The sequence below is a fragment of the Chiloscyllium plagiosum genome, unplaced genomic scaffold, assembly GCF_037043375.1.
Source record: "Chiloscyllium plagiosum isolate Xiang-an unplaced genomic scaffold, Cpla_swu_hap1 HiC_scaffold_27, whole genome shotgun sequence".
NCBI lineage: Eukaryota > Metazoa > Chordata > Chondrichthyes > Orectolobiformes > Hemiscylliidae > Chiloscyllium > Chiloscyllium plagiosum.
The window spans coordinates 8,876,663-8,948,751 of record NW_028270165.1 but is presented as its reverse complement, the minus strand read 5'-3'; the positions used below and the strand labels follow the sequence as shown (position 1 = coordinate 8,948,751).

Below are 72,089 nucleotides of genomic sequence, written 5' to 3'. Positions count from 1 at the left end.
AAGGTGGGAGATTCTGGGAGCTGTGATCTGAGGCAAACACAACTGCGGTAAATCATAGAAGCCCTACAGTGTGGAAGCTGGCTATTCAGCCCATCAAGTCCATTCTGACCCCTCCGAAGAGCATCCTGCTCATACACCCCTCGCGCCCCTTAGGGAATCAAGAGTTTGAGATAACACAAGTAAGAAGAGCTGAGATGATGGATAGATCAGCCACGATCTTAATAAATGGTGAAGCAGGCTCAACAGGCCAAACGGCCTACTCCTACTTCTATTACTATGAAACAATAACCTTGCATTTCCCATTGGCTAACCCACCTAACCTGTACATCCCTGGGCACTATGGGCAATTTAGCATGGCTAATCCAAATCAAGGTTGGTAAGCAATATAGTGATGTGGAAAATGGACGTCAGAGAAAAATAGAAAGGAACAAGGAGAATAAACGAACCAGCAATTAATACTGGATTCAAAAGATTACAAACAATAAAACTAAAAGCTCAGTATCTGAATTTGTGCTTGTTATGAAGGGGTAGAGGTACTGTACCTTGAAGGGGTAGAGGTACTGTACCTTGAAGGGGTAGAGGTACTGTACCTTGAAGGGAGTTAAAAAGCTGAGCAGAACAAAGTGTTCTAAACAAGATGAGAATGTAATATTTGGTCAACACAAATAGAGCAACTGGGTTGCCATGAGGCACAAACAAATTCAAATTTGGCCAATCAGTTTAAATTTTGCCCCAAAGTCCAATCAAGTTTGAATTAAGTATTTTGATAATATTGATACCAATAAAATGATCCGATGTTTTGGACTATAAAATCCAGCATTTTTGTGAGTTTTAATACTCTGTGTTGGACATAAAGAGTAAAGTTGTTAATTCTTACTTTAAATATTTACTTCTGGGATAGAACTTTGCCTCTCAAACTTTTACATATTACTGCGTGGGGTGAATCATTTCTGTGTTTCTGGTTTAATTTAGCAGAGGGGGTTACTCTGTGTCGTAATAGCGCTGCAATGTAACAAAAGTGAATGAATTGACTGCACACATTGAAGAGACTAATTATGATCTGGGACTCCTTACAGAGACATAGCTTCAGGATGACAAGGATTGGATCATAAATATTGAGGGGAGATGTGGCATTCAAGTCGAATGGGAAGCGAGGTAAACGTAGAGGGCTGACGCTGCTAATCAAAGCACTGATCACAGGGTAGTCTGGTGTCAGCTCGGATTTCAGGTCCTGGTTTCTTTGTCCTCTATTGATCTCCCTGTTCCCACACAGTTGTTGTCCGTTCTCAGCTCTGCTTCATTTCTGCTGAAGCTTTAACCTCCTTTGACACCGTCCGGAACAATAAAAGTCAATCAAAGTCCAACCCACAATCTCCCAGCCTGTCAACCATCCAGACACAGAGTATCATACCAGAAAATATAACAAAAAAGGCGAAAAGTTAGAATTAAACAGGTGCTTGTGTCTGTTCATTGGCAAGTAAACTAGAAATAAGGGTCTGCCAGGATTCTTATAGTGCCCTGATTGAAGAATTCTCTCTCCCTTACATCTAAGTATTAGTACCCAGCTATGATTTATAACAATATTTACATCAACAGAAATAAAGCATCTGTTATGCAATAGACATAGAGATATACAGTATGGAACTAGACTTTTACCCTCTCTCGTGTGTGCGCGCGCGTGCACACACACACCGAGGTCTATGGGGTGAATTTGTATTTGCAGATACCATCTATTTTGCTCAAAAAATGCACAATCTGCAGGCAGATAATACATGGAATATTTTATAAATTCCACTTTGGAAATAGAACCAGTCTGACTGAAAAAATACAGACAGACTCTGGCCTCACACCTTTAATGCATTGTCTGAGCTAAGTTGTCATCTTTTCTTATAAAACCTTAAGTTATCTCGAGTAGGTGTCTTATAAGAAGTTCTGGGGTTTACATATTAATGACACCAGCAACTCATTCTAAAGATGAAAGACTTTACAATCCAGGTTTCTTCAATGTATCATTTCAGTGGCATGACTCTGTAATGTTTTGCTGTAAACTCAGTGTCTTATGATCTTATACTCCACAACCACCTGATGAAGGAGCAGTGCTCCGAAAGCTAGTGCTTCCAAATAAACCTGTTGGACGGGCGTCATGTGATTTTTAGCTTTGCCCAGGTTAGGGTGGATTGGCCCTGCTAAATTACCCATGGTGCTCAGGGTTTTGCAGGTGTGGGAGAATTGTTAGAAGCGATTTGATTCCACCTTCTCATGACTGTCTGTGTGAACTTTGGTATGTTCTCCCCCTTCTGTCTGCGCGGGTTACCTCTGGGTGCTCCGGTTTCCTTCCACAGTCCAAGGATCTGCAGTTTCGGATGGATCGGCTGTGCTAAAGTGTCCAGGGATGTGCAGGTTAGAGTGGGTTAGCCATGGGGAACTGCAGGGCTGTAGAGTAAGTTGATGAGTCTGGGTGGGATGCTGTGTGGAAGGTCGGTGTGAATTTGATAGGTGAAATGGCCTGCAGGGATTATATAATTCTTCTCCTTTAGCCATATGTGGATTGAGAAATGACCTGCTGTGGGAGGAGTAGGCTCCAGTTCATGGGACACTGCCCCAGTCCTGGGGAAGGTGGGAATTGTGCTGTCTCTCTCCCCACCCACCGCCCCCATCCATTCTCTCTCACCCCGCAACTCTCTGCCCCCCATTTTCTCTCTCTCTCCCCCTCATTCTCTTCCTCCACCCTTTGACCCCTGAGTCTTTCCTTTCAGCCCCCACCACCCTCTGTTCCCCCCAGTCTCACAATGGCCCCCACACTCTGTCACCCTGTCCATTCTGTATCTCTTCCAACTCCCATTGAACTTTCTCATGCCTCAAGCTCTCTTTGATCGCTGTATCAAGCTCTTAGAAGAGAGAGAGAGAGAGAGAGAGAGAGAGAGAGAGAGAATGGTTGGTGATGAAACTGCCTGGGACATGGGGGTGCACGAGAAATGGCTGATCTTTCAAATTGAGAATAGCTAACATAATATATTCAGAAACAGCATTAAAGTTTGAATGCATGTTCAATTTTATATGAAGACAAAGCTGCAGCCATCTTTCTCAAACTTGCTTTGAACTATGTGCAGTTGAGGACAGGCTGTTCAGGGTGAATGAGGCTTTTGCTCGAAATGTCAATTTTCCTGAAATGTCAATTTTCCTGCTCCTCGGATGTTGCCTGACCTGCTGTGCTTTTCCAGCACCACATTCTTGACTCTAATATCCAGCATCTGCAGTACTCAGTTTCGCCTGTTAGGGGTGAATGGCCGATTCCTAGTCTTGAAAAATTGGTTCTGTTAGAAGGTGTAGAGGTGTATTCTACCTTCAAGAGAGTTGAAAAGCGAGCAGAACCACCTGACGTAGCACCAAACGTTCTGAACAAGGTAACAATTTAACATTTGGTCGAACAGCTCAGTAGCTGGGTTGCCTGGAGACAAAAACATACTCAATTTTGGCCAATCGATTTAAAATCTTGCCCCAAAATACTGAATTCCAATCAAGTTTGAATTTAGTATTTTGAGAATATTGGTTAGCACTGCTGCCTCACACCACCAGGGTCGATTCCAGCCTTGGGTGACTGACTGTGTGGAGTTTGCACATTCTCCCCGTGTCTGCATGGGTTTGCTCTGGGTGCTCCAGTTTCCTCCCACAGTCCAAAGATGTGTAGGTCAAGTGAAGTGACTATGCTATATTGCCCGTAGTGTTAGGTGCATTCGTCAGAGGGAAATGGGTCTGGGTGGGTTACTCTTTGGAGTGTCAGTGTGGACTGGTTGGGCCGAAGGGCCTGGTTCCGCACTGTAGGGAATTTAATCCAATCTAATATTAACACCAATGAAACGATTTGATGCTTTGGAGTACAAAATCAAAAAAAAAGTTGAACAGTTACAGGAGAACTGCCAAAAGACCAACAAATGTAGGCTGCTAGTGAGAACTCTGAGAGGTACCTGTCCAGAGAAGGAGTCTGCACAGAGAAAAAACATCGACACTGACCTGGAGAGCAAATCTTCAGAGGAAGGTACAAAGAGAAGATTTAACAGCTGGCTGGGTTTAAAGTTTGAATCTTTCGGTAAATCTTAATCAGAGTTTTTATTGGACTGATATCATACAGGGGAAGGTAGAAGATAGGTTAGAGACAGGAGTTGTAAATAGTTGTTAATTAATTATTCTCCGTTAGACTTTAATAAATAAAGTTGTTGATTTTTACTTTAAATACTGACCTTTGGGAATAGTTTCTTGGTTCTTGAATTTTCACAGATTGCCACATGGGTTAAACCTTCTCTATGTTGCTGGTTTAAATTAGGTAGGGGAGGTTGCACCCAGTGTTGTAAAATTTGGGGGCTTTCGTCCGAGATTTGAACTGGTTTAGACAGATTTGAATAGATTTGGCGGTACGAAAAATCCCAGCAGATTGAAACACTTGCAAGTTAGTGTCCTAGATCATTAAATAAAACTTTAAATAGTGACTTTTAGAAACAGTACCTTACCTCTTGAATTTTCACATTACCACATGGGGTAAATCTTTTTTGGGTTTAAATTAGTTAGGGGGGGGGGGTGCAGTCCGTGTCATAACAATTCTGACTATGTAGAAACAGTAGTGGAGCGTGGAAACAAACTGTTTGTTCTGTGCCAGTCGGATATCCTGAATTAATCTAGGCCCATTTGCCAGCTCTTGGCCCAGATCCCTCCAAACCTTCCTGTTCATAAACACATCCAGATGCCTTTTGATTATTGTAATTGTACCAGCCTCCACCACTTCCTCTGGGAGCTCATTCAATCCACGCACCACCTGCTGCGTAAAATAGTTGCCCTTTAGGTCCCTTTTAGTCCTTTCCCCTCTCACCCTAATATAAATCAATTGCTGCTTTTTCTGAACAGGCTCAGTGGCTGGCACTGCTGCCTTATAGCGCTGGGGACCCGGGTTTGATCCCAGTCTCGGGCAACTGTCTGAGTGGAGTTTGCACCTTCTCCCCATGTCTGCGTGGGATTCCTTTGGTGCTCCGGTTTCTTCCCACAATCCAAAGATGTGCAGGTTTGGAGAGGGCACTTGTGGGGAATTAACTTTCACACTTTTTTTCTACTCCTTAGGTCCCTTTTAAATCTTTCCCCTCTCACCTTCAACCTATACCCTCCAGTTTGGGAATCCCCTACCCTGAGGAAAAGATGAGTAGTCAAATAAAATGCAAAAGGAATAAAATGGGGGGGGGGGGGAGCAGAAAGGAGATGCATTGTTTAAATGGTGATATATTGGGATGTGGAGAAAGTGAGGACCGCAAATGTTGGAGATCAGAGTCAAAAAGTGTGGTGCTCGAAAAGCACAGCAGATGAGGCAGCATCCGAGGAGCAGGAGAGTCAGCGTTACAGGCACGAGCCCTTCATCAGGAATGTGTATAAAGGGGCCTCAGCGTCCTTCCATACCAGTTAATGCCTGTTGTGAGGTAGGTGCAGCAAGCAATGAGCAAAGCAGGTGTTATCTTAGCAAGAGGAATTGAGTTCAGAAGTGGGGATGTCTTCCTGCAGTTATGGGATCATTGAATATATTCAAGGCTGAGTTCATCTGATTTTGGAACAACAACGAAGTGGATGTTTATGGGGGAAGGCAAGGAAATGGTTTTCAGACCATTGCAGAACAATTACCGAGTCAAACAGCACAGAAACAGTCCCTTCAGTCCAACTACTCCATGCTATGTTCTCAAACTAATCTAATCCCATCTGCCAGTGTTTGGCCTATATCCCTCAGTCACAAAGCTGGTCCTTTTTACTAAAAGCTGGTCCTTTTACTAACAGCTGGTCCTTCTTCTCAAGGATGCCTTGGTTTTTTTTCAGAGGGGTGGTTAAAAAAAACCCGGGCTCCGAAGTGACTGGTTTAGTACAGAGATGAAAAACAGTATTGGGAGGCATTTTTGGTTATATGTGAACAGATGAGACTTGAGGCCAAAGCTTTTATGTTTTATGTTTTAGAAGTGACCAGGGGTATCTCATGTTTAGGGGATCTATTTAAAGATGGGGTCCTGATGTCTTTTGAACAGCTGCGTCAGAAATTCGGATTACCTAATGGAGACCTCTTTTGATACTTCCAAATTCGAGATTATATACAGAAGAAGACCACGTTATTAGATAGTCTTTATAAATCAGATAGAGAATGTAGTGTCCTACGACCAGTGGGGGTATCTTCCGTCAGTACTATTTATCATTTACTACATGATGAAGTATCGGGAGATATGGATAATCTGCTTAAAACATGGGATCAGGATTTGGGACTAGAAATCTCTATAGAAACGTGGAATGATATTTGGGAAAATGCTAGAAGAATTACTATCTGTAACAGAACCCAGGCTATCCAGCTGAAGATACTTCATAGGGCCCATATAGCACCGTTTCGATTGGCAAAATTTAAGGCAGGAGCATCTCCAATGTGTCCTCAATGCAAAATAGAGGTGGGCACTCTTATACATTGCCTATGGACCTGTCATAAGATCCGTAGATATTGGACTAAAGTAGCAAGTACCCTGACAGAAATTTTAGGAACGGAAATTAAAGTGGACCCTGTATCTCTCCTCTTGGGCTTTTTGAACCTTCCCTCCCTGGACACCTACGGGAAGAGACTATTTTCTATTCTTTCTTTCGTGCAAGGAAAAATATTTTGGTGAACTGGGCGGCTGAGGGCCACCCTGGACTTTCAAATTGGCACAGATTAATTATGGAATGTATTCCCCTTGACTTCCTTACAAATATGGTGCACCGAAAGACTGAATTATTTTATAAAATATGGCAGCCCTTTTTGAATTACACAAATACAGATTTTTTGGCTATCCTAACAAGGGCTTTTATTTAATTGAGATTCCAAACCTGGCTGGTCCGGGGCCCCTCGGGGGAGGAATCCCGCACGAATACGGGTTTTATTACATCTGATGTTAACACATTCCGAGCGTGTAAGAGACTTAAATATACACTCTGGTTAGTTGTAGGTTAGATTAGTAGATAGTTGAGTTTTGTTTGTTTTTTCTTCTTCTTTTTCGTTTTTTTTTGTTAAATTTTGACTATTGTATATTTGAGTTAATTGTATATCAATGTTTATATCTGAGAGTTTTGTTTATTTTTGTAAACTTGTTAAAATGTTAAATTTCTAATAAAAATATCTATAAAAAAAACCGGACTGGCAGTGATGACTTTTGTAATCTTTTCTTACAGACTATCTGAAGACAGAAGTTTCAAGTCAACAGATAAAGGGCTTATGTCCAAAATGTTGATTCTCCTGCTTCTCTGATGCTGCTTGCCGTGCTGCCCTTTTCCAGCGATGCAGTTTTTGACTCTGACTCTCCAGCGTCTCCAATCCTCACTTTCACATCAATGTCTGATAGTTACTCAATCCATCAGGACCGCAACAATTTTTAACTATGATTCTGTGAGAAGGAGCAAAGCTTTCTTTTTGGTCCCTGTTTGAGTACGGGGGCACTGGTTGAAAGACCCTACTGTTGCAGCGCACTGAGTGTGGAGCCTGAAACAACTCTACTGCCTGGAAAGAAGAATTCATGGCAGGGTTGTACACGTGTGTGTGCAGCTGAAGCTTCGGCCATGGAGAAACCCGAGGAAACACGCCCTGTTGAGAAACCATGGAGTTGTGGCGACTGCGGGAAGGGCTTCCATGTCCCACCTGTCCTGGCGGCTCATCAGTGCAATCACACTGGGAAGAGGCCGTTCTCCTGCCCCGAGCGGGAGAAGGGCTTTACTAGCTCCTGTGTCTTGCTGGCCCACCAGCATATAAACACTCGTGAGAGGAAGTTTTACTGCTCCATGTGCGGGAAAGGATTCACTTGGGTGGACAACCTCCAGACCCATCAGCGATTCCACGCAGGGGAGAGGCTCTTTAGTTGCCATGAGTGCGGGAAAGCCTTCAGCAATTCCTCCAATCTGCTGACGCACCGGCGGGTCCACACGGGGGAGAGGCCATTCAGCTGCCCTGAATGCGGGAAGGCCTTCAGCGATTCCTCCAACCTGCTGAGGCACCGGCGGGTCCACACGGGGGAGAGGCCCTTCAGCTGCCCAGAGTGTGGGAAGGCCTTCAGCAATTCCTCCTCCCTGCTGGTCCATCAGCGGGTCCACACGGGGGAGCGGCCCTTTGGCTGCCCAGAGTGCGGGAAGGCCTTCAGCAATTCCTCTGACCTGTTGTCCCACCAGCGGGTCCACACCAGGGAAAGGCCATTCAGCTGCCCCGAGTGCGGGAAGGGGTTCACCCACTCCTCCAAACTGCTGGCCCATCAATGGGTCCACACCGGGGGGAGGCCGTTTGCCTGCCCCGACTGCGGGCGGAGGTTCACATTGTCCTGCAACTTGCGGAGGCACCAGTGCATCCAACAATCAGATTCCACCAGTGACGCTGCAGTGGGTCACCCCCAGGGCTGAACCTCCTGCCCATTCTGACAGTGGGTGCAGCAAGCTTTTGTGTTTTGTGCTGGACTCACCCCCACCAAGCACACCTACGTGGCTCAGGGGTGGCATGGTGACTCTGTGGTTAGTACCACTGCCTCACGATGCTGACCTGGGTTCAATTCCACCCTAGGGGAGACAGTCTGTGTGTAGCTTTCACATTGCACGCCCCACGTCTGTATGGGTTACCTCTGAGTGCTCTGGTTTCCTTCCCGTGGTCTAAAGGTGTGCAGGTTAGGATGAATTGGCCCATCTAAATTGTCCCATAGTGTTCAGGGATGTGTCGGTGTGGTGCATTAGTTGGGGTAAATGTAGAGGAATAGAGATAGGGGAATGGCTGGGTTACTCTGCGGAGGGCCAGTGTGGACTTGTTGGGCGAAAGGACCTGTTTCCATACTGTAGGGAATCTAATCTTTAAAAAAAAGAATTCCTCCAAGCAATCTTGATAAAATATGCCGAGTTGGACAAAGTATCCCATCAAGTTTGAGTTGAAGAAGTCAGAAGTGACACAACACCATGTTACAGTGCAACAAGTTTATTTGAAATCACAAGCTTTAGGAGCATTGCTCTTTCATGAGTGCTGCTCCTTCATCACTTCATCTGGTGCCATGTGACTTCTGACCTTGTCCACCCCAATTCAACACCAGCACCTCCGCATCAGAGTTGACGAATGAGATTGGATTTTATTCGGCCTGATTGTGAGATGTTCCATTTGGAAACTCAAAACTGTCTGACCAACAAAGAGATGCAAATCATAGAGTCCTACAGCAGGAGACAGGCCCTTCGGCCCAACATGGTCCACACTGACCAAACTGTCCATCAACACTAAGCCCATTTCCCTGCAGTTGGCCCATTTCCTACCATACCTTTCCTATCCACGTATTTGCCCAAATGCCTTTTAAATGTTGTTAATGTACCCACCTCAACCACTTCCGCTGGCATCTCATTCCATATGTGTACCACCGTCTGCGTGAAAAGAAATGTTGCCCCTCACATTCCCTTTTATTCTTTTTCCTCTAACCTTAAACTGATGCCCTCTAGCCCTCACTTCCCCAACCCCGTGCATTCACCCTCTCATGATCTCTTCACTTCTCTAAGGGCCTCTCTCAGACTCTTAATCCTCTAAATAAAAATATCTTAGCTTGTCCAACCTCTCCCTTTTACACAGACCCTTGAATCCTGGTAACATCCTTGGAAATGTCTTCAGCACTCTTCCAAGTTGAATAACATATTTGTTATAGACACTGCCCTGTCTACCTGTTTTGTTGGAAATATAGGACCTAATCCAAACTGGATAATCTGGCTGATGGGGCAGGAAACCACTTCCTTTCTTGAGAGACAAGTCTCCTGGAGAGAACTGGCTGGCTGACTGATCTACTGACCCTCAGCGTCCCACTGCCCTCAGTTATCTGGAGGGGTGTCCACACATTTGCCTAAGGTGGTGCTTGAAACCTTTATCATCTTTGGGATGGATCCCCATTCATTCCGTGCTATGGAGTCATGCAGCCTGGAAACAGACCCTTCAGACCAACCAGTCCATGATCCCCAACTAAACTAGTGCCACCCATCTGCTCCTGGCCTGTATCCAGTATGTTAATACTTTTGTTCATTTGTTCACCGTGAGAGTTGGATAAATAAATTGCTGATTGTTGATTTTAAAGTGTTGGGGATTTATTCTTATCACTAGAGCAGGTTACACCACTTTTCATGCTAATTTTACAGATTATTGGGTGACACGCTCCTCTGGGTGTTTCTGTTTGAGATAGGTGTGGCTGTCAGCCTTTGCTTTATAAAAGTATTGACGTAATGTAGTGCTGAATGCAATGGAGTCAACATGAATCCCAGCCTCTCACTGTGGTTGTGGGTGAATCGTCTTAATTTGGCTCTTAACTCAGAAACTGCACACAATTAACTGCTGAAACAATGATTAACACTTTATTGTATGGAGCAACCAAAAATAAAACTCCTCAAGTTTTCATTGGAGAAAAGAAGGTTTAAGGGTGACTTGATAGAGGTGTACAAGATGATTAGAGGTTTAGATAGGGTTGACCATGAGAACCTTTTTCCACGTATGGAGTCAGCTATTACAAGGGGGCATAGCTTTAAATTAAGGGGTGGTCGGTATAGGACAGATGTTAGGGGTAGATTCTTTACTCAGCGAGTAGTGAGTTCATGAAATGCCCTGCCAGTAGCAGTGGTGGACTCTCCCTCTTTATGGGCATTTAAGCAGGCATTGGATAGGCATATGGAGGATAGTGGGTTAGTGTAGGTTAGGGGCTTGGATCGGCACAACATCGAGGGCCAAAGGGCCTGTACTGCGCTGTATTCTTCTATGTAACCAAGTTCAACCTCACTCACAACTTGGCTATCACACAATTGATGGCAGAATTTAACTGAGTTTCCCCCACCAGTATCTGTCTCTGGAAGTGTCCAGGGATTCAGTGCAACATTCTTCTTCCAAGTACAGCTGCTACATCATTCTGGTTGAATTCTGGTGGAGATTCCTCGCTTTCAAATCTGTGATGTGATGCTTCTTTAGATTCTAACACCACCTCCCCATACTTCTGGAGATCTCCGGTCTGTAGCTTACCTTCTTATCCTCGAGGTTTAGTGGTTTGTTTGATACAGCGTTTCCTGCAAAAAACCCCTTTACGTCAGGGCCTTCCTTCCACAGACAAACTTAATTGTCCTTTTATCATGAGCTTATTAAACACTTCGCTCATCTGTCCCAGGAAACATCTTGTTGTTTTGCGTCCTTCTTCCCAGGGATGGTTAACTACCAGAAATTAGGCCATTCAGCCCATTGAGTCTGCTCCACTATTCAATCGTGGCTGATACGTTTCTCAACCCAATTCTCTCTGTAACCCTTGATACTTAAGAATGATTGAGTCTGCTCCACCATTCAATGGGCTGAATGGCCTAATTTCTGCCTCCTGATGTAGCAGTTTCTCAGTGGCCCTTTTGTTTCTTGGTCCAGAAAGAGTTCCTGCTGATTCAGGGAGTTGGAAAGTTCTGCAGTTTACAGGACCACACCACATTCCCCTCTGCCTCCTCCTGAGATACTGGCAATTCCCAAGATCGCTTGGTATCCCTGAAAACAATCGAGGTGTCTGGAAATCTCTGCTGCTACTCTGGAACAGAAGGATTATGGGGAGAAAATTCAGAAATCTGATGTGAAAAGGGACTATGGAGTTCTACTCCAGGATTCTCTCCAAGGTAAACTTACAGGTTGAGTCAGTAGTTGGGGAGGCAAATGCAATGATGGCATTTATTTTGATCAGACTTGAATATAAATGCAGGGATGTACTTCTGAGGCTCTGTAAGGCTCCGGTCAGCCCACAATTAGAGTACTGTATGTAGATTTGGGCCCCATATCTCAGGAAGGATGTACTGGCCCTAGAACATGTTCAGAGGAGGTTCACAAGAATGGTCCAGGAATGAAAAATTTAACATATGAAGAACATTAGAGGACTCTAGGTTTATACTTCATGGAGTTCAGAAGGATGAGAGGGGATCTAATTGAAACCTACAAAATAATGAACGGTGTGGATGTTGGGAAGGTGTTTCCATTGGTAGGACAGACTAGAACCTGAGGGCTCAGCCTTCGCGTCAAGGGAAGACCCTTCAGAACAGAGGGAAGAGAGGCTCCTTCAGCCAGAGTGTGGTGAGTCTATGGAATTCACTGCCACAAGGCTGCGGAGGCCAGGTTACTGAATATATTTAAGACGGAGATAGATAGGTTCGTGAGGATCAAGGGTTAAGGGAGAGAATGGGGTTGAGAAACTTATCAGCCATAATTGAATGGCGAAGCAGACTCAATGGGCTGAATGGCCTAATTTCTGCTGCTATGGTCTTATGATATGCTGATGTGTGGAGGGATGAGAAGGGGGGAAAAAGAGATGAAGAGAGAAAGACAGTTAAGGTGAAGCTCGATAGAGATGAAGGAAATATAAGAATTGTATGATAAATGGCAGAACACATAGGAGCACTGGCATACAGAGAGATCTGGGCATATAGATCCGTGGAAGTGGTAATGCAGGTGGGCACGGTGGTCAAGAAAGCACACAGCACACTTCCTTGAGTGTAAGAGTTACGTTACAGCTGTTTATTATGGCCACATTCAGAATATAGTGTGTAGTTCTGGTCACGGTGCTACTGGAAGGATGTGGGTGCTCTGGTAGAGGGTACAAGCAAGGTTCACCAGGACATTGCCTAGTCTGGAGGGCTCTCGTTATGAGCAGAGGAGGCATAAACCTGGATTATTTTCTTTGGAAAAACAGAGGCTGAGAGGAGACCTCGACAAAATGCTGAGATACACAGATTGGCTGGACAGGGGTGGCAGGGTAGCTCAGTGGTTCGCACTAATGCCTCACAGTGCCAGAGACCTGCGTTCGATTTTAGTCTCAGGCAACTATCTGTGTGGAGTTGGCACATTGTCCCTGCACCCCACCTCCCGTGTCTGTGTGGGCTTCCTCCGGGTGCTCGGGCTTCCTCCTACAATCCAAACTTGTATAGGTTAGGGTGGATTGGCGATGCTAAATTACCCATAGCGTCCAGGGAGAGGCAGGATAAGTTGGATTGTCTGTGTGTAAATTGCCCCAATGTTCAGGGATGTGTAAGTTCGGTGCATTAGTCAGGAGTAAATGTAGATAATGGGGGTCAGAAAACGAGTCTCTATGTGTTAATCTTTAGAGGGCCAGTGTTGTCTTGTTGGGCTAAATGGTCTGTTTCCACGCTGGAGGGATTCTATGATAGTCAGAGGTGTTTTTTTCCCTCCAAAGTAGAAAGTTCAACTAAAAGAGGTTCAAGGACTGTTTGGGGGGAAAGTGGTGGGGGTGGGGAATTAACACAGAGGGATGGTGGGTTTCTGGAACGCACTGCCAGTGGAGGTAATGGAAGCAGGCACCTTAACAACGTTTAAGGTGTATCTTGATAGACGCATGAAGGGGAGGTGAATAGAGGAACAGAAGCCACACATGGGCAATAAATAGCAGGTCTAAGTAAGAATTAAGAAGTAGCACAGGCTTGAGGGGGTCTGTGTGCCTAAAGCAAGTGAGAAGGGCCTGTGACTGTGCTGTATTGTATTGATACAGCTTTCCCCCACTATTTGAAAGTAGAGTGTTCCTTTCATAAGCCGAAATGGCCTAAAGCGAAGAAGCAATTACCATGAATTAATTTATATTATGCCTTTCTTTGTAAAAGCGACAATCCTCTTCGGATTTCTTTCGGTTTGTGAGAACAGGTATTAATGTCGGTCTTTTGTTAAAGTGAAGTAGTGTAAAGTGAACTTTCGAAAAGTGGGGGATATCTTTATGCTGATGGAGGGGAGATGGGGGAGCAATGAAGAGGGGTGGATGTAGGCTCAGGTGCAGAATAAACACTGAGACACCAATTGAGCAGCCCAGACTGGCTCTGTGCTGGAGACTCAATGGGATAGAGACAAATGTATCTATTTCAGGTATACCTGCAGTATGCTCCATCCAGGATAAAAAAAAAATGTCCTTCATCTGCTTCAGCATACAGGGCAGATGAGCAGTTTCTCCCCAATGTGGACCAGGAGGTGATGCGACTGAGTGAAGCCTTTCCTGTGCTGAATGCAGGTGAATGGCCCGGTATATAAATGCTGATGAATATCGGGCAGGCGGGGAAGGAAAACCGTTCCTACACTCCCTGCATTTTCATGATTTCTCCATGGTGCAGGTGTCCTCGTATTTCTCCAGGTTCAACAATCAGTTGAAACTCGCTCACACTTACAGCATAGGTGTGGTGTTACTGGTGAACCCTCTGATAATTGGAGAACTCTGTAAAACATGTTCCAGTCACTACTCTGGTGTGTGGGTATGTAAGACTCTGTGAGTTTCCAGTCACACTGACATTTAAAACCTAACAAAGCAGACAGACCTTCTCCCCTTTGTTTTCAAGGCCATCTATATCCAAGTCCTGGTGAATCAAGCGATTGTCAGACTTCGATGTGATGTTTGGTCTGAGATTTCTGCCTCCAAATTCTTCTCTTGTAATATTCCTGTGGAAAGAGATTGCGAAGGTCATCGCTGTCAGTCCACAATAGAAAATCAGAACACACATTTCTAGTTTCTGTGGATCATTCTTTCCTCTCTTAATACCCAAGATCTTTGTGCTGATCTATATGTAAATGTATACAGCAGGGTAATGTGGTGGATTGCATACTCCAGGAAGAGTTCACTCAAATTGCTAAATGGACATCTATCATGCGGTATTGACGTTCTTACTGAAGATATACAATATGCTGCAGTGCAATATTATGAGCCCAGAAACCACTGCAAATCAGGCTTTTAGAGCCATAAACATTCCATTAAATATGGAACATATACCCCAGACTTATCTGTCTTATATTAACGCATGGTTGTCTTACATTTCCAGAAGACTCAGATTTAAGTTTTAAGTGTGACTTTTTGTAAAAGAAGCCGTCGTTTTGGACTCCTTCCATGCCATACTGACTCTATTACTGGAAATACATCCATACTACACCGGGATTCATGGATCAATGACGTGAGGCTTATCTTTACCCTCTTATAATTTTCTGTTGCATAAATGTTTCGACGAATGCCAACGCTTTTCACCAGTCATACAGTCAGAGACATAAAGCACAGAAACAGATCCTTCAATCTAACTTGTCCATGCCGACCGGATATCCAAAATTAGTCTAGTTCCATTTGCCATCACTTGGTCCATATCCCTCTGAACCCTTCCTTTGCTTATAACCATCCAGATGCCTCCACCACTTCCTCCGCAGCTCATTCCATACACGCTTCACCCTCTGCAAAAAAAAGGTTGACTGCAAGGTTCCTTTTAAATTTTCCCCCTCTCGCCCTAAACCTATGCCCTCTAGTTCCGCACTCCCCCTATCCCAGGGAAAAGACCTTGTCTATTCACCCCATCCACACTCAAGTTTTTATAAACCTCTTTAAAAACACACACTCAGCCTGCGATGCTCGAGGGAAAACAGCCCCATCTTATTCAGCCTCTCCTTGTGGTTCAAACCCTCCTACCCTGGCAACAGCCTTGTGACTCTTCTCTGAATCCTTTCAAGTTTCACAACATCCTGCCTACAGGAGGGAGACCAGGATTGCACACAATATTTCAGAAGAAGCCGACTGAAACTGACTTTTGCAGAGTCTGCTCCCTGCTTGTATTCATACTGCCTCCCGTTGTTGCAAGTGAACAGTGCTTCCCCCTTTCTCTCTCCCTCCCAGGATAAGGAATGGAAAGGGGGAGACATTGCTTCATTCCCAGATTTTGCCCAGAAGAGCCCCCCTATTGGCTGAATGCGCAAGTTGGACGGTGAGTTTCTGAAGCTACTGCTGCTCCTCTCTTTCTGAATGAAGGTTGAGCTTCACTCCAGACTGCAACTCCCTTTCTCTGTCCAAACATCTGTGAGCACAGCACATTTTTGTTGAAATAAGGCATATTTCCTGAATGTTACAATTAAAGGGGTGTCTTCCCCCGGATATTGCAAGGGATGGTAAGTCAGAGAAGGACCACGCCTTGTGTTGTGTGGCTCATGTGACAGTTGCAACAGGATGTCCCAACTCCTATGCTCAATTCAAAGTTTGAGAGAAGATTTGGAGCTCGGGTGCTCATTGTTGTGGTTCTGTTCGCCGAGCTGGGAATTTTTGTTGCAGACGTTTCATCTCCTGTCTAGGTGATATCCTCAGTGCTTGGGAGCCTCTTGTGAAGCGCTTCTGTGATGTTTCCTCCAGCATTTATAGTGGTTTGTCTCTGCCGCTTCCGGTTGTCAGTTCCAACTGTCTGCTGCAGTGGCCGGTATATTGGGTCCAGGTCAATGTGTTTGTTGATAGAATCTGTGGATGAGTGCCATGCCAGAGAACAGCCAGGGAATTCCTAGAGGCATGGCCTCGAGGCATTTTTCCAGCACCACATTTTTCAACTCTGGATCTGGGACAAGGTGTGTGGTGTGGGGGGAGGGGAGGGGAAATAAGGAAACTGGTGAAATCTACATTGATCCTATGTAGTTGGTGGGTCCCAAGGCAGAAGACAAGATGTTCTTCCTCCAAGCGTCAGGTAGCTAGAGCTTGGAGAGGAAGGCACCAGAGTACTTGCGTGTCCTTGACGGATTGGGAGGGGGAGTTAAAGCGTTCAGCCACAAGGCGGTGGGGTCGTTTCGATTTGGCGTCCCAGAGCTGTTCCCTGAAATGTTCTGCAAGTTGGTGTCCAGTCTCCCCACTGTGGCAGAGACCACATCGAGAGCAAGGGACATATAAATAAATCTTATAAACAAATTGTACAAATTTTAGCCTGCCAGGGTTATTTTCTTTAATTAAGTTAAAGAAAATTTTAATTAAATTGGGTGACTACATGAAACGGTTTGTTGGTCAGACTCAAATCATCATCCTCAAATGAGACAATGCCATTAATATCAGTGAACTGCTTTTTTTGTTAGAACCACAAGTTCTTGATTTATTTTCACAACTTATTGGTATTCACATCTGCACATTCAATGTCAAACTCTGACATCAGAAATGACATGACACCATTAATTTTTTTCTTACAGTAATTCAACAAACCAGTTAATAACACACAGTGAACACCAAGTCTCATTAATATGAAATTAAATTTGACCAAAAAAAAAAGTAAAATCAAGATGAGAGATAACAAATGGGGGAAGAGCAGAAGGTAAGAAATGCAACATCATAGAAGGTGCTCCTCCAGGGAGTGTATTTTACCAACTACAACTGCTCAATGTAAACAAACACTCTGACATGACCCTCCGGTTTTAATGTAAACCATAGCCCCATACAGTAGGTACCATTTAAATAAGTTAATAGATACAAGCCTTGAGCAAATCCAGCCTCCAGCCGGACCCCCCGCTTCTTGGAGCTCGGACCTTCCTCCAGCTCCGGGGGGTTGTTGAGCTCCTGGGCTCCGGCCGCCGCCGAAGAAGCCGCGGGCGCTGGCTCTCTCTCTTCCACCACCGACATTTTTAATTTGTTTTCTCGTTCACCCGGTAACCGTCACCTCCCCCTTCCCGGGCCCCGGGAATTATACACAAATAAACAATAAACCCCACCGGGGACTGTCTCCTTTTCTTCACAACTTTTGTTTGAAATGTTCTGGCTTTAATTTGAAATGTATTTTAAAGGTATTTTCTGAGGTAAACGGTGCCTGTCTACCCCCCTCCCTCCGTCAGAAACCGCCCGCTGAGTCGATGACAAAACCGCAGCCTCGCGCCGCCATCTTTGTTTTTCTTCTTCATTCCGTCTCCTCCTTCAGTGACGCGCGTCATTCGCGTCCCCTCCAATCAGAGCGCACCTTACTCCACCTGACCAATGGCGGCTGGCTTTGTGCGTCGTGTTGGTCCCACCCTCTGCAATATCTCTCTCCGATTAGTCGGTACCAACCACAAGCTTTGGGATTGGTGGAGAATTTCACAATCACGTCAGTGTATCCACCCTTTTCATTCCCGTTCATTCATTCAACAGCAGATGACCCAATTTACTGCAACGGGCTGTGGGGCTATAGCGGTAGTGTCACATATTCAGGGGGAAGATGTGATTTTTAATGTTATCAACCAATTCAACTGTGGCACCTCCACATCCATTCATTCAACTGAAGAGGGCTCAATTTAGTATAAAGGGCTCTGAGGGTATAATATTTGTATCCCATGTTGAGAAGAAACCTCTCCCCATTCATTCACTAGAAGAGGGCCTATTTGCTGCAGAGGTTTTTTTTAAGGCGCAGTGGTAGTGTCCCTATCTTCGAGCCCTGAAATCCCACTGCTATGAGGATGCGTAATAACAAATTTTTTAGTCATAAGTCACATGACACCAGGTTATAGTCCAGCAGGTTTGTTTGGAGGGGATCTTACAGAAATATATTACATTATGAAAGAAATAGAAGTAGGATGTTGCATTGGTAGGTGAGACTAGGATAAGAGCGCATGGCCTCAAGATTAGAGGAAGCAGGTTTAAAACTGAACTGAGAAGAAACTTCTTCACCCAGAGGGTTGTTAATCTATGGAATTCCTTGCCCAGGGAAGTATTTGACATTACTTCAGCAATCACTAGAAGCAGTAGATACGTTTTTGAAAAATAAAATAATTAAGGGATATGGTGAAAACGCAGGTAAGTGCAGCATAGTCCACGAAAAGATTAGTCATGATCTTATTGAGTGGTGGAGCAGACTCGAAGGGCCGGAAGGCTGACTCTTGCTCCTAGTTCTTATGCTCTTATGTTGAAATCACAAGCTTTTGGAGTGTAGTCACTTCAGCAGATGAAGTCATGAAAAAACAAGTGCAGGAAAGAGAATTTAGATAAATGAAAGACAGAGCATCTCAACGGTCAATTACTTACTCCCATTCCTATTTCTGATGATCTTACTACACAGCAAGTTGTGTTTACCAAACATTAATTTTATTTCCATTGTTTAAAATCAAATATTTAAGATGAACAGTTTGTTTTTCCTCACTTGGACACACTGTGACCCACAACACTGTGAATATCATAAACCCGCTCATGAGATATCATAGGAACAATTCATAAACTAGATTTGTCACTGAGATACTAGAAAGGAGAAAAATTCCCAACATATGCAGGATGCTAACGAAAAGTTAGCAACCTGAAATGGTAAAAGGAGCAAGTGAACAGTCCCAATCAGGAAACTCATATTCTGACATCCACTACAGTAGCTTGCTTTCCTTTTCAGTTTAATGATCCATAATTGAATCTGACTCCAACACACTCTCTGGCAGACAGTTCCAGAGGTCAAAGTATTTTCAATCATTAACGAAGTAAGTTTTGGATCCATCCCAAAGACATTGAACATAGAAAAATACAGCGCAGTATAGGCCCTTTGGCCCTCGATGTTGCGCCGATCCAAGCCCACCTAACCTACACTAGCCCACTATCCTCCATATGCCTATCCAATGCCTGTTTAAATGCCCATAAAGAGGGAGAGTCCACCACTGCTACTGGCAGGGCATTCCATGAACTCACGACTCGCTGAGTAAAGAGTCTACCCCTAACATCTGTCCTATACCTACCACCCCTTAATTTAAAGCCATGCCCCCTCGTAACAGCTGACTCTATACGTGGAAAAAGGTTCTCATGGTCAACCCTATCTAAACCCCTAATTATCTTGTACACCTCTATCAAGTCACTCCTAAACCTTCTTTTCTCCAATGAAAACAGCCCCAAGTGCCTCAGCCTTTCCTCATACGAACTTCCTACCATACCAGGCAACATCCTGGTAAACCTCCTTTGCACCCGTTCCAGTGCCTCCACATCCTTCCTATAGTATGGCGACCAAAACTGCACACAATACTCCAGATGCGGCCGCACCAGAGTCTTATACATCTGCAACATGACCTCAGGACTCCGGAACTCAATTCCTCTACCAATAAAAGCCAGTACGCCATATGCCTTCTTCACAGCACTATTTACCTGGATGGCAACTTTCAGAGATCTGTGTACATGGACACCAAGATCCCTCTGCTCATCCACATTACCAAGTATCCAACCATTAGCCCAGTACCCCATCTTCTTGTTACTCTTACCAAAGTGAATCACTTCACACTTACCTACATTGAACTCCATTTGCCACTTTTCTTCCCAGCTCTGCAGCTTATCGATATCCCGCTGTAACCTGCCACATCCTTCCTCACTGTCAACAACTCCACCGACTTTCGTATCATCCGCAAACTTGCTCACCCAACCTTCTAGCCCCTCCTCCAGGTCATTTATAAAAATGACAAACAGCAATGGTCCCAAAACAGATCCTTGCGGAACACCGCTAGTAACTGCACTCCAAGATGAACCTTTTCCATCAACTACTACCCTCTGTCTTCTTCCAGCCAGCCAATTCCTAATCCAAACCTCCAACTCACCCTCAATGCCATACCTCCGTATTTTTTGCAGTAGCCTAGCATGGGGAACCTTATCAAACGCCTTACTAAAATCCATATACACCACATCTACCGCTTTAGCCTCGTCCACCTCCTTATTCACCTTCTCAAAGAATTCAATAAGGTTTGTGAGGCACGACCTACCCTTCACAAAACCATGCTGACTATCCTTGATCACGTTATTCCTATCCAGATGTTCATAAATCCTATCCCTTACAATTCTCTCTAAGACTTTTGCCCACAACAGAAGTGAGACTCGCCGGCCTATAGTTACTAGGGTTATCCCTACTCCCCTTCTTGAACAAGGGAACCACATTTGCTATCCTCCAGTCTTCTGGCACTATTCCTGTAGACACTGAGGACATAAAAATTAAGGCCAACGGCTCTGCAATCTCCTCCCTTGCTTCCCAGAGAATCCTAGGATAAATGCCATCAGGCCCAGGGGACTTATCTATTTTCACCCTTTCCAGGATTTCCAACACCTCTTTCCTACATACCTCAAAGCCATCCATGCTAATAAATTGTGACTCAGTATTCACATCGGCAATAATGTCCTGTTCCTGAGTGAATACTGACGAAAAGTATTCATTCAGTGTCTTCCCCAATCTCTTCAGCCTCCACACGCAACATCCCACTACTATCCTTGACTGGACCTATTCCTACTCTAGTCATTCTTTTATTCCTGACATACCTATAGAAAGCCTTTGGGTTTTCCGTAATCCTACTAACTAAGAACTTTTCATGTTCCCTCCTTGCTGCTTTTAACTCTCTCTTCAGATCCTTCCTGGCTACCTTATAACTATCAATCGCCCCAATTGAACCTTCACACCTCATCTTTACATAGGCCGCCCTCTTCCCTTTAACAAGGGATTCCAATTCCTTATTAAACCACGGTTCCCTCACACGACCCTTTCCTCTCTGCCTGACAGGTACATACTTATCAAGAACACTCAATAGTTGCTCCTTGAACAAGCTCCACATATCAATTGCGCCCTTCCCTTGAAGCCTACTTTTCCAAGCCACGCATCCTAAGTCGTGCCTCACCATATCATAATTTCTCTGCCCTCAGCTATAACTCTTGCCCTGCAGTGCACACTTATCCCTCTCCATCACTAGAGTAAAAGTCACCGAATTGTGGTCACTGTCCCCAAAGTGCTCACCTACCTCCAATTCTAACACCTGGCCTGGTTCGTTACCCAGAACCAAATCCAGTATGGCCTCACCTCTTGTTGGCCTGTCTACATATTGTGTCAGGAAACCCTCCTGCACACATTGGACAAACACCGACCCATCTAACGAACTCGAGCTATAGCTTTCCCAGTCAATATCTGGAAAGTTAAAGTCCCCCATAACAACTACCCTATTACTTTCACTCTTCTCCTGAATCAATCCTTTCTTCTACGTCTCTAGGACTATTAGGAGGCCTGTAGAAAACTCCTAACAGGGTGACCTCACCTTTCCTATTCCTAACCTCAGCCCAAACTACCTCAGATGGCGAGTCTTCATCCATCGTCCTTTCCACCGCTGTAATACTATCTTTGACAAGCAATGCCACACCTCCCCCTCTTTTACCCCACCTCTGACCCTACTAAAACATTTAAACCCTGGAACCTGCAACAGCCAATCCTGTCCCTGTTCTACCCATGTCTCCGTAATAGCCACAACATCGAAATCCCAGGTACCAATCCATGCTGCAAGTTCACCTACCTTATTTCATATACTTCTTGCATTGAAGTATACACACTTCAAGCCACTTTCCTGTTTACAGGCACCCTCCTTTGAGATTGATGCCATGTTCCTAACCTCCCTACACTCCAGGTCCTGCACCCTAAAGCTACAGTCTAGGTTCCCATGCCCCTGTAGAATTAGTTTAAACCCCCCTGAAGAGCACTAGCAAACCTTCCCCCAAGGATACTGGTGCCCCTCAGGTTCAGGTGTAGACCATCCTGTTTATAGAGGTCCCACCTTCCCCAGAAAGAACCCCAGTTATCCAGATACCGGAATCCCTCCCTCCTGCACCATCCCTGTAGCCACGCATTTAACTGTTCTCTCTCCTTATTCCTCGACTCTCTATCACGTGGCACGGGTAACAAACCAGAGACAACAACTCTGTTTGTTCTAACTCTGAGCTTCCAACCGAGCTCCCTGAAAGCCTGCCTAACATCCTCAACCCTCTTCCTACCTATGTCGTTTGTGCCAATGTGGACCACGACTTCAGGCTGCTCCCCCTCCCCCTTAAGGATCCGGAAAACACGATCAGAGACGTCACGTACCCTTGCACCTGGGAGGCAACATACCAAACGTGAGTCTCTCTCGCCCCCACAGAACCGCCTATCTGTGCCCCGAACTATTGCTCTGCTCTTCTCCACCCTTCCCTTCTGAGCAACGGGGACAGGCTCCATGCCAGAGGCCTGAACCCCATTGCTTACCCCTGGTAAGTCATCCCCCCCACAAGTATCCAAAATGGTATACTTGTTCTTGAGGGTAACGGCCGCAGGGGTCCCTGCACTGGCTTTTTCTTCCCAGTCCCCCTCACTGTCACCCATCTGTTTGCAATCTTTGGAGTTACTACTTCCCTAAAGCTCCGATCTATGACCCCCTCTGCCTCCCGAATGATCCGAAGTTCATCCAACTCCAGCTCCAGTTCCCTAACATGGTCTTGGAGGAGCTGGAGATGGGTGTACTTCCTGCAAGAGTAATCAGCAGGGACGACCATGGCATCCCTCACCTCAAACATGTTGCAAGAGGAACATTGCACTGCCTTCACTGCCATCCCTCTAAAAGTAACCTTTTAAAAACAAACTAGGTCCAAGAATAGAACAAGCAAAATGCAGCACTTACCTACTTACCACAATGGTTCTTATTAATAGGTTAGGCACCTCTGTAGTGCCTCGGGTTCCTCTCCTGCATGCTTTTATAGGGAAAGAAACCTACCCAGGTAAGCTTACGCTACACCAACTTCCAGATCCGCTTCGCGCTTTTTAAAAAAAAACTTTCAAATTTAAACCGTTAAACAAACGTCACCGAGCCTTCAAGCAGCCCCTGCCAAATAGCCCTTACCTGCTCCGCTGACACTTCTATAAGAGGTGTTGGCTGGACCCAGACACTTCAGCGGGCAGTGTTCATTACTCATGTGTATTCTCTCCCCCACCCGCCTTAAACTAATCACCTGGGTTGTGAGTCGATTGTGCTGGCATTCTGGTGGCCCCAGGCAGTGTCTGTATCTGCTCTGCTGTTTCTCTCCATATTGTGATCCAGCGGCCATCTTGTGTGTCAAGTTGGCCAACTGATGGCTCAGTAGCCATCTTGTGTATCTGTGTGCCTAGTAACACCCTGCCCTTCCCCACCTCTCCGCCACGCCCACTCTCTCTTCCCCACTCAATCTCTCTATCAACCCCACTCATTCTCTCTCTCTACCCCCACCCTCTGACCGCCATTTTCTCTCTCTCTCTGTCCCCCATCCTTTTGGTCACTATTCTCCCCAGCCCCCACCACACCCGTCCTTTCTCAAGCCTCGAACCATCTTTGACCGCTGTATCAAGCCCTTCAAAGAACAGAGAGAGAGAGAGAGAGAGAGAGAGATAATGGATAGTAATGACTCTACCTGGGAGTTGGAAGGGGTGATAAATGGCTGATCTTCAAAATTGAGAATACCTAAAATGATTTTTGCAAGGTTTGTAGCTCAGGTTGAGGTTTAGGGTGTAGGTTTGCTCGCTGGGCTGTAGGTTTGATATCCAGACATTTCATCACCTGGCGAGGTAACATCATCAGTGGCGACCTCCAAGTGAAGCGAAGCTGTGTCTCCTGCTTTCTATTTATATCTTTCTCCTGGATGGGGTTCCTGGGGTATGTGGTGATGTCATTTCCTGTTCGTTTTCTGAGGGGTTGATAGATGGCATGTAGATCTGTGTGTTTGTTTATGGTGTTGTGCTTGGAGTGCCAGGCCTCGTAGCCCTACACATGGATGAAAAAAAACATCATTTCGACTGGGACAACACATCTATCCTGGGGCAGGCTAAGCAAAGACTTGCCAGAGAATTCCTAGAGGCCTGGCACTCCAACCTCAACGCCATAAACAAACACATAGACTGAGATACCATCTATCAGCCTCTCAGAAAACGAACAGGAAATGACATCACCACAAACCCCAGGAACCCCATCCAGGAGAAAGAAATAAATAGAAAGCAGGAGACAACAGCTTCGCTTCACTTGGCGTCGCCACTGAAGATGTTACCTAGCCAGGTGATGAAACGTCTGGATATCAAACCTACACCCTAAACCTAAAATGATATCTTCAGAAACATCGTTAAAGCCAGAAAGCGTGTTCAAGTTTTTTAAAAGAGCTGCTGAAATCTGTCTGATTCTTTCACTGAAATAAACGCAGTCAGGCCACCGCTCAGGACAGGCTGGAAGGGGTGAATGGGCGAAAATGAGCACTGCAGATGCAGGAGATTAGAGTCAAGATTAGAGTGGTGCTGGAAAAGCACAGCCGGTCAAGCAGCATTCGAGGCTTTTGCCTGAAACATCGATTTTCTGCTCCTTGGATGCTGCCTGACCTGCTGTGATTTCCAACACCACTCTGATCTTGACTGTAAAGGGTGAATGGCCTAGCCCTAGTCTTGTGAAGTTGGTTCCAACTATCTAGAAATAGCGTCACAGAGCACAGAAACATACCCTTCGGTCTATGCCGACCAGATATCCTGAATTAATCTAGTGACCCATTTGCCAGTATTTGGCCCCTTATCCCTCTGAATCTGTCCTATTCATATCCCCATCCAGATGCATTTTAAATATTATCATTGTACTGGCCTCCACCACTTCCTCTGGCTGACCCCCACCAGCGTTCTGTGCAAAAAGGTTGCCCCTCAGAAATCTTTCCCCTCTCACCCTAAACCCATGCCCTCCAGTTCTGGACTCGCGCAACGTGGGGAAAAGACATACCAAAGTTGAGCAGCCAGACAGAATGCAAAAACAATACAATGTCGAATCACAGGGAAAAACAAATTGTAGCTCGACCCCTTTTTTGTCGTATTGGCATTTGGACTCTTAAAATCTGACAGGAACACCAGCATCCCAGGTGAGCATACTGCGCATGTTTCCCGGTGTCAGTAACGCAGTGCACATGCCCACCGGTGTCAGCTAAACACTGGGCATGCTCATCGCTTTCCGCAAAAAATGGCGCGCGACCTTCCTTTGATGGTCCAATAGGGAACCGTGGAGGACCAAAACAAAACTGGTCCTCCTGCCAATCAGAGCCACCCCATTGTCTGAATGCGGAAGTTGGACCATGAATTTCTGAAGCTGCTACTCCTGCTCCTCTTTCTGAATCAACATTGAGCTTCACCCAGACTGCAAATTCTTTCCTCTGTCTAAGATCTGTGAGTACAGCACTCTCTTTTCTCGCCCCCTTTGCCATTTCTATTTCTTTCTGGAGTTCAATTGTTCACTTACAGCAACTGAAAGGAAAGGGATTGAACCCAGGGAGGGGACGGACTATGGAAAAGTGATCGAGGTCTGTGTCTCAATTGGCAAAATAGACAGACAGGAGGCTGGAAGGGCACAGCAAATCAGGCAGCATCACGAGGTGTAGAAGTCGATATTTCGGGTGTAACCCTTCGTCAGGACTGGGGATGGGTGCCAGGACCGGGGCTAAAGTGGGGATAGGTGAAGAATCGGTCAGATAAATCATTGGGTGGAAGAAATCAGGTTGGTGGCAGGAAGGAGTGGTAGTGAGGGGCAATGGGCTGAGAAGGGAGTTGGGTGATGGAAAGGGAGGTTATTTGAAATTGGAGTACTCGATGTTGGGTCCTGCAGGCTGTAGTCTGCCCGGGCGGAAGATGGGGTGTTGTTCCCTAATTTGCGGTTTGGTTCGTTGTGGCAATAGAGGAAGCCTATGATGTTCTTGTCAGAAAGGGAGTGGGAAGGGGAATTAAAATCGATGGTGACTGGGAGGTCTGGTCAGCCTCTGCGGACCCAGCTGTGATGCTCGCCAATCCGTTCCCCAAGTTTATGCTCAGTCTCCCGGAAGTCGAGAAGACCACAATTTACAAACACGTGGCAAATGCAGTATCTCAATGTGAAGTTATAGTCTTTGCTATGAAACAAAAAAGCAGGAAGGAGATGTATTGTTTAAATGGTGATACTTTGGGATGTGGAGAAAGTGAGAACCGCAGATGTTGGAGATGAGAGTCAAAGTGTGGTGCTGAAAAAGGTGGTAGGTCAGGCAGCATCTGAGGACCAGGAGAGTCGACATTTCGGTCCCGAGCACTTCATCAGGAATGATGTGTGGATGGACAAAGGGTCTGATTCGGTTCTATATAACTCCAATCATCTTCAGTGAGAGCAGAAGTGTGATTGTGAAGGCTGGAGTTTCAGAGCAGCTTTCAAAGATGCTTTGCCCTTAATGTGGATGGACAAAGGGTCTGTTTCTGTGCTGTCTGACTCTAATCATCTTCGGTGAGAGCAGAAGTGCTTCTGAGGACTTTTCAAAGATGTTTTGCTCTTAATGGGAGTAGAAGGTACAATGAAATCTTGCATTTGTGAGACAGCAACTGAGTGAGTGAGTAAATCCGAGGTTTTGGTGCAAAGTGGGAATTCATTGCACTGTGAGGATGAAACTCTACTTATTGAGTCATTTCTGCTGGTGAATGAAACCAGGCTCAAGATTAGGAGGAGTAAATTTAGGACAGAGATGAGGAGGAACTGCTTTTCCTGGAGTGTAGTGTATCTATGGAATTCTCTGCCCCAGGAAGCAGTAGAGGCAGCTTCATTAAGTATATTCAAGACACAATTGGATGGGTTTTTGCAATGGTGGGGGAATTAAGGGTAGTTGGGACAATGCAGGGAGGAGGATCTCAGATGGTGAATAGATTAGCCATGATCTTAATTGGATTTTTGAACAAGAGGAAGGCATCAAAATGGTTTCAAGACCAGTTTAGAACAGTTACAGAGCCAGAGAGCACAAACAGATCCTTCAATCCAACTAGACCATGCTGACTGTGTTCACAAACTAAACTAGTCCCACCTGCCCCATTCTCCCCGTAACCTTTGATCCCCTTGATTCTCAAGAACCTATCTGTCTCAGTTTTAAATATCCTCAGTGACCTAGCCTGCACAGCCTTCTGTGGAAATAGATTCCACAGATTCACCGCTCTCTGGCTGAAGAAGTTTCTCCGTTCTAAAAGGTCTTCCATTTACTCTAAGGCTGTGCCCTCTGGCCCGAGTCTGTCCTACCAATGGAAACATCTTCGCAATGTCCACTCTGTCTGGGCTTTGAAGATTATGTATGTTTCAATTAGACACCCCCCCCCCCCCCTCCCCCCGAGTGCGGGCCTGTTAATCAGCATGAACCAGACCCTTCAGGATGAGGTACAGCAGGGATTAGGGTCAGCAAAGTGAGAATGGAGGGAGTGTGTGTGGGATGGAGATTTTCAGCTTCGAGGGAATGAGAGAGAAAAGTGAGTTCGCTATAAATTAGAATTGATCGGATGGGCCAAAGAGTGGTAAATGGAATTTAATTTGGAGAAATGTGAGTTGTTGCATTTTGGTCAAGCAATCCAGGCAGGACTGACACAGTTAGGGGGAATGTTGCAGAACAAAGAGTCCTTGGAGTGCAGGTTCCATCGTTCTCAGGTCGACAGGATAGCCTTTGTTGGTCAGAGCATTGAGTAGATGAGTTGGGAGGTCATGTTGTGGCTGTCCAGGATGTTGGTTAAGCCACTTTTGGAATCCTGCAGTTAGTTCTGGTCTCCCTGCTGTAGGAAAGATGTTATGAAACTTTGAAAGGGGTCAGAAAAGAATAGGCCAGGGGCATTTTCCATGGAGCATCCGAGGCTGAGGGGTAAACTTATAGACCTTTGTAAGGGCCATGGATAGAGGGGAAACCCTAAGGTCTTTTCCCCAGGGTATGGCAGTCCTTAAATTAGAAGGCATATGTTTGAGGTGAGAGTGGAATGATTTAAGAGATTGGAGGGGCAACCACTTCAGAGGGTGGTGCATGTATGGAACGAACTGCCAGAGGAAGTGGTAGAGGCTGGCACAATTACAACATTTAAAAGGCATGTGGATGTCTGTCTGTTCTCAGCTCTGCTGGATGTCTGTTGAAGCTCTGAACCCCCCCTTCTACACCTTCTGGGTTAAACAAACATTCAGTCAATCAAGCCTCAATCCACAATCTCCCAGCCAGTCAACAATCCAGGCACATTGTAGTCACAGCAGGGAATCAGCTGCCCTGAGTGCGGGAAGGCCTTTACCCAGGCCTCTGCCCTGCTGAGGCACCGGTGGGTCCACACGGGGGAGAGGCCCTTCAGCTGCCCCGAGTGCAGAAAGACATTCCGTGAATCCTCCAACCTGTTGAGGCACCAACGGGTCCACGCAGGGGAAGAGGCCCTTCAGCTGCCCAAAGTGCGGGTAGGCCTTTACCCAGGCTTCCTTCTTGCTGATCCACCAGTGGGTCCACACGGGGGAAGAGGCCGTTCCCCTACACAGTGTGGGGTTGGCCTTTTTCCAGGCCTCTGCCCTGCTGAGGCACCGTGAGTCCACGCAGGGGAGAGGCCTTCAACTGCTCCTCCCAGCTGCGGAGCCACCAGCGGGATCATGTGGCATTGCAGGGGATTGAAAGAATGACGGCCGAGTGCGTTTATTAACTGGACTATCAACCCAGTTCCAGTGGCTCCCGAGTTCGATTCCCACCGCGACAGATGGTGGAATTCGAATTTGGTCAGAAATCTGGAGTTCAGAATCTAATGGTGAAACCATTGTCGGTGGGGTGGGGGTGGAAGAAAACCCCCATCTGATTCACTCAGTTCTTTTTTAGGGAAGACTTGAGCAGTTATTAGAGCAGTCGTCCTAGCTGCATCCTTTACCCGGTCTGGCCTACACGTGACCCAAGCCCCACAACAGTCTGGTGGACTCTACGCTGCTCATCCAACTTGATTGGAATACAGGTTGAAATTGCTGAGTGAGGCAATACTTCCTCCAGGTTAAGGCTGTACCAAGGATGCAGTTACAAAGGGACGACTCAGTGGTGACCAATAATGAAGAAAGTGAGGGGTTGCACTTTGACCTTGAGCGATTTTTTAAAAATTGCTACTTTTTCTACACCTTTCTGCTGGGAGATTCTGAAGCTGTAACAAAGTTGGGTCACAATAAAGATTACCTGAACTTCACACTGAGCTCAGACTCTCACTGAGAGCTTTAAACTGCAACAGGTTTTTGTTTTAAAACTGCTCATTTTACATGTGAAAGTGAGAACTGCTGATGCTGGAGATCAGAGTCAAGATTAGAGTGGTGCTGGCAAAGCACTGCAGGTCAGGCAGCATGCGAGGACCAGGGAAATTGACATTTCGGGCAAAAGCCCTTCCTCAGGTTTTTGCCAGAAACGTTGATGTTCCTGCTCCTCAGATGCTGCCTGACCTGCTGTGCTCATTTCTGACAGTCTCCTGTACTATGTTTCCAATGTTGTGTATCAGTTGCAGCAGTGAATGAGTAGCCAGCATTGTTATAAATTGTAAAATTTTCAGGAGTGCAATGTCATCAGCATTGTAGTTTCCTGGCAGCACTGAGAAGTGTGTGCTTGGTTCACTAGACATGATGTGGAGGTGACATGATGTGGAGGTGCCGGTGTTGGACTGGGGTGGATAAAGTTAAAACTCAACACCAGGTTATCGTCCAACTGGCTTATTTGGAAGCACGAGCTTCTTCATTGGGTGTTTGTGGAACAGGATCATAAGACACAACCACCTGATGAAAGAGCAGTGCTCCAAATGCTAGTGCTTACAAATAAGCTTGTTAGAGTATCATCTGGTATTGTGTGAAATTTAACTTCGCACACCCCAGTCCAACAGCGGCATCTCCAAATCAGGTACATAGTTCTTTGAAAGTTGCATCATTGGGACACAGGGTAGTGAAAGAGGCCAGTCAGGAGCCCTGGAGGACCGGAAGGTGACTGGTCCTTCTGCCAATCAGAGCCTACCTATTGTCTGAATGCAGACGTTGGAACATGAGCTTCGGAAGCTGCTGCTGCTCTCTCTGAATGAAGATTGAGTTTGCTCCAGACTGTAACCTCCTTATTCTGTCAACCATCTGAGTGTATGGTACTCTCTTCACAACTCCTTTTCCATGATTTTCATTCTGGGCTTCAATTTACGACTTGCAGCAACCGAAAGGAAAGGGAATGAACTCACGGAGTGGACAGAATCAGGAAAAGTTTGTTTATAAACAGAGTGGTTCACGTGTGGAGTGAATGTAAAGAGGAAGTGGTGGATGCACATTCAGATGCAACGTTTAAAAGACATTTGGATAAGTATATGAAGAGGCACGGTGCGGAGGGATATGGGCCAAACACTGGCAAGTGGCACCAGTTTAGTTTGAGAACGTAGGCAGCATGGAATAGTTGGACTGAAGGGTCCGTTTCTGTGCTGTCTAATGTAACTGTTCTGTCGTGGTCTTAAAACCATTTTCTTGCCTTCCACCTTCAACGTGGATACTGTACCTGCATCCAACACATAAACCATTCAAAATAAAAAAAAACACCTCCTGCGCACAAAGAAATCCACACTTTATTGTTCAAAAATCAGATGAACTCAGCCTTGAATATATTCAATGACCCCCTAACTGCAGGAAGACATCCCCACTTCTAATCTCAGTTCAGCTTGCTAATATACCACTTGCCTTGCTGCACCTGTCTGACAACTGGCATTGACTGATGTAGAAGGATGCTGCTAATCAAAGCACTGATCACAGGATGGTCTGGTGTCAGCTCAGATTTCAGGCCCTGATTTCTGTCCCGTGTTGATCCTCCTGTTCCCACAGACTAAGATGTCGGTCTGTTCTCAGCTCTGCTGGATTTCTGTTAAAGCTTTGACCCCGCCTTTTATAACTTCTGGAACGATAAAATATTCAATCAAGACCCAACCCACAATCTCCCAGCCTGTCAACCATCCTGATACAAGGTGCAGTCATAGCAGGGAATCAAACAAGAAAAAATGAAACAAAAATCATAAATAGGCGCACGTGCTTAATGTTTGTTCATGAGGAAGTAAACCAGGAATAGGGGTCTCTCAGGAATCTTACAGTGCCCTACTTGAGGAATTCTGTCACCCTTACATCTATTAGTATCCAGCTATGAATTACAACAACATTTACACCAACAGGAATAAAGCATCAGCTATCAAATAGACAGAGATATACAGCACGGACACGGACTTTTTCTCTATCTCATGCACACATGATAGATCATCCATGGTGGGAGTTTGTCTTTGTAGCATGATGTTTGCAAATACATTCTACTTTGCTGAAAGACTGCACAATCTGCAGGCAGTCAATACATGTAATATATTGTAAATTCCACTTTGAAAATAGATAATGGGCCCACTACTTTTTGGATGTGAGCATAAGTGGTATAGTAAGTAAGTTTGCTGATGACACCAAAATTGGAGGTGTAGTGGACAACGAAGGAGGTTACCTCAGATTACAATGGGATCTTGATCAGATGGGCCAATGGGCTGAGAAGTGGCAAGTGAAATCTAATTTAGGTAAATGTGAGGTGCTGCATTTTGGGAAAGCAAATCTTAGAAGGACTTGTACACTTAATGGTAAGGTCCGAGGGAGTGTTGCTGAACAAAAAGACCTTGGAGTGCAGGTTCACAGCTCTATGAAAGTGGAGTCGCAGGTCAATAGGATAGTGCAGATGGCATTTGGTATGCTTTCCTTTATTGGTCAGAGTATTGAGTATAGGAGTTGGGAGGTCATGTTACAGCTGTACAGTTGGAATATTGCATGCAATTCTGGTTTCCTTCCTATCAGAAAGCCCTATGCAATGTTTGTTTTTGTTTCGTGGGCGGCACGGTGGCACAGTGGTTAGCACTGCTGCCTCACAGCTCCAGAGACCTGGGTTCAATTTCCGCCTCAGGCGACTGACTGTGTGGGTTTCCTCCGGGTGCTCTGGTTTCCTCCCACAGTCCAAAGATGTGCAGGTCAGGTGAATTGGCCATGCTAAATTGCCCGTAGTGTTAGGTTAAGGGTAAATGTAGGGGGTATGGGTGGGTTGCGCTTCGGCGGGGCGGTGTGGACTTGTTGGACCGAAGGGCCTGTTTCCACACTGTAAGTAATCTAATTAATGATTGCTGCAACCTATTCTAAAATATGAAAGACTTAACAATCCAGGTTTGTTCAATATATCAGTTCAGTGGCAGGGCACTGTAATGTTTTCTGATAAATTCTGTGCCATATGATATTATTGTCCACAATCACCTGATGAAGAAGCAGTGCTCCGAAGCTCGTGTTTCCAAATAAACTGTCGGACTTAGCCTGGTGTTGTGAGATTTTTAACTTTGTCCAGGTTCAGATAGTGCCCAGGGATGTGCAGGTTTGGTGCATTAGTCAGGGGTAAATGTTGAGCAATAGGGGAATTGTGTGGGTGGGTTACCTTTCGGAGGATCGGTGTGTAGTCTTTGGGCCAGTTGGCCTGCTCCCACACTGTGGGGAGTCTCTGAAGGGGAAGGGATTTTTGTAAACTGTGCAAGGCAATGCAGGCGTAGTGTGGGGGCCTGCTGTTGGCCTTGCCCCGCCCTTTGCTCCTTTCCCCTGTTGTGGAGTTGTCTAAAAAACAGCTACTCTTTCTCTGCCCTTTTTGCTGGGGGAGGGGGAGGGAATCTGAAGCTGTAACCATGTTGGGACACAAAATAAAAGGTAACCAGAACGTACTGCTGGGCTCAGGCTCTCATCGAAAGCTCCAAGCGGTTTTTGTTTTAAAGCTGCTCATTTCTTGCAGCCTTCTGCACTAAGTTTCCAATGTTGTGTATTAGATGGAGCAGTGAATGAGTAGCTGGTTTCGTTAGATACTATAAATTTTTCAGGAGTGCATCGTTCATCGGCAGTTTACTGGCAGCACTGGGAAGTAGGGGCTGTGTTCACTAGAAACGAGGTGGATGTGCTGCTGTTGGACTAGGTTGGACACGGTTTAAAAATCACAACACCAGGTTATAGTCCAACAGGTTTATTTGGAAGCACCAGCTTTCGGAGTGCTGCTCCTTCATCGGGTAACTGTGGAGCAGGATCATAAGACACAGAGTTAAGAGCAAAAGATCAATGTCATGCAACTGATGATATATTGACAAACGTAGATTGTTGTTAAATCTTTCATCTTTTAGAATGGGTTGCAGGTTTTAGTTCATTAATGTGTACATCGCAGTACTACTATTAAGTCATATTCTCAAGATCACTTAAGGTCTTTTTAAAAAACAGGTGACATCTCAGTCCAGACAATGCATGAAAGGTGTGAGAGTATCCCAATCTTAAATCGGACTGGTTCTATTTCCAAACTAGGAATTTATAAAATATTACATGGATTGACTACCTGCATATTGTGCGTTTTGTGCAAAATTGAATGTATCTGCAAATATAATTCTGCAAATGCACCACATTGTTATATGTATGTGTGCAGCATGAGTGCGCGTGTAAGAGAGTATGTGTGCACATGCTTGGTAAAGTGAGTGTGATGGAGGAGAAGCCTGTGAAAGGGTGTGTGTGTTGAGGGGGGCGTGTATGTGTGTATGTCTGAGAGAGAACATGTGTATAGATAAAAGGTGAGGGGTTACATTTTGCCAAAATAAGGAAGGGCCGGGCTTGTACAGAGGGATATGGTGGGGGGCGGGGTGGGGGGGTTCAGATATATACTTCTTTGAAAGTTGCATCACTGGTTGGAAGGAAGCTTCAGAAGGCATTCAACACACTTACCTTAATTGTTCACACCATTGAATAAAGGAGCTGGGACAATGTTGAAGTTGTACAGGATGTTGGTGAAGCCACTTGTAGAGTACTGAGAATGCTTCTGGTGGCCCTGTAATAGGAAGAATTCTATTAGAAAGGGTTCAGTAAAGATTTACCAGGATGTTGCCAGGACTGGAGGGTTTGAGTTGTAAGGAGAGGCTGAGACACTCTTCACTGGAGCACAGGAGGTTGAGGGGTGACCTCATTTGAGATTTATAAAATCATGAGGGTTATAGGGAAGATGAACATCAAACACAGAAAGGAGCATGCGCGGTTATGTCGAGTGACAGGGGAAGAAATTGTGGCATTTGGACACTTTAAATCTGCTAGGAGAGAACACTGCGCATGCCGGAAGACTGGAGGTTGGCTAATGTGGTGCCACTGTTTAAGAAGGGTGGTAAGGACAAGCCAGGGAACTATAGAACAGTGAGCCTGACATCGGTGACGGGCACGTTGTTGGAGGGAGTCCTGAGGGACAGGTGGTACATGTGTTTGGAAAGGCAAGGACTGATTAGGGATAGTCAACATAGCTTTTTGTGTGGGAAATCATATCTCAAATTTTGAGTTTTTGAGGAAGTAAAGAGGATTGAGGAGGGCAGAGCGGTAGATGTGATCCATATAGACTTCAGTAAGGCGTTCGACAAGGTTCCCCATGGGAGACTGTTTAGCAAGATTAGATCTCATAGAATACAGGGAGAACTAGCCATTTGGATACAGAACTGGCTGAAAGGTAGAAAGGTGATGGAGGGTTGTTTTTCAGACTGGAGGCCTGTGACCAGTGGAGTGCCAGAAGGATCGGTGCTGGGCCCTCTACATTTTGTCATTTACATTAATGATTTGGATGCGAGTATAAGAGGTACAGTTAGTAAGTTTGCAGATGATACCAAAATTGGAGGTGCAGTGGACAGTGAAGAGGGTTACCTCAGATTACAACAGGATCTTGACCAGATTGGCCAATGGGCTGCGAAGTGGCAGATGGAGTTTAATTCAGATAAATGTGAGGTGCTGCATTTTGGGAAAGCAAATCTTAGCAGGACTTATACACTTAATGGTAAGGTCCTAGGGAGTGTTGCTGAACGAAGACACCTCAGAGTGCAGGTTCATATCTCCTTGAAACTGGCGTCACAGATAGATAGAACTGTAAAGGTGGTGTTTGGTATGCTTTCCTTTCTTGGTCAGAGGATTGAGTACAGAAGTTGGGAGGTCATGTGGCTGTTGTACAGGACATTGGTTAGGCCACTGTTGCAATATTGTGTGCAATTCTGGTCTCCTTCCTATTGGAAAGATTTTGTGAAACTTGAAAGAGTTCAGAAAAGATTCACAAGGATGTTGCCAGGGTTGGAGGATTTGAGGTATAGGGAGAGGCTAAACAGGTTGTGGTTATTTTCCCTGGAGCGTCGGAAGCTGACGTTTACAAAAGGGGCATGGATAGGATAGATAGACAAAGTCTTTTCCCTGGGGTGGGGAGTCCAGAAGTCAAGGGTATAGGTTTAGGGTGAGAGGGGAAAGATATAAAAGAGACCTACTGGGAAACTTTTTCACACAGAAAGTGGTACGTGTATGGAATGAGCTGTCAGAGGAAGTGGTGGAGGCTGGTACAATTGTAACATTTAAGAGGCATTTGGATGGGTACATGAATAGGAAGGGTTTGGAGGGATATGGGCCAAATGCTGGCAGGTGGGACGAGATTGGGATGGGATATCTGGTCGGCATGGACGGGTTGGACCGAACGGTCTGTTTCCATGCTGGTTCAGCAAAAACCATTCACGCTCTTTGCTGTCTGCAAAAATGGCGCAAATCCTTCTTCAAATGGACCAATGAGAAGCCAATTGTTGACTTGCAGCAACTGAAGAAAGTGAGTGAATCCAGGGAGGGGACAGAGTCGGGAAACGTTGGTCCAGGTCTGTATCTCAATTGGCAAACACATGGCAAATGCAGTCCCACAGCGTGAAGTTATAGCCTCAGTTACGAACAAATAACTGCTGAAAGGAGGTGCGTTGTTTAAATTGTGACATATTGGGATGTGGAGAAAGTGAGGACTGCAGATGCTGGAGATGACAGTTGAAAAGTGTGGCACTGGAAAAGCACAGCAGATCAGACAGCATCCGAGAAGCAGGAGAATCAACGTTTCAGGCATGAGCCCTTCCTCAGGAATGATGTGTGGATGTAAAAGGTGGCCTCAGCATCCTTCCACACCAGTCACTGCCAGTTGTCAGACAGGTGCAGCAAGCAATCAGCAAGGCAAGTGGTATATTAGCAAGAGGAAATGAGTTCAGAAGTCTCTGCAGTTAGGGGGTCATTGAATATATTCAAGGCTGAGTTCGTCTGATTTTAGGACAAGAAAGAAGTGGATGTTTCTGGGGGAAGGCAAGTAAAATGATTTTAAGACCAGTACAGAACAGTTAAAGGGTCATACAGCACAGGAACAGACCCTTCAGCCCAACTAGTCCATGCTGACTATATTCACAAACTAAACTAGTCCCACCTACCTGTATTTGGCCCATATCCCCCTGAACCTTTCCTATTCATGTACTTATGCAAATGTCTTTTAAATGTTGTTACACAACCAGCATCCACTATTTCCTCTGGACATTTATTCCACACACAAACCACTCTGTTTACAAAAAAGGTGCTCCTCATCTCTTATTAAAATCTTTCTCCTCTCACCTTAATTTGCGGCCTAATCTTGAAATGACACATGCCGTTCACCTTATCTATGCCCCTCATGGTTTTGGAAACCTCTATAAAGAGAACAAAGAACCTTACAGCACAGGAACAGGCCCTTCAGCCCTCCAAGGCTATGCTGATCGAGATTCTCTATCTAAACCTGCCGCCTATTTTCTAAGGATCAGTATCCCTTTGTTCCCTGCCGATTCATGTATCTGTCTAGATACATCTTAAATGACGCTATCGATCCCAGCCCTACTGCCTCCACTGCATGAGGCACCCACCACCCTCTGCGTAAAGAACTTTCCATGTAGATCTCCCTCAAACCTTTCCCCTCTCACTTTGAACTCGTGACTCCTAGTAATTAAGTCTTCCCCTATGGGGGGAAAAAAATTATTCCTATCCACCCCTATCTACATGCCTCATGGTTTTATAGGCCTCAATCAAGACCCCTCCTCAACCTCCTTATTTCCAATGAAAATACTCCTAATCTACTCAACCTCTCCTCATAGTTAGCGCTCTCCATAACAGGCAACATCCTGGTGAACGTCCTCTGCACCCTCTCCAAAGCATCCATATCCTTTGGGAAATCTGGCGACCGGAATTGTACAGCAGTATTCCAAATGTGGCCGAACCAAAATCTTATATAACTTCAACATGGCCTGCCAGCTCTTGTACTCAATACTCCGTCCGATGATGGAAAGCATGTTGTATGCTGCCTTAACCACTCTACTGACAGACATTGTTCTCTGAAGATGGCAATAGATCTGAACACCCAGATCTCTCCGTACATCAATTTCCCCCAGGACCTTCCCATTTAATGTATAGTTTGCTCTCGAATTGCACCTTCCAAAATGCATCACCTCGCATTTGTCTGGATTAAACTCCATTTCTCTTCCCAACTCTCCAATCTATATTCTGCAGTATCATCTGACAGTCCCCTTCACTATCTGATATTCCATCAATCTGAGCGTCATCTGCAAACTTGCTAACGAGGCACCCGACACCTTCACCTTTCAACCTCCTGTGCTCCAATGAAAAAAGTCCCAGCCTTCCCTTCAATCGGTGTGAATTCTGTCTGGGTCCCAATGTCGAGTCAGCCTGACATTTTGGATAGAAAAGCTCTGCATTTAAATTACGTTCTTGAGAAAGTTACTGAAAACAGGTTCTGGGATTAACATACCAAAGAACAGAACCCCATTCTAAAAGATGGAAGATTTAATCTAAATTGTTAAATGTATCACATCTCCATGACACTGGACTCCTTTGGCTATAAATTCTGTGATCATGATCTTATTCTCCACAACCACCTGATAAAAGAGCAGAACTCCAAAAGCTAGTGCTTTCATGTTATGGCAGTAGCGGGAGGTGTGGGCTGTATTCACTAGAAACAATGAAGCAGTTAGATACCACACATTTGAGGGGGAAGGGTGTATTACATGACCTCCCAACTCCTATACTGAATGCTCTGAGCAATGAAGGAAAGCAAACCAAAAGCCTTCTTCATTATTCTATCCACCTGAGACTCCACTTTCAAGGAACTATGAACCTGCACTCCAAGGTCTCTTTATTTTGCAACATTCCCCTAACTGCATCAGTCCTGCCTGGATTGCTTGACCAAAATGCAAACCTCAGACTTCTCTAAATTAAACTCCAACTGACACTCCTCGGCTCATCAGCCGATCCCAAAAATTCTAATTTATAGTGAACTCTCTTTCCTCTATTATTCCCTAGAAGCGGAAAATCTCCATCCCAAACTCTCTCCGTCCGTTTTCACTTTGTTGAAAGTGGAAGAATGGGATTGAGAAACTGATCAGCGATGATTGAATGGAATGAGCAGACCTGGTGGTCTAATTTCTGCTCCTTTGTCTTGTGGTCTCTTGCTGTCCTGGACACCGTGAGAGAGAATTGGGACCAGCATTGAACCGATCATGACTGGATATGGATCTACCTGCATCTAGGTGGATGGGCTGGGACTTTTTCACTGGAGCATAGGAGGTGGAGATGTGACCTTATCAAGGTTTATAAAATCATGAGGGGAGAGATGAGGTGAATGACAGGTGTCCTTCCCCGAGGCTGGGGGTTTCAAGATGAGGGAGCAAATTTTGAATGTGAGAGGAGAAAGAGATTTTAAAAAGACTTGAAGGGCACAATATTTTTTCTATACAGAGTGTGGTTCACGTGTGGACTGAATGTCCAGAGGAAGTGGTGGGTGCAGGTACAGATACAAGGTTTAAAAGACATTTGGATAATTACATGATTAGGAAATGTTCAGAAGGGTATGGGCCAAAACACTGGCAGGTGGGACTGGTTTAGCTGGTGAACATAGTCAGCATGGACTAGTTGGACTGAAGGGTCTGTTTCTGTGCTGTATAGTTCTGTAACTCGGTTCTGTACTTGTCTCAAGACCATTTTCTTGCCTTCCCCATAAATATCCACATAAGAATCAGATGAACTCAACCTTGAATATATTCAATGACCTGAAAATGTGTTGCTGGAACAGCGCAGCAGGTCAGGCAGCATCCTGGGAACAGGAGAATCGACGTTTCGGGCATAAGCCCTTCTTTAGGAATCAAACGTCAATTCTCCTGTTCCCTGGATGCTGCCTGACCTGCTGCGCTGTTCCAGCAACACATTTTCAGCTCTGATCTCCAGCATCGGCAGACCTCACTTTCTCCTCGAATATTCAATGACCCCCCAACTGCAGGAAGACATCCCCGCTTCTGAACTTAATTCCTCTTGCTAATACACCACTTGCCTTGCTCATTGCCTGCTGCACCTGTCTGACAACTGGCACAGAAGGACACTGATGTCCCTCTGAACATCCACGCATCATTCTTGATGAAGGGCTTGCGCCCAAAACCTTGACTGTCCTACTGCTCGGATGCTGCTTGACCTATTGTGCTTTTCCAGCACCACACGTTTTGACTCTAATCGCCAGCATTTCCAGTCCTCACTTTCTCCACATCCCAATATATCACCATTTAAACAATATACCTTTCTACTTTTTTTCACAGCAAAGGCTGTAACTTTATGTTGGGGTACTGTATTTGCCAACTGTGGCCTTCTCTACATCGGGGAGCACGAGCATACACTTGGGGAACGGTTCGCCGAGCATCGCAGCAAGGTCTGCAGAGGCCGACCGGACCTCCCAGTCACCACCCATTTTCATTCCCCTTCCCACTCCCTTTCTGACATGACCATTTTTGGCCCCATCCATTGCCACAACAAACCACAGTGCAAATTGGAGGAACAACATCTCATCTTCCACCTGAGCAGTCCACAGCCCGAAGGACTCAACAGTGAGTTCTCCAATTTCAAATAACCTCCCTTCTGAGCCCCTGCCCCTCCACCTCCCTGCCACCAACTAAGTTCCTTCCTCACATTCACCAACCAGGTCGAACCCTCTACCTATTTACACCTATCCCCAGTTCATCACCCTGCCCTCAGCATACCCTTGTTCTGCAGCTCTCTCAAAACTCACCCCCAGTCCTGAACAAGGGTTACACCCGAAACGTCGACTTCTCCACCTCCTGATACTGCCTGGCTTGCTGCATTCTTACAGACTCCTGCCTGTCTGTATTGCCAATTGAGACACAGGCATGGACTAACTTTTCCAGAGTCTATCCCCTCGTTGGATTCATTCCCATTCCTTTCAGTTGCTCCAAGTCAACAATTGAACCCCAGAATGAAACGTAAATGGAAAAGGGGGTGAGAAAAGAGAGTGCTGTACTCACAGATGTTGGACAGAGGAAGGAAGTTGCAGTCTGAGGTGAAGCTCAATCTTCATTCAGTGAGAGAGGAGGAGCAGGACCTTAAGAAGCTCATGGTCCACCTTCCGCATTCAGACAATAGGGGAGCTCCAATAGGCATGAGGACAACTCTCCTTCTGGTCCTCCAGTGCTCCTTATTTGTCCATCAAAAGTAGGTCTCGCCCCTTTTCTGCCAACAGCGAGGAACATGCCCAATGTTTTGGTGACACCGGCAAACATGTGCCCTGCTTGTTGACACTGAGGAGTGTACACAATATGCTCTGTAGCAATGCTGATGTTATTGACAGATTAAGTGTCCATATGCCTCAGAGAACAAAAAGGATTAGAGCCATAATTTGTTTTACACTATGTGTCTCGATATTTTATTGCTTTTGCATTTGTCTGGCTGCTCAATGTTTTTATGTCTTTTCCTCAGTGTTGGGGTGAAGTTCACAACTAGAGGGCACAGGTTTAGGGCGAGAGCAGAAAGATATAAAAAGGTACCTAAGGGGCAACGTTTCCATGCAGAGGGTGGTGCATGTATGGAATGAACTGCCAGAGGAAGTAGTGGAAGCCGGTATAATTACAGCATTTAAAAGGCATCTGGATGGGTCTATGAATAGGAAGGGTTTAGAGGGATATGAGCCAAGTGCTGACAAATGTGACTAGATTAATTTAGGATATTTGGCTGGCATGGACAGGTTGGACCAAATGGGTCTGTTTCCGTGCTGTACATCTCTATGACTTTAAATAATAAAAAGTATATTTTCCAAGTAACAAACTATACCCAGTTAAAAATCACACAATACCAGGTTATAGTCCAACAGGTTTAATTGGAAGCACACTAGCTTTCGGAGCGATGCTACTTCATCAGCTGACTACTTCATTGTAGTCCTGTTGGACTATAACCTGGTGTTGTGTGAGTTTTAACTTTGTACATCCCTGTCCAATACTGGCATCTCCAAATCATAACTATACCCATATTAACAAGGTTTACTACACCACACACTTGACCAACCATTCTCAACAGATCCTGCCCCTTCAATGCCTGAGGAACATACACATGCTGGTGCATAATTTCCTTCACTAGTATTTACAACTACCCTCAGCAATTGCACAAGTAACAGCAAAGGGTAAACAGCACAAGGATTAAACACACAGTGAGGGGCAAACAGCACAAGGATTAAACACACAGTGAGGGGTAAACAGCACAAACGCCAGTAAAAGCAGATGGAAAGTGAGTGTAAAATGTCACTATGACAGGACAGGCCCCACATTCCTTCCCCTCCGTCCCCCCCACAACCTGCCTCACCTTTCACCTCCCGGGCCCAGTACCTTCCAGGTGGCCCCATAGTTGACACAGGGGCCGCCCCACGACCAGTAGAACTCCACCACCCAGGCGGCCGACGAGTTCCCAAGCAGGCCCTTAACCCCATCCGCCTCCAGAATGCTCACCGGCTCCTACCTGCTGTACAGCCGGCCGGTGTGGCCGTGACACAGCAGCTGCGCCAGGAAGGCGGCGGTGCCCAGTGACGGGTGTCTGCCCCGGGCCGCACGGCGCCATTTTCCTAACGGTCACCCTCCCGCCGCTTCCCCGCTCGAGCGACTTCTCCTCCCAACCGCCTTCGCCCCCGCGTGACGTCTGCACGGGGGAATGGGCGGGGCCGGGGGAGCCTCACCGTCACCAAGCAACAGCCACCTCGCGCTACAACTGCTCATTCACAAAAACAAACTCTCCTGTCTCGCTCTGCAGCTGCAGGGGGGACACTGCCACGTTTCCAGGAGCCCTGTCTACATTGGGAAAGCTCACGGCTCAATTTAAACAGATATTCCGACATCTAACGGAACGGCGTCATATCTAAAGGGGGCAATCTGCATTTTAAAGGGACACGGACATTTTAACGATATTTCTGCAAATAAAGAGGTTTAAATGGACGAGATTACATTTCAAAGGGATGTGGGCACATTCAAAGGGATATCTTCATATGTAAAGTGACGCAGTTATATCTAAATGAATCTACATTTCGAAGAGATGTTGCCCTATTTATAAGTAGAGACAATAGGTGTGAATTCTGTCTGTGTCCCAATGTTGAGTCAGACTGACATTTTTCTTAGAAAAGCTCTGCATTTAAATTACATTCTTGAGAAGGTAAGTTATAGATTCGGGTGTAGGTTAGGGAGGATTGGCCGTGCTAAGTTACCCATAGTGACCAGGGATGTACAGGTTAGGGTGGCTTGGCCACGGGAAATACGGAGTAAGGGGTTGGGTATGGTTGGGATACTGTTCAGAGGGCCAGAGAGGAATCGATGGGCTGAATGGCCCGCTTCCACATTGTCGGAATTCGATGACCCTCCCCACCAAAGGAGCATTTTATCTGCATCTATCCTGTCAAGCCCCTTTCAGAATTCTACCGGTTTCAATAAAGGTATACAGCACAGAAACAGACACTTCGGTCCAATTCGTCCATGCCGACCAGGATTCCAAACTAAACCAGTCCCACTTGCCTGCATTTGGCCCATATCCCTCTAACCTTTCCATTCACGTACCCATCCAAATGCTGTTTCAATGTTGTCACTGTACCTGCATCTACCACATCCTCAGCAAGTTAATTCCACGTGGAAATCACCCTCTTTCAAAATGTTGCCCCTCCGGTTCCTTTAAAATCTTTCTCCTCACATTAAAAAAAATGCCCCCTAGTTTTGAGCTCGCCGACGCTAAGCAAGAGCCCTTTGTTATTCACCTTACCTCCAATCCTCATGATTTTATCAATCTCAATGAGGTCACCCCCCCAACTTCCTGTGCTCCAGTGAATAAAGTCCCAGCCTCTCCTTATAACCTCAAACCCTCCAGTCCTTACAACATCCTGGTAAATCTTTATTAAACCCTCTCTAATAGTATTCTTCCTATTACAGGGCCAACAGAACTGTACTGAGTACTCTAAAAGTGTTACATATTAATGAACCAACGCCCACACCCATTCTAAGAGATGAAGACTATCTAAGTTTGTTCAATATATTCTATCAGTTGCATGACACTGAGTTCTGTGTCTTATGATGCTGTTCCATGAGGCTTATGTGTTGATGAGGCAAGATGGAACAGATGAGGCGATGGAGAATTACAAATCACGTAGGAAGGATTTAAAGAGAGAGTTAAGAAGAGCAAAGAGAGGACAGGAGCAGCCTTTAGCAAATAGAATACAGGAAATCACTCAAGCTTTCTATAGATATGTGAGGAATAAAAGGATGATTAGGGTAGGAATAGGGCCAGTCAAAGACAGAAGTGAGAAGTTGAGCATGGACCCTGTATCGGTGTTCACTCAGGAAAAGAATGAGTTACGAGATATTCGACTCGAAACGATCGAGGTTAGTTATACACAGGTGTTATCAATTTGAGAAGGAGTGAAAGTAGACAAGTCCCCTGGGCTGGATGGGATTTATCCAAGGATTCTCTGGGAAGCTAGGGAGGAGATAGCAGAGCCTTTGGCTTTGATATTTGAGTCGTTATTGTCTACGGGTTTAGTACCCGAGGACTGGAGGATTGCAAATATTGTGCCCTTGTTCAAGTAGGGCAGCAGAGATGACCCAGGTAATTATAGACCAGTGAGCCTTACATCTATTGTAGAAAAGATTTTGGAAAGGATTATAAGAGAAGATTTAAAATCATCTAGTAAGCAACAATTTGATTTCAGATAGTCAACATGGTTTCGTGGAGGGCAGGTCGCGTCTCACAAATCTCATTGAGTTCTTTGAGAAGGTGACCAAGCATGTAGATGAGGGTAGGGCAGTTGATGTGGTATACTTGGACTTCAGTAAAACCTTTGATAAGGTTCCACATGGTAGGCTGATGGAGAAAATGCAGAGGCATTGAATTGAGGGTGATTTAGCAGTTTGGATTAGAAACTGGAAGAAGGCAGCGAGTGGTGGTTGATGGAAAATATTCAGTCTGGAGTCTGATTACTAGTTTCGGGACCACTGGTGTTTGTCATTTTTATAACTGACTTAGACACAGGTATAGGTGGATGGATTAGTAAATTTGCAGACGACACTAAAGTCGGTGGAGTACTGGACAGTTTGGAAGAATGTTACAGGTTGCAGGGGGAAATTTGGATAAACTGCAGAATTGGGCCGAGAGGTGGCAAATGGAGTTCAATGCAACTAAATGCGAGGTGATGCACTTTGGGAAGAATAACAGGATGGCAGAGTACTTGGTCAATGTAAAGATTCTTGGTAGTGTGGATGTGCAGAGGGATCTTGGAGTCCATGTGCGTACATCCCTGAAAGTTGCCACCCAGGTGGATAGTGCTGTGAAGAAGGCATACGGTGTGTTAAGTTTCATTGGTAGAGGGATTGAGTTCCGGAACCGCAATATCATGCTGCAACTATACAAAACCCTGGTGCAGCCACACTTGGAATATTGTGTATAGTTCTGGTCCCCATATTTCAGGAAGGATGTGGGAAGCATTGGATTCAGTGCAGAGGAGATTTACCAGGATGTTGCCTGGTCTGGAGGGAAGGTGTTATGAGGAAAGGCTGAGAGACTTGGGCCTTTTCTCATTGGAAAGGCGGCGGCTAAGGGGGGATTTGATAGAGACATACAAGATGATCAGAGGATTAGATAGGGTAGACAGAGAAAGACTTTTTCCTAGGATGATCACGTCAGCGTGTACGAGGAGGCATAACTACAAATTGAGGGGGGATAGCTTTAAGACAGATGTCAGAGACAAGTTCTTTACACAGAGTGGTAAGGGAGCGGAATGCCCTACCTGCTAAGGTAGTCAACTCAGCCACATTAGGGAGGTTTAAACAATCCTTACATAAGTGCATGGATGATTTTGGGATAGTGTAGGGGGACGAGAATAGTTCACAGGTCGACGCAACATCGAGGGCCCAAGGGCCTGTTCTGTGCTGGATTGTTCTGTGTTCTTTGTTCTAAACTTAGTGCAGGAGGCTGAAAGAAATGAGCAGCTTTAAAACAAAAACTTCTTGGAGCTCAAAGCTTTCAATGAGAGTCTGAGCCCGGTGGTAAGTTCAGGTAAACTTTATTGCAACCCAACTTTGTTACAGCTTCAGATCCACCCAGCAAAAAGGCAGAGAAAAAAGTAGTTGTTTTTGACCAGCTCAAGGTCAAAGTGCACACACCACACCTCCCCTTGTCCGACCTCCCCTCTCACTGTCTTTACTATTGGCCAGCAGCAAGTTGTCCCTTTGTAATTGGATCCTTGGGAAAGCCGTAACCTGGAGGAAGTATTGCCTAACTCAGCAATTTCAACCCATACCTTGTCTCCAAGTAAGTTTCTCCCCACTCCTTTGCCAGGAAGGGGCAGTGTAGAGTCAACCAGACTGCTGTGGGTCTGGAGTCACGTGTAGGCCAGACCGGGTAAAGAATGCAGCTGGAACGACTGAGTGAATCCTTTCCCACAATGGCGGTTCCCTTCCCTAACAAGGGAGAGTGTGAATCAGATGGGGGCTTTCTCCCCCGCACCACCCCCTCCCTGAAACGGTCTCATCGTTAGATTCCCAACTCCACATTTCTGACCGAATACCAATTCTGCCATCTGTCGGGGAGGGATTCAAACCCGAAGTCCCTTGATCTGGGTTGATGGTCCAATCGATAATGGCACTCGGCCATCACTCCTTCAATCCCTCTGCGATGGCACGTGAACTCGCTGGTGGCTCTGCAGGTGGGAGGAGCGGGTGAAGCCCTTGCCGCACTGAGAGCAAGTGAACGGCCTCTCCCCGGTGTGGACCCGCTGGTGAGTCAGCAGGTGGGACGAATACCTGAAGGCCTTCCCACACTCGGGGCAGCTGAATGGTCTCTCCCCCGTGTGGATCCGCTGGTGGCTCATCAGGGAGGCGATGTCGGTAAAGGCCTTCCCACACTCGGGGCAGCTGAAGGGCCTCTCCCCTGTGTGCGCCCGCTGGTGCCTCATCAGGGAGGAGACGTCGGTGTAGGCCTTCCCGCATTCAGGGCAGCTGAAGGGCCTCTCCCCCGTGTGGTTCTGCTGGTGGGCCAACAGGTGGGAGGAATGTCTGAAGGCCTTCCCGCAGTCGGTGCAGGGGAATGGCCTCTCCCCGGTGTGACTGCGCCAATGAGTCTCCAGGGCAGACAGGACACGGAAACCTTTCCCACAGTCGCCACACTTCCACGGTTTCTCCACAGGGTGGGATTCCTCAGGTTTCTCCATGGCCACAGCTTCAGCTGCACACAAACACGTGTAGTGCCCCTCCCTGCCGTGAAATCCCCTTTCCAGGCCGTATAACAGTTTCAGGCTCCACACACAGTGCGCGGCAACAGTGGGGTCTCTCGTCCAGTCCCACTGATGCTGAAAATGTCCTCAAACAGGAACCAAAAAGCGTTGATCCCTCTCACAGAAATCACAGTCAAAAATCGTTGCGGTCCCGATGGATTCAGTGACTGTCAGACATTGACATCAAAGTGAGGACTGCAGACGCTGGACAGTCAGTCGAAAAGCAGAGGAGGTCAGGCAGCATCCGAGGAGCAGGAGCGTCAATGTTTCGAGCGTAAGCCCTTCATTTGTTGATTTTGAAACTTCAGTCTTCAGATTTTCAAATACTCTGCAAAAAGGGATTACAAAAGGGATCATCAGTGCAGGGTAGAAATTCAGAAAAAGCAATTCTACTTTCTGTGGAATATTCTTTTGTTATTCCACAAAATTGAAAGCACCATCCCACTCTCTCTCTCTCCCTCTGTTCTCACTCCGCTCTAACTAATTCCCCTGAAGGTGCTGATTCAGGATCTTACATGGGCAGAAAAAGCAAAAACATCAAGACTGACATCTCTCTGAATTTTGGATACCTCCAACTGAAAGTTAATATCTTTCACAACACTGGGATCCTGCTGAGAGTGAGCAGGTCTGATTTTGGGAAGCAAAAAAAAAGTGTCAATTCAGGATAAACCTGCAATGCAACTTCTTGAGGAAGGACCAGACACGAAATGGTTAATGACCCCAGGAAGGTGGGAGCAAAATGAGACATCAAGGCATTAACACCGACACACTTCAGTCAAACTCTTCTCCTGCTTCCAGTCAGGAGAAAGTGAGGACTGCAGATGCTGGAGATCAGAGCTGAAAATGTGTTGCTGGAAAAGCGCAGAAGGGCTCATGCCCGAAACGTCGATTCTCCTGCTCCTTGGATGCTGCCTGACCTGCTGCGCTTTTCCAACAACACATTTTCAGCTGCTTCCAGTCAGGGCAAAACATGCTCTGAAAGTCCAGCCTTGGAATGGCCCCTTCCAGGTTTTACTTCCCACCCCTATGGTGGTCACAGTCGCTGGGCGCTCAGCTTGGGTCCAACTGCACCATTGTCAATTGATTGACCACACCAATCAAAAGTGGGGGAAGAGGAGGAGAGAATCCTGGAATCCCAACAAAAGGAGTGGACCCTGTCCAGTTGGGTTTTGAATCTTGCTGTTGTTCTAATGTTAATCTTATTACAGATACTTGAACTATGAGGAGGGACGTGTGGGGGATCGCTATCTTCTCACCTTTCTGATCACGTACAACATCCTGATGGGGAAAGCCACTAAGCATCGATGTGATTAGGAATGATCAGAGATTATCCACCACCTATGCCGAGGAGATGTCGTCCAGTGCACCGGACCAGACGCCTTTGACGTGTGGAACGTGATGAAGATTGATTATTGCAATGGACTCTTACATCAGAAAACCAGATGGTCCATCTGGACAGTAGAAATCAGTGGGAGTTATGTCTTTTTGATTTTACCTGCAGATGAAAGCCTAGTGAGGATAAAAGTGATCAACCCCGTTATTATGGTAAATATTTTAAGGGCGCCCAGGAACACCATCACTTTTTGTAGGACGGACCGACTCGAGAAAAGGGAAGCCTGATAGGCGAAACTCCTCAATCCACAAACAACTTATTTATACAGGCCCACAGAACGCTCTTCACCCCAGAGGCAATAGTATGTTACTCCTCTCTATCGGGAGATGACTTACTTGCCCCGTCGCCAGTCCCCGATTCCATTCTATTCATCAGACTCCCTACTGCCGACCCTCCGCAGAGAAATACAGTATCACTTTCCAACACCATATGAGCCTCGTGCTACCTGTTTGCTGACATCTTTTCACTCTACTGCATGGTCATATGAGAATTGCTTTAATGGAACCGGCTATGGGTGTGCAATTGTTCATGTTCCACATAACATCACCTGCCTACTTGAGACCTGTCACGCCCACTCGTGCAAGACAAAAGGAGCCTTATACCTCCTGCCCATATACAAAGATGGCTTGCGTTCCACCGGCTGGGGAACAACAGGCCTTATGCGTCATAAGTAACTATACCCATCTCCATGTACACACCCGGAAAGGAACTATTCCCTTGTGCATTTATAGGTCTTTTCTCATTTCAGAATGTGATACTGTCACCACGACCATGTGCAATAGAGTTAAGGATGAGCATAATGGGAACAGAATTCTGAGGACCATTGTCTACCAGATGTACAGCACAGAAATAGTCCCTTCGGTCCAACTCATCCATGCCGATCAGATATCCTCAATCACTAGTCCCATTTGACAGCACTTGGCCCATATCCCTCTAAACCCTTTCTATTCATATACCCAGTGAGATGCCTTTTAAATGCTGTAATTGTACCAGCCTCCACCACTTCCTCTGGCAGCTCATTCCTTACATGCGCCGCCCTCTGAATACAAGAGTAGCCCCTTAGGGCCCTTTTAAATCTCCCCCCAACCCTAAACCTATTACCCTCTAGTTCTGGACTCCCCCATTCCAGGGAAACACCTTGTCTATTTATCCTGTCCATGCCACTCATGATTTTATAGAAATCTGTAGGGTCTCCCCTCAGCCTCTGGTACTCAGGGGAAAACAGCCCCATCCTGATCAGCTCAAACCCTGACAACATCCTTGCCAATCTTTTCTGAACCCTTTCAAGTTTCACAACATCCATGACTCTATGACATCCTTCCCACAGCAGAGAGACCAGTACGGCACACAATATTCCGAATGTGGCCTAACCAATGTCCTGTACAGCTGCAACATAATCTCCCAAATCCTGTACTCAGACGATTGGGAAAGTTTTCAAAGCCCACAAAAGACAACCGGAAAAACATTGAGGTATCAACACCCGGCGGGGGAGGGGGGAGTCGAGAAGGGAAGGGAAGCCAAAAGTGCTGGAGCCAAGGCAGAGGAAGAACAGAGGATGCACAGCCGGCTTGAAGCTGCATGTGCTGTATTTATACCTGTTGCATTTACTTGTGGAAATCGGGTGCATTTTGAAAAGGAAAACAGAAAAGATATCTACTCCTCCAAATCTCTGTCCTCCTCACCTGGTAACTAACTCCCATACCTGAGTTGACAGGGTCTGCTCCCGCCCTGGATTCACTCCCGTTGCTACAAGTGAACAGATTTTCCCGCCCCAGGATTAGCCCAGACGGAGGGATTTTCATTCATTCGGTGTCACTTCCGCGTTGTGACGTCACGAAAGGAGCGGATGGGCGGGGCCAAGCCGGGCGCACGCACTGCGCCTGCGCTGTCCTGCAGCGTTTGTAAATATTCCTTCGCTTCAGAGAATCCCCACAGTGTGGGAGCAGGCCACTCGGCCCAACGAGTCCACACCGACCCTCTGAAGGGGAACCCACCCAGACCCATTCCCCTACCGCTCTACATTACCCTGACAAATACACATAACCTGCACATCCCTGGGCACTATGGCCAATCCCAATCAAGGCCAGTGAGCAATGTAGTGATGTGGGAAATGAACCTCACAGAATGATGGAGACAGGGAGAGTAAATGTACCAGCAATTAAAACTGGATTGCAAAGATCATAAAAATGGAAACCGAAAACAGTGTGTCTGCATGTGTGCTTCACTGTTACAAAAGTGAATGAACTGACTGCACACATTGAAGAGAATAATTATGATCTGAGACTCCCTACAGAGACATGGCTTCAGGACGACAAGGATTGGATCTTGAATATCGAGGGGGTAGTCAAACGGGAAGCTAGGTGAAGGTAGAGGGTTGGCATTGCTAATGAAAACACTGATCACAGTAATCCGGTGTCAGGTCGGATTTCAGGTCCTGGTTTCTCTGTCCTCTGTTGATCTCCCTGTTCCCACAGAGTAAGATGTTGGTCTGTACTCAGCTCTGCTGAAGTTTTGATTCCCCAACACTAACCCCCCCCCCCCCCCCCCCACCCCCTTTACACCTTCCAGAACAATACAACATTCAGTCAATCGAAACCCAATCCACTATGTCCCAGCCTGACAACCAACCAGACACAGAGTGCAGTCATACCAGGGAATCAAACAAGAAAAGGTGAAACAAAAAAATAGAAATAAATAGGTGCTCATGCTTAATGTTTGTCAATAGGAAGTAAACCAGAAATAGGGGTCTCCCAGGATTCTGATAGTGCCCTATTTGAGGAATTCTCTTTGCTTTATAATCTAACTATTAGTACCCAACTATGACTTACAACAATATTTATGCCAACAGAAATAAAGCATCTTTTACCAAATAGACAGAGATACACAGCACGGAAATAAACTTTTTAGCTGTAAGCACACACAAGTCCATGGGGGTGAATTTGCATTTGCAGAATTATATTTTCAGGTAAATTCTATTTTGCTCAAAAATGCACAATCTGCAAGCTGTCAGAACGTTGTATTTTATAAATTCCTACTTTAGAAACAGAACTAGTCAGATTCAAGGTGGGGATAAAGACAGACTCTGACTTTTAACGCATTGTCTGAGCTGAGATTGGAATCAATTCCCTACAGTATGGAAACAGGCCCAACAGGTCCACACCAACCCTCCAAACAGTAACCCACCAGGCCCCATTCCCCATATTTACCCCTGACCAGCGCATGTAACACACTGGGCAATTTAAGCATGGCCAATTCACCTAAACTGCATACTTTTGAATTGTGGGAGGAAACCGGAGCACCGGGAGAAATCTCATGCAGACACGGGGAGAATGTGCAAACTTCACACAGACTGTGGCCAGTGGCTGGAATTGAACCTGGGTCCCAAGTGCTGTGAGGCAGAATTAAGAACCACTGAGCCACCATGCCACCCAGATGTTGTTACCTTTTGTTATAAAACCTTATGTAATCGAGATTTACATATCAATGATAGTTGCAACCCACTGTAAAAGATGAAAGAGGTAACAATCCAGGTTTGTTCAATATATCATTTCAGTGGCAGGACACTTTAATCTTCTTCCATAAATTCTGTTCCTTATGACCTTATACTCCACAACCACCTGAAGATGGAGCAGTGCTCCGAAAGCTAGTACTTCCAAATAAACCCATTGGGCTATAATCTGGTGTTGTGATGTTTAACTTTGTCCAGGTTAGGGTGGATTGACCATGTTAAATTAGCCAGTGTTCAGTGTTGCGTAATTTCGGTTGGATTGGCTGTGCTAAATTACCCATGGTGTCCAGGTAGGTGCAGGTTAGAGTGGATTCGCTATGCTAAATTACCCACAGTGCTCAGTGATGTGCAGATGAGGTGGGTTAGCTATGGGAAATAGTTTCACAGTAATAAAAGCAGGAGTCAGCCATTTTGCCTATCTCGCCTGCCCCATTCTTCATTGCGATCATGGCCGATCTATCCATCGTCTCAGCTCCTTCTAGCAGCATTGCCCCAACTACCCTTAATTCCCCAACCATGCAAAAACCCATTTTGAATATGCTTAATGAAGAGAATTCCATAGATTCACTACACTCCAGGAAAAGCAGTAGTCCTCACTTTCTCCTCCTCATCTCTGTCCTAAATCTACTCCCCTTAGTCTTGAGGTCTGGTCTCACCCACCAGCAGCAATGACTGGATAGGGTACGGCTTCATCCCCACAGTGCAATGAATTCCCACTTTCCACCAAAATCTGGGATGTACTCACTCACTAAGTCGCTGTCTCACAAATGCAAGATTTCATTGTAACAACTTCTGCTCCCAGTAAGGACAAAACATCTTTGAAAGCTGCTCTGAAAGTCCAGTCTTCACAACTACACTTCTGCTTTCTCCAAAGATGATTAGTGTCATACAGCACAGAAACAGACCCTTTGGTCCAATTCATCTGATCAGATCTCCAAAACTAATCTAGCCTCATTTGTCTGCATATGGCCCATATCCCTCTGAACCCTTCCTATTCATATTCCCATCCAGATGCTTTTTAAAATGTTATAATTGTACCAGCCACAACCACTCCCTCTGGCAGCTTGTTCCATACATGCATCACTCTCTGCGTGAAGTTGCCCCTCAGATCCCTTTGAAATCATTCCCCTCTCACCTCAAACATATAGCCTCGAGCTTTGGACTCCCGTACCCTGGGGAAAAGACCTTGGGTATTCACCATATCCATGCCTCTTACAAACGTCTATAAGGTCACCCCTCAGACTCTGATGCTTCAGGTGAGAATATAAAATTTGAATTTAGGTTATTGTCAGACGCAACAAGTATATGCAGATTTTTACTAACCACAAAATGGCTTTTCAATTTAAAACAATACAGCAAAATGGCTGAGAATAATGATTGAACTCAACTTGTCCTGCTGTTTTGCAGAATTAAGCTAAAATCCAAAGATAAGAGGACAATGGAGTCTGCTTAAAATGAACACTGACACATTAATTGACCAATTGAACTAACCTTGAGCTGCTACCATGGCATGATGATTTACGTAATTAAGACTCTTTTCCCAGGAAATATCATTGGATTAACCTGCTGTAAATCATGTCACCTTATTATATTTGATTGGTATTTTCTTGTAATTAAGGCTGTACTGTGTCTTAAAAAAACTTAAATAAATAATGTGTAATTTTTGAATGTACTTGCACAACTTCACCATGGAACACAGAAGCTTTAACCGCTGTGTTGCTGGACAGAATTGTGTCAAGATGCCTTATTAAACTGATAACCTTGCTTTGTGCAGACCGCATTCCATTGATTCTTTAGACCAATCTCGAACCAAAAAGCCCCTTAAGAGGGGTCTAGATCTTCACTCTGGATAAGTTAGCCTGGCCAATTAACCCTAACCTGCACATTCCTGGGCACTACAGGTAATTTAGCATGACCAATCCGTTCCTGGACACGATGTGTAATTTAGCACAGCCAATTCACACAAACCCACACCTCCCTGGACACAGTGAGCACTTTAGCATGGTCAATCCACCCTAACCTGTACAAAGTTAAAAAAAATCTCACACACCCAGGTTATCGTCCAACAGGTTTATTTGGAAGGACCAGCATTTGGAGTGCTGCTCCTTCATGAGGTGGTTGTGGAGAATAACATCATAAGGCACAGAATTTATAGAAAAACATTAGTGTCCAGCCACTGAAATGATATATTGAACAAACTTGGATCGTTAAGCCTTTCAGTGTGGTCTGCAGGTATCATTAATATGTAAATCCCAGAACTTCCTGAAAGACACTTTATTGAAATAACTTAAGGTTTTATAACAAAAGGTATCATCTCAGCTCAGACCATGCATTAAAGGTGTGAGATCAGAGTCTGTCTGTATTCTTCTGCTCCCAGTAAGGGCAAAACACTGGGCGCCTCCTATTAGAGCGCTTTAGGGAACATCTCCGGGACACCCGCACCAATCAACCACACCGTCCCGTGGCCCAACACTTCAACTTCCCCTCCCACTCTGCTGAGGACATGGAGGTCCTGGGCCTCCTTCACCGCCGCTCCTTCATCACCAGACACCAGATGAGGAAGAACGCCTCATCTTCCGCCTCGGAACACTTCAACCCCAGGGCATCAATGTGGACTTCAACAGTTTCCTCATTTCCCCTTCCCCCACCTCACCCTAGTTCCAAACTACCAGCTCAGCACTGTCTCCATGACTTGTCCGGACTTGTCCTACCTGCCTATCTCCTTTTCCACATATCCACTCCACCCTCTCCTCCCTGACCTATCATCTTCATCCCCTCCCCCACTCACCGATTGTACTCTATGCTACTTTCTCCCGACCCCCACCCACCTCTAGCGTATCTCTCCACGCTTCAGGCTCTCTGCCTTTATTCCTGAAGGGCTTTTGCCCAAAACGTTGATCTCGCTGCTCCTTGGATGCTGCCTGAACTGCTGTGCTCTTCCAGCACCACTAATCCAGAATCTGGTTTCCAGCATCTGCAGTAATTGTTTTTACATCTTTGAAAGATGCTCAGAATGTCCAGTCTTCACAGCCACACTTCTGCTTTCACAGCATGGAAACAGACTTTACGGCCCAACTTGTCTGTGCCGACCACATATCTGAAATTAATCTAGTCCCGTTTGCCAGCACGTGACCCACACGACTCCAAACCATCCCGTTTCATGTACCCAGCCAGATGCATTTTAAACATAATCGTACCAGCCTCCACCAACTCTTCTAGCAGTTTGTTTCATACATGCACAACCGTCTATGTGAAAAAGTTGTCCTTCACGTCCCTTTTAAATCATTCCCCTCTCACCTCAAACATACGCCCTCCAGCTTTGGACTCCCCGAATCTGGGGAAATTCTTGATGAAGGGCTTTGCCCGAAACGTCGATTTTCATGCTCCTCGGATGCTGCCTGACCTGCTGTGCTTTTCCAGTACCACTCTGATCTAAACTCTGGTTTCCAGCATCTGCAGTCCTCACTTTTGCCTAGGTCGAACCCTCTACCTGTCTACACCTATGCCCACTTCACCACCCAGCACACCCTTTATCTGCATCGCCCCCTACACTCATCCCCAATCCTGAAAAAGGGTTACACTGGAAACATTGACTTCTCCACCCCCTGGCTTGCTGTGTTCTTCCAGCCTCCCGCTTGTCTATTTTGCCAATTAAGACACAGACCTGCAGCACCGTTTCCAGAGTCTGTCCCCACCCCAACACACTCCCTTTCCTTTTAGTTGCTGCAAGTCAACAACTGAACACAAAATGAAAATTAAATGGAAAAGATGGCAAGAGAAAAGAGCGCCGTAATCACAAATAATGGATAGAGGAATTTGCAGTCTGGGATAAAGCTCAATTTTCATTCAGACACGAGCAGCAGCTTCGGAACAGCATTGTCCAACTTCCGCATTCAGACAACGGGGTGACTCTGATTGGCAGGAGGACCAACGTCCTTCCGGTCCTCCAGGACTCCCTATTGGGCAATCAAAAAAAGGTCGCGCGCCTTTTTTAACGCAGAGTGACGAGCATGCCCACTAGTTTGCTGACACCGACAAACATGCGCAATGTGTTGCTGACACCGACAAACATGCGCAGTATGCTCTTTGGGATGTTGGTGTTTCTGACAGATTTTAAGTGTCTAAATGCCAACAGGGGGCCACAATTTTTTTTCCTCTGTGTTTCGACATTTTATTGCTTCCGCATTTTGTCTGACTCCTCAACATTTGTATGTCTTTTCCCCTTGTTGGGAGAGAGTGTGCCCCAGTGAGGTGTCTGTGGGAAGGAGCTGTAGACAGATACACAGATGGAGAAACATTACACTATTCGCAGTAGGTGGTGACTGTACACGTTTCCTGAGTATGATCACACTTTCACTTGTTCATCAGAAACAGGGAGCTAAAAGGATACCAGAACTGCGGAGAAGCTGTGGAAATGTGGGGAATGGGGGAAAGGATTCCATTCCCTGTCGGCTCTGGAGATTCATCAAGGTGGTAAAAACAATGACTGCAGATGCTGGAAACCAGATTCTGGATCAGTGGTGCTGGAAGAGCACAGCAGTTCCGGCAGTATCCAAGGTCATGGCGGATGGAGGTGTAGAGGGATTGGATATCCATGGTGAAGATGAGGCATTGGGGGCCGGGGAAACTGAAGTCTTGGAGGACGTGGAGGGCATGGGTGGTGTCTCGAACATATGTGGGGAGTTCCTGGATTAGGGGGGATAGGACAGTGTCGAGGTAGGTAGAGATAAGTTCAGTGGGGCAGGAGCATGCTGAGACAATGGGTCGGCCAAGGTAGTCAGGCTTGTGGATTTTGGGAAGGAGGTAGAACCGGGCAGTGCGGGGTTCCAGGACTATGAGGTTGGAAGCTGTGGGTGGGAGATCTCCTGAGGTGATGGTTAGAAGCTGTGGGTGGGAGACTTCCGTTTCCCCAGCCCCCAACGCCTCATCTTCACCATGGATATCCAATCCCTCTACACCTCCATCCGCCATGACCAGGGCCTCCAAGCCCTCTGTTTTTTCCTCTCCAGACATCCCCAACAGTACCCTTCCACTGACACTCTCATTCGTTCGGCCGAACTGGTCCTCACCCTTAACAATTTCTCCTTTGAATCCTCCCACTTCCTCCAGACCAAAGGGGTTGCCATGGGCACACGAATGGGCCCCAGCTATGCCTATCTCTTTGTTGGCTACGTAGAACAGTTGATCTTCCGTAATTATACCGACACCACTCCCCACCTCTTCCTCCGCTACATTGATGACTGCATTGGCACCAACTCGTGCTCCCGCGGAGAAGTTGAGCAATTCATCAACTTCACCAACACATTCCACCCTGACCTTAAATTTACCTGGACCATCTCTGACACCTCCCTCCCCTTCCTGGACCTCTCCATCTCCATTAGTGACAACCGACTTGACACTGACATTTTTTACAAACCCACCGACTCCCACAGCTACCTGGATTACACCTCTTCCCACCCTATCTCTTGCAAAAATGTCATCCCGTATTCCCAATTCCTCCGCCTCCGCCGTATCTGCTCTCAGGAGGACCAGTTCCACCACAGATGGCCTCCTTCTTTAGAGACCGCAATTTCCCTTCCCACGTGGTTAAAGATGCCCTCCAACACATCTCGTCCACATCCCACACCTCTGCCCTCAGACCCCACCCCTCCAACCGTAACAAGGACAGAACGCCCCTGGTGCTCACCTTCCACCCGACAAACCTCCGCATAAACCAAATCATCCGCCGACATTTCCGCCACCTCCAAAAAGACCCCACCACCAGGGATATATTTCCCTCCCCACCCCTTTCTGCCTTCCGCAAAGACCGTTCCCTCCGTGACTACCTGGTCAGGTCCACGCCCCCCTACGACCCACCTTCCCATCCTGACACTTTCCCCTGCCACCGCACGAACTGTAAAACCTGTGCCCACACCTCCTCCCTCACCTCTATCCAAGGCCCTAAAGGAGCCTTCCATATCCATCAAAATTTTACCTGCACATCCACTAATAACATTTATTGTATCCGGTGCTCCCGATGCGGTCTCCTCTACATTGGGGAGACTGGGCGCCTCCTAGCAGAATGCTTTAGGGAACATCTCCGAGACACCCGCACCAATCAACCAAACCACCCCATGGCCCAACATTTCAACTCCCCCTCCCACTCTGCCAAGGACATGGAGGTCTTGGGCCTCCTTCACCGCCACTCCCTCACCGCCAGACGTCTGGAGGAAGAACGCCTCATCTTCCGCCTCGGAACACTTCAACCCCAGGGCATCAATGTAGACTTCAACAGCTTCCTCATTTCCCCTTCCCCCACCTCATCCTAGTTTCAAACTTCCAGTCCCCTTGACTTGTCCGGACTTGTCCGACCTGCCTAGCTCCTTTTTCACCTATCCACTCCACCCTCTCCTCCCTGACCTATCACCTTCATCTCCTCCCCACTGACCTATTGTACTCTATGCTACTCTCTCCCCACCCCCACCCTCCCCTAGTTTATCTCTCCACGCTTCAGGCTCTCTGCCTTTATTCCTGATGAAGGGCTTTTGCCCGAAACGTCGATTTTGCTGAAGCTCCTCGGATGCTGCCTGAACTCTTCCAGCACCATTGATCCAGGAAAAGGAGATAGGCAGGTCGGACAAGTCCGGACAAGTCATGGGGACAGTGCTGAGCTGGAAGTTTGAAACTAGGATGAGATTCATCAGCTCAGTCGCAGTGCGGAGAGGCAGTTCTTCAAAACATTATTTCCCAATGACAAAAACAGATTCACGCTGCCTGAACTTATATAAGTGCCCTGTCATCACATCTTTAATCATAGCTTTGAACATTTTCCCTATGGCATATGTTAAGATAAATGGTGTGCAGTTTCCTGTTCTCGGTCTGCCTTTTTGAAGGAAGGAATTTTCCAATCTGAAGAAACCTCCCCTGAAACTAATGACATTTGGAAAATTAAAACCAATGCATTAACTATTTCACTAGCTAGTTTTTCTTTAAGGGTCTAGAATGAAATACTTTGGCCAACTGGGACTTGTGAACTCGTAGTTCCAACAGTTTACTCAGTACGACTTCCCTGGTAATTGTAATTGTCTTCAGTTCCTCCTTCCCTTTCAATTTCTGATTTCCAGCTAGTTCTGGGCTGTTACTTGTATCCTCTCTAGTAAAGACAGATTCAAGCTCTTTTCAATTCATCTATCATCTCTTTATCCTCTGTTATTGAATCCCCAGACTCATTTTCTACAGAACCAACACTTTCTTTTCTTAACTTTTTTTAAGAAAAGCTGATGAAACTTTCCTTCCTGTTTTTATATTTTTGGCTAACTTTCTAACTCTAATTGCTGTGCTCCTGCCTCCATTATTTCTGATGTTTGTGCCAGCTCTTAACTCTCGGATCAACCTGACTGCATATTCTCTGGAACTGACCTTGGTTAAGTGTTGCAAAACACACAAGGGCAAATTTTTCATCTCCAGAAAGTCTTAGTACTGAACACGATAACATTCACTTTGAAATATTGTTCATTCAACCTTCACAAGCACACCCTCCAGATTCAAAATCCCACAATGACACCCAGTTTTGTTATGATCTTTAATTTGAAGAGAAATTTGAATATCCAGTGATTAACTGGAAGAACTGTTCACGAGGTTTTCACATTTTTAAACAAAAACAAATCAACTGGATTAATTTAGCAGAATAGCACGTATGGCTTTAAATTGTAAATCTAGTTTTGTTTTGAGTGACGGAGCAGGTCTATACCAGATGAGGATCGAATACCTGGATTTAGGCTGTTGCCAGGAGCTTTTATTAACCACAAAATAGCATCTCAATATAAAGTAATATAACAACATGTCTTCAGGCTACACATTAACACTGTGTTTAAAATGGCTAAAAGCTGCATTTCTGCATTCCTGAGCCAACGGAATCACAGATTAAGCAAACAATGCCTTCTTCATAGTATGGATCTAATTAAGCTAGATAGGACATTACTGACCATCCCAGCTAACCTTGAAGCACAGGTATGAGGAGATAGTGCGTGTGAAACAACATTATTTCCCAGGAAATATGATTGGGTTAACCTGTTGTCCATTATGTAATTTTATTGGATTTACTCTGTAATTAAGACTGTACTGTCTCTTAAGAAACATATGAAAATTGATATTTTATTCCAAGTTAATCACGCAGTTTCTCCAAGGAACACAGAATCTTTTAATAACTGTGTTGCTGGACAAATCTTTGCCCGGCCCTTACAAATTAAAGTGTGAAACCTTGTTGAAGCAAACCATAATCCTAGTGTTCATTTGACCGATCTTGGAACTGAGAGACCCCTCGGGGGGTTGAGATCTTCAACTCTCACTGTGCTTTTGGTGTGACCCATGATTACAGAGACTTGTGGGAACATAGAGGATTTGTATCCCCCACGGGGCAGACGAATAGTAATGATGTTTTGTCCAATCAATCTGGCAGCTATCAAGATGTTCAGCTCATGCTGAGGCAATGGATACAGTCTCCAAAGGAATGAGCAGATAGATGCTGCTGCCAAGCAGGCAGCCTTACACCCCAAACTTCTGGTCCCATTGGGTCCCCAGCAAAACCCACATAGAGACAATATGGGGATAGGAATGCCAGGCCTGGGTATGGGACTGAAATCACAGGGGAGGCCCCCTGCTGAGCAGCACAAACTATGGCCTCAAATAGGGTACTCCCTCGATACTCAAACCGAAATGTGTGTGAGAGACCCCTGATGGACTGGTTTGTGTTCCTTCTTTGCTGCTGCCTTTTTCAATTGATTATGTGCACTATTGTACACAATTGGGCAAGGAGGGAATGGTTAATACTGTATTACAAACCTGGTGTCACCCAGATTTCCAGAAAGCAGCTAGGAAAAGAGCTGAAGCCTGTTTAATTCGTAAACAAACAAGATACATGGTTTAAGAGGGATGCCCTGAGGTTGTTAACCACCTCCTTGCCTGGTCAGCCTTTTTACTTGTCTACAACTTGTTTTTAGAGTCATAGAGATGTACAGCATGGAAACAGACCCTTTGGTCCAACCCGTCTATGCCGACCAGATAGCCCAATCCAATCTAGTCCCACCTGCCAGCCCCTTCCAAACCCTTCCTATTCATATACCCATCCAAATGCCTCTTAAATGTTGCAATTGTACCAGCCTCCACCACTTCCTCTGGCAGCTCATTCCATACACGTACCACTCTCTGCATGAAAATGTTGCCCCTTGGGTCTCTTTTATATCTTGCCTCTCTCAACCTAAACCTATGCCCTCGAGTTCTGGACTCCCCGACCCCAGGGAAAAGACTTGGTCTATTTATATTATCCATGCCCCTCATAATTTTGTAAACCATTATAAGGTCACCCCTCAGCCTCCGATGCTCCAGGGAAAACAGCCCCAGCCTGTTCAGTCTCTCCCTGTAGCTCAGATCCTCCAACCCTGGCAACATCCTTGTAAATCTTTTCTGAACCCTTTCAAGTTTCACAATATCTTTCTGATAGGAAGGAGACTAGAATTGCACGCAATATTCCAACAGTGGCCTAACCAATGTCCTGTACAGCCGCAACACGACCTCGCAACTCCTGTACTCAATACTCTGACCAATAAAGAAAAGCATACCAAATGCCTTCTTCACTATCCTATCTACCTACAACTCCACTTCAAGGAGCTATGAACCTGCACTCCAAGGTCTCTTTGTTCAGCAAGACTCCCTAGGGCCTTACTATTAAGTAAATAAGTCCTGTTAAGGTTTGCTTTCCCAAAATGCAGCACTTCACATTTATCTGAATTAAACTTCATCTGTCACTTCTCAGCCCATCGGGTCTAGACCCTGTTGTAATCTGAGGTAACCCTCTTCGCTGTCCACTACACCTCCAATTTTGGTGGCATCTGCAAATTTACTAACTGTACCTCTTATGCTCGCATCCAAATCATTTATGTAAATGACAAAACGTAGAGGGCCCAGTAACGATCCTTGCGGCACTCCACTGGTCACAGGCCTCCAGTCTGAAAAATAACCCTCCACTGCCACCCTCTGTCTTCTACCTTTGAGCCCGTTCTGTAACCAAATGGCTAGTTCTCCCTGTATTCTGTGTGATCTAACCTTGCTAATCAGTGTCCCATGGGGAACCTTGTTGAATGCCTTACTGAAGTCCATATAAATCACATCTACTGCTCTGCCCTCATCTATCCTCTTTGTTACTTCTTCAGAAAAACTCAATCAAGTTTGTGAGACATGATTTCCCATGCACAAAGTCATGTTGACTATCCCTAATCAGTCCTTGCCTTTCCAAATACATGTACATCCTGTCCCTCAGGACTCCCTCCAACAACTTGCCCACCAATGACATCAGGCTTACTGGTCTATCACCCTTCTTAAACAGTAGAACCATGTTAGCCAAGCTCCAGTCTTCCGGCACCTCACCTGTGACTATTGATGATAATATCTCAGCAACAGGCCCAGCAATCACTTCTCTAGCTTCCCACGGAGCTCTAGGCTACAGGGGATCAGGTCCTGGGGATTGATCCACCTTTATGTTTCAAGACATCCAACACTTCCTCTTCTGTATTTTAGGGTGTAGGTTAGGGTGGATTAGCCATGGGAAATATGGAGAAAGGGGTTAGGTATGGGTGGGATGCTCTTCAGAGGGCCAGTGTGTAATAGATGGGCTGAATGGCCTGCTTCCACATTGTTGGGATTCTATGACCCTCCCCATAAAGGAGCATTTTATTGGCATCTATCCTGTCAAGCCCCTTTCAGAATTCTACTGGTTTCAATAAGATCACTTCTGGTTCATAGAGGTAGACAGCACAGAAACAGACCCTTCGGTCCAACCCGTCCATGCCAACCAGGATTCCCAAAATAACTAGTCCCACTTACTTACATTTGGCCCATATCCCTCTAAACCTTTCTATTCATGTACCCATCTGAATGTCGCTTAAATGTTGTAACTGTACCTGCATCTACCACTTCCTCAGCAAGTTCATTCCATATGCAAACCACCCTGTACCAAAACGTTGTCCCTCAGGCTCCTTTTAAATTTCTCTTCCCTCACTTTAAAAAATATGCCTCCTAGTTTTGAGCACCTCTACACTAAGGAAGAGCCCTTTGCTATTTACCTTACCTCCACTCCTCATGGTTTTATAAATCTCAGTGACATCATCACTCAACCTCTTGCACTTCAGTGAAAAGTGTCCCAGTCTCTCCTTATAACTCAAACTCTCCAGTCCTTACAACATTCTGGTAAATCTTTATTTAACCCTCTCTAATAGTATTCTTCCTATTACAGGGCCACCAGAACTGTACTCAGTACTCTGAAAGTGGCCTCACCAACATCCTGTACAACCTCAACATGATGTCCCAACCCCTATACTCAATGGTGTGAACAATGAAGGCAAGTGTGCTAAACTCCTTCTTAACCACCCTGTCTCCCAGTGATGCAGCTATGCACCTGAATCCTCCCATGTCTCTGTTCTCCAACAAGGCTCAAGGCCCTACCATCACCTGTATAGGTCCACCCTTCCTTGTTTCAGCAAAATGCAACCCCTTGCTTTTATTCATACTTCTCTCATACATATATACACACACATACACCCCCCAACACTCTCACAGGCTTATACTCTATACCAAGCTTGCACACAAACTCACATGCACACACACAAATAACTCCAAGAAGTGAATTTGAATTGGCAGAATTATTTGCAGATACATTCTATTTTGCTCAAAAAAGTGCAGAAACTGCAGGCAGTCAATCCATGTAATATTTTATAAATTCCTACTTTGGAACTAGAACCAGTCTGATCCAAGATTGGGGTATGACAGGCTCGAACCTCACACCTTTAATGCATTGTCTGAACTGTCAGCCTTTTTGAAAATAAAACCTTAAGTCATCTCAAGAACGTAACTGAAAAGATGTTCTGGGATTTACAGATTAATGAACCAAAACCTGCAATCCATTCTCAAAGATGGAAGACTGAACAGCAATCTAGGTTTGTTCAGTATATCCTATCAGTTGCATGACACTGTGAGCTTTTGCTATCAATTCTGTGTCTTTTGATCCGGCTCCACAGCTACCCAGTGAAGGAGCAGCGCTCCGAAAGCTAGTGCTTCCAAATAAACCTGTTGGACTATAATCTGGTGTTGTGCGATTTTTCACTTTACCCAGGCCAAGTCCACCACCGGCTCCTCCACATCGTTTCCACTGAACACAGCCCACACCTCCCGATGCTGCCAGTAAACGTTACAATGCCAATGAAATGATGCACTCTACAATCCTGAAAAACTTACAATTTCTAATGATACTGGCTCCTCATTCACTGCTCCATCTGATAGACAACATTGGAAGCTTAGTGCAGGAGGCTGAAAGAACTGGTCAGCTTTAAAACAAAAACCTCTTGGAGCTCAAAGCTTTCAATGAGAGTCTGAGCCCGGCGGTAAGTTCAGGTAACCTTTATTGCAACCCAACTTTGTTACAGCTTCAGATCCCCCCCACCCTGCAAAAAGGCAGAGAAAAAGTAGCTGCTTTTTAAATAGCTCAAGGTCAAAGTACATACATTTCCCCCCCACCCACCTCACATTCTTTACTATTGGTTAGCACCCAGTTGTCCCTTTGTAATTGGATCCTTGGTACAGCTGTAACCCGGAGGAAGTATTGCCTCACTCAGCAATTTCAACCCATACTCTGTGTCCAAGTAAGTTTCTGCTCGCTCATTTGCCAGGAAGGGGCAGTGTAGAGTCAACCAGACTGCTGCGGGTCTGGAGTCACATGTAGGCCAGACCGGGTAAAGGATGCAACTTGGCCATCACTGTTTCAATTCCCCTACAGATGAACTCGCTGGTGCCTCCGCAGGGCGGAGGAGCAGGTGTAAGCCTTCTTGCACTGACAGCAGGTGAACGGCCTCTCACCTGTGTGGACCCGCCGGGGGGTCAGCAGGGTGGAGACCTAGGTAAAGCACTTCCCGCATTCTGGGCAGCTGAAGGGCCTCTCCCCTGTGCGAACCCGTTGGTGGGTCAGCAGGTGAGAGGAATTGCTGAAGGCCTTCCTGCACTTGGGGCAGGGGAACGGCCTCTCCCCGGTGTGGCTGCGCCGATGAGAGTCGAGGGAAGATGGGAAACAGAAGCTTTTCCCGCAGTCATCACACTTCCATCGTTTCTCCAAAAGGTGGGATTCCTCGGGTTTCTCCATGGCTGACGCTTCAGTTACACGCAAACACGCATATAGCCCCTCCCTGCCGTCAATACCTCTTTCCAGGCCATATAGCAGTTACACGCTCCACACTCAGTGCGCTGCAACAGTAGGGTCTCTTATCCAGTCCCACTGACGCTGAAAACGTACCCAAACAGGAACCAAAAAGCTTTGCTCCTTCTCACAGAATCATAGTTGAAATTTGTTGCAGTCCGAATGGACTGAGTGACTGTCAGACACTGACCTCAATGTGAGGACTGCAGATGCTGGAGAGTCGGTGTCGAAAAGTGTGGCATTGGAAAATCACAGCAGGTCAGGCAGCATCTGAGGAACAGGAGAGTCAATGTTTTGGGCATAAGCCCTTCATCTGTTGATTTTGAATCTGACTTCAGATTTTCAAATACTCTGCAAAAAGAGATTACAAAAGTCATCACTATCAGTGCAGGGTAGAAATTCAGAACAAGCAATTCTACTTTCTGTGGAATATTCTTTTGTTGTTCCACAAAATTGAAAGCACCATCCCACTCTCTCTCCCCCTCTGTTCTCACTCCGCTCTAACTAATTCCCCTGAAGGTGCTGATTCAGGATCTTACAGGGGCAGAAAAAGCAAAAACATCAAGACTGACATCTCTCTGAATTTTGGATACCTCCACCTGAAAGTTAATATCTTTCACAACACTGGGATCCTGCTGAGAGTGAGCAGGTCTGATTTTGGGAAGCAAAAAAAAGGTGACAATTCAGGGTAAACCTGCAATGCAGCTTCTTGAGGAAGGACCAGACACAAAATGGTTAATGACCCCAGGAAGGTGGGAGCAAAATGAGACATCAAGGCATTAACACTAATACACTTCAGTCAAACTCTTCTGCTCCCAGTCATGGCAGAACATGCTCTGAAAGTCCAGCCTTCACAACCACACTTCTGCTTTCACTGAAGACAATTAGAGTCACACAGCACAGAAACAGACCCTTTGGCCCAACCTGACCAGATTTCCTAAATTAATCTAGTCATGTTTGCCATCATTTGGCCCTATATGGGCCGGGTGCTGGCAGCTGGGACTATCTTGTCAGCAAGGACGAGTTGGATCGAAGGGCCTGTTTCTGTGCTGTACATCTCTATGACTCCAGTCGCATTTGCCATCACTTGGCCCCGATCCATTGAACCCTTTGTATTCATACACCCATCCACATGCCTTTAAACTGTTGGAATTCTAGCAGCCCCCACAATTTCCTCTGGCAGCTCATTCCATAAAAGCACCACTCTTTTCATGAAAAAGTTGCCCCTGAGGTCTCTTTTACATTTCCCCACTGCCCTCACCCTGAACCTATGATCCTCCAGTTCGGGACTTTCCCATTGCAAGGGAAAGACCTTGTCTATTTACCCTATCCATACCCCTCATGATTTTATAAAAGTCTCAGACTCAGGCGCGATGGGGAAAAAAGCCCCACCCCATTCTTCTGTCCCTCCTCACCCAGGTAACTAAGACACATACCTGAGTTTGCAGAGTCTGCTCCCTCCCTGGATTCACTCCAGTTGCCACAAGTGAACAGATTCCCCCCCCAGGACGAAGAATTGCCGAGAGGGAGGGAGTTTCATGCAAACTGACAGGGCCACTTCCGCGTTGTGATGCCTTCAATGGGTCAGGGTGGGGTAGGGAATGGGAAAATGGGCGAGACGAAGGGGTGGGGCGCGGCTAGTTATTTGCTCAAGGTCTCCTCTCCTGACTACTTTGCTTTAAATGATTTGACACACGAGTTACTTTGCCCCAACAATACGAATAGTTACATCGAAGGGAGAGAGAATTCATCAAGTTGGGCACTATCAGAATTCATCAAGTAGGGCACTATTAGACAACACCCTCAATATACAGAATCTAATCCTTGCCATCCTAAAGCCATGTGTCTGTAAGGAGTCTCAGACCATAATTATTCACTTCAATGTGTGCAGTCAATTCATTCAATTTTGTTACAATGCGGCACATGTTCAGACTCACCGTTTCAATGTTTGTGATCTTTAGAATCCAGTTTTGATTGCTGGTACATTTACTCTCCTTGTCCCTTTCTCTAATGTTCATTTCCCACATCACCTCACTGCTCACCGGCCTTGATTTGAATTGGCCATGCTAAATTGCCTATAATGATGACGGATATGCAGGTTAGGTGGGTTAGCCATGGGGAATGCAGGGTTACACAGTTACATAGTAATAGAAGCAGGAGAAGGCCATTTGGCCCGTCCAACCTGCTCCGCCATTCATTAAGATCAGGGCTGATCTATTCACCATCTGAGATCCTCCTCCCTGCATTGTCCCAACTACCCTTAATTACCCTACCATTGCAAAAACCCATCCAACTGTGTCTTGAATATACTTAATGAAGCTGTCTCTACTGCTTCCTGGGGCAGAGAATTCCATAGATTCACTACACTCCAGGAAAAGCAGTTCCTCCTCAACTCTGTCCTAAATTTACTCCTCCTAATCTTGAGCCTGGTTTCATTCACCAGTAGAAATGACTCATTAAGTCGAGCTTCATCCTCACAGTGCAATGAATTCCCACTTTGCACCAAAACCTCGGATTTACTCACTCACTCAGTTGCTGTCTCACAAATGCAAGATTTCATTGTAACTTCTTCTGCTCCCATTAAGGGTAAACATCTTTGAAAGCTCCTCTTAAACTCCAGCCTTCACAATCACACTTCTACTGTCACCGAAGATGATTAGAGTCATACAGCACAGAATCAGACCCTTTGTCCATTCACACATCATTCCTGATGAAGTGCTCGGGACCGAAATGTCGACTCTCATGGTCCTCAGATGCTGCCTGACCTACTGCCTTTTTCTAGCACCACACTTTGACTCTGATCTCCAGCATCTGCAGTTCTCACTTTCTCCACATTCCAAAGTATCACCATTTAAATAATACACTGTCTTTCTGCTTTTTTTTCCATAGCAAAGGCTATAACTTCACATTGTGGGACTGCATTTGCCACGTGTTTGCAAATTATGGTCTTCTCTACTTCGGGGAGACTGAGTGTAAACTTGGGGAACGGATTGGCGAGCATCGCAGCTGGGTCCGCAGAGGCTGACCAGACCTCCCAGTCACCATCGATTTTAATTCCCCTTCCCACTCCCTTTCTGACAAGAACATCATAGGCTTCCTCTATTGCCACAACGAACCAAACTGCAAATTGGGGGAACAACACCCCATCGTCCGCACGGGCAGCCTACAGCCTGCAGGACCCAACCTCGAGTTCTCCAATTTCAAGTAATTTCCCTTTCCATCCCCCGACTCCCTTCTCAGCCCCGTGCCCCTCACTACCACTCCTTCCTGCCACCAACCTGATTTCTTTCGCCCACTGACTAATCAGGCGGTACCCTCTCCCTATTTTCACCTATCCCCACTTTAGCCCCAGCCCCATCCCCAGTCCTGAGGAAGGGTTACACCCGAAACATCGACTTCTTCATTTCCTGATGCCGCCTGGTTTGCTGTGTCCTTCCAGCCTCCTGCCTGTCTATTTTGCCAATTGAGACACACACCTGGACCACGTTTCCAGAGTCTGTTCCCTCCCTGGGTTCACCCCATTTCCTTTCAGTTGCTGCAAGTCAACAATTGAACTCCGGAAAGAAATAGAAATGGAAAAGGAGGCGAGAAAAAAAAAGTGCCATACTGACAGATCTCAGACAGAGGAAGGAGTTTGCAGTCTGGGTGAAGCTCAATGTTGATTCAGAAAGAGAGGAGCAAGAGTAGCATCTTCAGAAACTCATGGTCCAACTTCCGCATCCAGACAATGGGGTGGCTCTGATTGGCAGGAGGACCAGTCTCCTTCCGGTCCTCCGTGGTTCCCTATTGGGCCATCAAAAAAAGGTCGCGCGCCTTTTTTTTGCGGAAAGCAATGAGCATGCCCAGAGTTTTGCTGACACCGGTGGGCATGTGCGCTGCGTTGCTGACACCGGAAAACATGCGCAGTATGCTCACTGGGGATGCTGGTGTTTCTTCGAGAAAGTGTGGACTGCAGATGCTGGAGACCAGAGTTGAAAAGTGTGGTGCTGGAAAAAGATAGCAGGCCAGGCAGCATCCGAGGAGCAGGAGAATCGACGTTTCGGGCTTAAGATTCCTGAAGAAGGGCTTATGCCCGAAACGTCGATTCTCCTGCTCCTCGGATGCTGCCTGGTCTGCTGTGTTTTTCCAGCACCACACTTTTCAATGCTGGTGTTTCAGTCAGATGTTAAGAGTCCAAATGCCAATAGAAAAAAAGGGGTAGAGCCACAATTTGTTTTTCCCTGTGATTCGACATTGTATTACTTTTGCATTCTGTCTGGCTGCTCAACTTTGGTATGTCTTTTCCCCAGGTTTACCCCGAGTCCAGAACTGGAGGGCATGGGTTTAGGGTGAGAGGGGAAAGATTTCTGAGGGGCAACCTTTTTGCACAGACGCTGGTGCGTGTCAGTCAAATGAAGTGGTGAAGACTAGTACAATGATAATATTTAAAATGCATCTGGATGGGGATATGAATAGGACAGATTCAGAGGGATAAGGGGCCAAATACTGGCAAATGGGTCACTAGATTATTTTAGGATATCTGGTCAGTATGGACTGAAGGGTATGTTTCTGTGCTCTTTGACGCTATTTCTAGATAGTTGGAACCAACTTCACAAGACGAGGACTAGGCCATTCACCCCTTACAGTCAAGATCAGAGTGGTGCTGGAAATGCACAGCAGGTCAGGCAGCATCCAAGGAGCAGGAACATCAACGTTTCAGGCAAAAGCCTCGAATGCTGCCTGACCGGCTGTGCTTTTCCAGCACCACTCTAATCTTGACTCTAACCTCCAGCATCCGCAGTGCTCACCTTCGCCCATTCACCCCTTCCAGCCTCTCCTGGGCAGTGGCCTGACTGCGCTTATTTCAGTGAATGTTTCAGAAAGATTTCAACAGCTCTTTTTAAAAAACTTGAACGTGCTTTCTGACTTTAATGATGTTTCTGAATATATCATTTTAGGTATTCTCAATTTTGAAGATCAGCTATTTCTCACCCCTCCCGACTCCCAGGCAGAGTCATTACGATCCATTATCTCCCTCTCGCTGTCCTTTGAAGGGTTTGATACCGTGGTCAAATTTGATACAGTGGTCAAATATGGTTCGAGGCTCGAGAAAGGACGGGTGTGGTGGGGGCTGGGGAGAAAAGAGACCGAATGGATGGGGGACAGAGAGAGAGAAAATGGACGGGGGGCAGAGGGTGGGGGTAGAGAGAGACTAGGGGGTACAGAGAGAGAATGAGTGGGGTTGATAGAGAAATTGGGTGGGGGAGAAAGAGTGGGCGTGGCGGAGAAGTGGGAGATGGCACGGGGCAGGGTGACACTAGGCACACGGATACACAAGGTGGCCACTGAGCCATCAGTTGGCCAATTTGACACACAAGATGGCCGCCGGATCACAATATGGAGAGAAACAGCAGAGCAGATACAGACACTGCCTGGGGGCACTAGAATACCAGCACAATGGACTCACAACCCAGGTGATTAGTTTAAGGCGGGTGGGGGAGAGAATACACATGAGTAATGAACACTGCCCGCCGAAGTGTCCGGGTCCAGCCAACACCTCTTATAGAAGTGCTAACAGCTTGATACAAACTCAATACCAAATGCTAATAGCCAGGGCTGCAGGAATCCTCCTTCTCAGGAAGAGCAATTAGCGCCCATTACTACAACAATGGATTTCCACGCAGACATTGAAATGGACAATGTCTGCACTGAAACTGACAACGACTGTGCGGAAATTAACAAAGGCTGTGCCTGAACTATCAACGAATCTACAAGGATTACCATAAACAAATCATGTTACAAAGACAATAATCTCATCCCTGACCGATTGTATCATAAGATGTATAAAGGTTTCTTGACGTGTGCTCTGGGTCGAGAGAAGTCTCGCAGCTGACACTGTGCTGTTGGTGTCTTTCTCTCCCCTCACCCTGATGGCCACGTTTGTGTGTGGCTGCATCAAGCTGTGCGTGGATCCCTGGTGTGCAAACACCAAGTGTCACTACGTATTGAGGTTCTACCTGTCCCCGGTGTTGCGAAAGTTGGGCCTCGCTGCCGCGGAACACTCCGAGTAGTTGGACCATTCCGTATCACCTGTCCTTCGTGGAGAAGTTTGTGAAGAAAAACACCTTTGACCACAAGTCCATGAAGAAGTGGTCAGCACGTAGTGTCCTTGAGACCCTTTGGGAAAAGGAGAGGGTGGATTCTATCGAGCGGTTCCCTGAGCAGACTGTCAAAGCCTCATCGCCAGAACTTTCCAACAAGCACCAAGACATGGCTTGGCTGGTGGTGAGAAGGGCTATGCCTGTGAGATCCTTTATGCATGCCCAGACTCTCAGCCGCACCACACGCTGCCCTCGAAGCGGCTGCGGGGGGGACGAGACTGTCACACACCTCCTTCTGGAATGTGCCTACGCAGAAGAAGTCTGGAGAGGAATGCAGTGGTGGTTGTCGAGGTTCGTCCCGAGCAGTGCCGTGACACGGGACTCCGTGCTCTACGGCCTGTTCCCAGGGACACACACCGAGACGAACATCAACTGTGCCTGGAGGATCATCAACTCGGTGAAGGATGCTCTCTGGGCGGTCCGAAACCTGCTGATCTTCCAGCTGAAGGAGCTGACCCTGTCTGAGTGTTGCAGACTGGCACATTGCAAGGTCCAGGACTACGTGTTGAGGGATGCGCTGAAGCTTGGGGCAGCTGCCGCCAAGGCGCGATGGGGAAAGACCACCGTGTAACATCTGCCTGCCGAAAGAAGAACAGGGGGCCCACACAGTCATTTGGGCTCTGCTGACGCCTCAGCTAAAAATGTAATCGTACAGACCTGTAAATAGGAATGATTACTCTGTTTTCGGAATGCAGACAAATGGAATGTTTACATATGTATGGCATGTCCAGTTGTACAGATCATCAAAGTATTTTATGAACAAAGTATATTTTTGAAATTAAAAAAAAATCTGTTCTTAACAGGGCACCCACTCAGTAGGTGGGTTCTGCTGAAGCCACAGCTAAATACTAAGAGACTGGATGGTTAATAAAGGGAACTGTAAATAGGATAACTGTAAATTCGATTAATTCAATCTGTTCTTTGTAATGTGAAGACATGCAATGTATATATCTATGAACGACATGACAAATTGTACAAATACCAAAGATTTATTTCTATGAATAAAGTATATTTTGAAATTTAAAAAAAGTCTTTCTCTCCCCGGAGCCCC

At 46.1% G+C, this 72,089-nt stretch overlaps 1 long non-coding RNA gene and 1 pseudogene across 1 annotated transcript; one reads left to right on the top strand and one right to left on the bottom strand.

Moving 5' to 3' along the window:
• Positions 1 to 7,806: 7,806 nt before the first annotated feature.
• LOC148143024 (uncharacterized) lies at positions 7,807 to 8,522 on the top strand (annotated as a pseudogene).
• A 22,444-nt stretch (positions 8,523 to 30,966) lies between these two features.
• On the bottom strand, positions 30,967 to 42,078 carry LOC148143023 (uncharacterized). The gene is made up of 3 exons (XR_015751093.1): positions 41,846 to 42,078; positions 34,082 to 34,184; positions 30,967 to 31,226 (listed from the first exon to the last, which is right to left on the bottom strand). It is a non-coding gene; the product is annotated as an uncharacterized LOC148143023 (long non-coding RNA).
• Positions 42,079 to 72,089: the final 30,011 nt, after the last annotated feature.